The following is a 71863-nucleotide window of genomic DNA, read 5'->3' on the forward strand; positions in this document are numbered from 1 at the left end:
AACTAGGAAGTAGCTACGGCATCGTGCCTCTCGTAGGGACAAAGTACATATAGTCATATAGATCGATCGAGACACGTGCCTCAAAAATATCTGTACTGACCATGAATACAGGTTAATCGGCGTCCATTGACTCCATGCGCGCCATTCACTGGTACTAGAAAAAAACATTGACCCCAAGTCAAGATGACAGTGCAAGTCATTTAGGCGAGGACAAATAAAATTAAGGGTTCTTTGTCGCGTGCGTGCATGAAGTAAAACATTGTCCCGTCCCGAAAAATTATTGTACTGAGCTATCTATTCAACCACTAGACAGTCAAGACTCTGGATACAATATTTTTAAGCATTTTGTTATTCCCCTCGATCGAAGAAAGATAGTGTTTTGGATAATGTTTAGTCAAACTTTTAAAAATTTAACCATGAACATCTTCTAAAGTAGTTATTCCAAATATAAAAATGTTTTATGTAGGTTTTTCTAAAAATATATATATTGTCATAATCAGATAAACATATTAAATTTTATAAGCTTATTTGAAGAAAAAATAGAGATAAAAACTATGACTAGAAAGATAATTAAACTATGACAGTGAATTTTCTGGAGTGCATTGGGAGGTTTAATCGGGGGGCCCTAATGGGCGATCGATCGCCAGGCGATCGCCTAGGCGATCGGATCCGGCCCCCCTCCCCCTATACTCCTCCCTCCTCTCCCCTATTCCTCCCCCTTCTCCTCTTTCTACTACAGTAAACTACACAAATTTTTCTGAAAAATAAAAGTTAGCAAAAATTATGTATAGAAATACTGTATATAAAAAAATTGAATTTAAATTCAAATTTGAATCGGGTATGTAAACTTTTGACTTATAAACTTTGGGTCTATAAACTTTAGGTGTATAAACTTTAGATGTATAGAAATACTATATATAGAAAATATTTAAATTCAAATTCAAATTTGAATCAAATATAATTCAAATTCAAATTTGAATCGGGTATATAAACTTTAGGTCTATAAACTTTAGGTGTATAAACTTTAGATGTATAGAAATACTATATATGAAAAATATTTGAATTCAAATTTAAATTTGAATCGGATATTTGAATTCAAATTCAAATTTGAAACGTGTATATAAACTTTTGACTTATAAACTTTAGGTCTATAAACTTTAGGTGTATAAACTTTAGATGTATAAACTTTAGATGTATAGAAATACTATAAATATAAAAATATTTGAATTCAAATTCAAATTTGAATAAGATATATAAACTTTTGACTTATAAATTTTTGGTCTCTAAACTTTAGATGTGTAAACTTTAGAGGTATAAATTTACTAAAATAGGAAAGTAATGCGGTGCCAAAAAAGGAAACAAGGTGGAGAGGTGGAGAGAGGGAAGAGGGGGGGGCGTAAAACCGATCGCTTTGGGCGAGCGAGGGCGATCGCTCGCCCAGTAGCATTCCCGGGTTTAATCGGCATGTGGCACGTGCTGGAGCATCATCTATGTCCCCAAGTAAGTAATCTAATCTTACCTTAGTTCTATCTTTAAGCATTTTAAGAAATTGTAATTAAAATGTTAGTTCATATGGATTATCTCTTTGCTGTTGAAAACTATCCAGAATGGAAAAAATTTGCATTGGCTTTATATAGTGACTTGATTAAAATATGTACTTTTTTGTCTTATACTTCCTCCGTTTTACAATGTAAGTCATTCTAGCATTTCCCATATTCATAGTGATGTATGTCTAGATTCATTAACATCAATATGAATGTGGGAAATGGTAGAATGAATTACATCGTGAAACGGGGGGAGTAGAAAAGATATAAGTGGAGCAATATGAAGCAAGATGTACTTTTTTTGTCTTACAGATTACTTGTATCTGTAATTATGGAGCAATATGGAAGCTCAAAGTTACTTGTTTTCACCCTAATAAGTACATACCAAGTGTCTCTTCTTTCTGTTCAATCAATATTGATTTGTAGTGCTGCTGGTAATTTAATCAAATGGCACATTTGTTCCTAATTTGGCAGGTGCTTGGTGGTTCCAATTTGGAGAAGTTCCTACTTTACAAAAGTATGCACCGCGTATTGTTTCACAATGTGTGTCATCCAGTGGCTGTGGGAGAAACCGGAGCACTTTCGCATTGGTGCATACGAAGATTAGGAACCGTCTAGGCTATGACAAGCTACATAAGCTTGTATATGTTCATTATAGCTTGAAAGTACGCATCCAAGAGAATGAGAGTGGACAACTAAAGGAAGTTGATCCATGTGCTATGATGTTGGATGCTGCAGTATTTGATGAGGAAAATCCAATATGGGACTAGTTGGATAAGTCTATGGATGAAGTAGGTCCTTCTTTGAATGGAATATATCAAAGCTTAGAGAGGAATTTTTCTGCTGGTGGTAACAGGAAAGGAAAGAGGTCAAGAGTGGATAAGGAGGATGAGGAAATTGAGTTTGAGGAAAGTGAAGATGGAGAGGAAGAGGTTGAATTCGATGATGCCTCATCTGGTGCTGAAGATGATAATGGTCATGATGTTAGTATTGATGGACTAAATGCTAATAATGATGACAATGGTGACGAGCTTATGGGAACCTCAACCAGGGTTGAAGAAGACATAGAAGCTTCAGGTAGATCTGGTTGACTCAAGCGAAAGAAGAGAATGATCCAAAGCCTCTACCAACGAGAGTAGCACGTCACTTCTGTAAGGTACATGTTCTGTTCATCGTTTTTGCTAGTGCTGATCATAACAATTTCATGCTTAAGTACATTACTCTTCGAAATGATAATACATATCATCATGAGTTATTGTTCTTCTGCTTATGTAATTTTCTATGTGAATTGTTTGATCTGATTGAGTGAACTATGACATCCATTATATCTGCAGTATTTTTAACCTTTGAACACTAGGGGTTGTGGTAATTGTTGAAATTCGTCATCATTGGTGGCCTATAAAATTATTTTTCAATCTGATTGTGTTTGGTTTGACATCAGCCAAGCTGAGCATATTGTACTTATCATACCATTTACCAGTCGATTGATCTAGTTGATTTACTAATAAATGTTCTTTATGTTTTATGCAAGATGTTCAGGTACAGTCCAGCAAGTATGGAGTACTGTTTTGGAGGCATAGATGATGATTCGGTGTTTTGTTTGGCGGCATAGATGATGATTCGGCGTCATGGTTAGACACCATCAAAATGCATGATGCCACTGGCAATTGACATTTGATAGCTGACCTTTCTTTTGGTATATGGATGTAATTCTTTTGGGTGTACCTATGGCTGGACTGTAATTATTTTAGACTTTGGACTCTGATGGAGTGATGACTAGACTTGTCGACTATAGTTATGTGGTTATGACTATGAACTTACTATTAGGACTATGGATATGCAGTTGTCAATTGGTTGTTTGGACTGCATAATTGCATTTGTTGTTATGAGCTTGGATGTGCTAATATGGTTATTTTGCTTGTGAGGTGATGCTTGAATGATTCTCCCATGATTTTACCTAGTCTTCTGATGACTGTGTTAAAATTTACATTAATATTGTTATTCTACATGTGTGCTGAGGCTCGTAAAATCCTCTAACTATTTTTCTTAGTTTTCTGGTGGTTTGTTTCAAAAATTGCAATAATTTCAGTCAAAATTTGTCCGAATTTTCCAAAAATTCCGAATTTCGTCCATTTCGGTCATGCCCGAATTTTTTATGCAAATGAATCCCAGAACCCTGGATTTTCTCACACCATCCTAATCCTGGATTAAGGGGAGAGAATGGAAGGGAGAGAAACGAGCGAGCGCTTGTTCTAGCGCCGGGCGTTAGCAGCTCTTCCCATGCGCTACCGCTTACCTGTAGCCATTCTTGACGAAAGAAAACACGTTTTATGGGGCCCACGCTTTCCCAGCCGATCCCGTGAGTCCGTTTCTTGCACCGCACCGCTGCGGCGGCGTCCTGGCCGAACGAGTGAGTCAGTGCAGTGCACCAAAATGGCCATAGAGATGATGGTTTGTATTGATCCTACTAGTTGCTGTGATCATGCAAATATTAAATACTTCGATGATTTAATCAAGGATAGATTGTAGCTAACTTGTAGCCTTTCGTTGTATGAGTTAGCTCTAAGTGAACTCCTAATAACATGAAACTTTTTTGGAGCTAGTAGTTAGCTCTTTTATTGACCTTGCTCTAATACGGCAGCGTTGATGCTAACTCAAGAGGCAGCCTAGGATTTGGCTTCGGCTCCTGCATGTAAGTACAAAGCCAGGAGGGGTGGGGTCTGGGGACGCGGGGGGAGGCCGGGGGAAGGAGCTCCTCTGACTTAAAAGTAGAGGGACACTGTCACTGACATGTGGGCCCTGTAGGGACAGTGTCCTTCTAACTTTAAGTTAGAGGAGCCTCATCCGAGGCCGGGAGGGGGAGCCGATCTGGATCTGTGATTGAGAGAGAGGCAAGTGATCTGGATAGTTGGTTTTACATCAGATAATTTAGACCCATTAGATTTATCTAATAATGATGATGATAAGTAAAATGAGTTGGTGAATTATAGAGTAGAGATGATAGATACAATATTAATAGAGAGTAGTACAAGTAATTTAGAAATCAACACATGTTTAGCTCGGAAAAACCAGACAGCGGGTGCGTGCAAGTGCAACTCACACATGGTAATCGGCACTTGTTTATTAGGCACAAAAACCCAATTCAGATTCATTTCTGCAAACTGCCAGTGACGCACGCAAACTTCCAGACAAATACAAGAGTATGTAGTGTACTTAGCATTAGTGAATTGGCCTTGTTTACACCCAAATTTGGCACCTATATATGAACGAAATAGGTGAAAATTGCCAAAGTTTGGAAAGTGACGGGTTTCCTTACTCGGGAAGGCAGGTTTCGTGTTTCCTTTGGTTTCTACCCTGAGTTGGATGTGGAGAAGGGCCTGTAGAGGGCATGACCAACCCTTATTTAAGGGACAAGGCCGGTTCATTGTAAACCCCGAAATACAATCTACTTGAATCGTTCTTTTACTATGTTTTCTATTTTACCCTAGTTTTAGTCCATCTTTGTCGGTTTGCGCTATAAACCGTTCGCCGCCGCTGCGAGAGTGCGACACCTCTTTGTAGGTTTGTCCTGAAAACTTTCCGTTTTGCCCACGAGACGGGTAGTTATCCTCATATCGATCTAAATCGGCCTAGAGGCTGATTTTGATCTCTAAATCGGCTCCGCTAGCCGGTTTAGCTGTTTTTCTACAAAACCCATCTTGATTTGGCCCTTTGGCTAGATCGAGGTGGTTGGCGACTCCATATCACCGCAAGGCGTTTAGGTGTTGCGATCGTGCTTGTCGACTTGTCACAAAAAGTTGCCAACACGATTTTTAGCGACTCCGCTGGGGAACGATCTAATCAGCCATATCGGCCAAATTTCGTTTAATCTAGTAGCCACTGTTTGGTTGAATTAAGAGTTTCGGCTACTCCGGCCGAAATCAATCAATTGCAATCAATACGTCGTCATCGTGTTTTGATTTATCGCTGGATTAATCTATTCGGCGACCACTCATCTAGCAAATACTCATCTAGCAAATTAATCTAAGCAACCGGCCGTCATTATCATATTCAATCTGCTGATTGACATCATTGTTGCACACGTTTGTAGCTAGCCATCATCGATTTGGTTTTGTTGCCGAATTATTTTGATTCGGCGGTATTTGCCATCGACAGTAGCAACAATCGGATTGCTTCTGTGCAAACCGATCTGCTAGTACACAGTTACCAAACGAAAAAATAAATCAAAGCCGGTTAGATTTGCAATCGGTTGTTCTGTGAGTCATTAGGCTTTCCAACTTTTTGCTAGATCCACACGATTAGTTACTAAAAGGTCCAGACTACTGTACGCCAAAAACAAAATTCAAAGCCGATTCATTTGTATCGGTTGTTTTTACAAGGAAAAATCAAGACCGTATATTAATTTATTCCGTCAGCAATTTCGGCTATGAGCTATATGCCAGAAATTAATCAAGGAATTTCTTCATCAACCATGATGAGCGGGAACGACATCATGCCGGTCACATTGGATGATTTTGAAGGAGAAGACCGTAAGTCCATGGAGGAGTACATCAAGGAGATCACACAGGAGGTGTTGATGAGGGCGTGCACTAGGACTCGTCAAGGCGTGATCATCAAGCCCGGGCCACGTCCCAAGCTCGCTCCCGACGTGGTAAGTAATGACGAGGTATCACAATCTATCCAACAATAAATTGCATCTACAATAGATTCATCTATGGCTAATTTTAAAGATCGATTAGATGTAATGTTTAAGGATAAAGTCGATGGGTTTTCAAGGAGTAGGCTCGGTTCTCTTATGGATGATTACACATTAAAGGATAAAGCCTATACCACTGCTAATCAACCTCCTATAGATCAAACGGGTAGTAAAACCGACGGAACGGCTTTCACGGCCGGTCCGACCGGGCATGACGGCCGGTCCGACCGCGACACAGCCGTCGGTCCGACCGGCTAGACGGCCGGTCAGACCGGGTATTACCCCGGTGGTCAGACCGGCTCTCAGGCCGGTCCGACCGCACATCATGATGCCGGTCAGACCGGGCCCTGGGCCGGTCAGACCGGCGCAATTGTTCCGATACAGGGAATAGATCCAATGACTAATGCTGATTATTTGTATCATCTTAGAACATTCGATCCTCCTGTATCTATTGCTACAAATAGTCCCCAAGTTCCCCCACATGTTTCTAATGCTTATAATGACGTTGCTAGGGGGTATCCTCCCGATACTAGACAAGGCCAATATAACCATATTGCGCCGCAAACACAACCTATTAGGACACCAAATCCACCACCAAATCAACATAGGCCTGATAATATGGAGGAAAAAATTAGTGGGATTATTAGGATAAATTCGGTATTGAAACTAGAAATCGTGCTAAGGTTTACCAAAAGTCGTATCCTGACTATTATGATAATGTGTCGTTTCCTCGTAATTATAGAGTTTCCGAATTTACCAAATTTAGTGCTGAGGATAGTAGAACCACATGGGAGCATGTAGGTCAATTTTTAGCGCAATGTGGTGAGGCTAATAGTGATACTTTTAAATTGCGCTTGTTTTCTTTATCTTTGTCCGGTACTGCTTTTACATGGTTTACTTCTTTACCGGCAAATTCTATTTATACTTGGGCTCAATTAGAATTTCATGATCATTTTTGCACTGGTAAAACTGAGCTTAAGTTGTCTAATCTAACATCGGTTAGGCACAAATACAATGAGTCTGTTGCTGGTTATATTGAAAGGTTTAGAGATGTTAAAAACCTATGTTTCTATTTGAAAATAACTGACAAAGATTTGGCCGACATTGCATATGATGGATTGCTTGATTCTATTAAAGAGAAATTGAATGGCCAGATATTTTTTGATATTGATCATGTGTTGCATGAAGCTCTGGCTCAGGAAAGCCGAGTGGATGACAATAGCTTACAAGCTAGTTTAGATGAAAATGCAATATCATGTATAGCCGAACCAAAAGATGGTTCGGATTGTGTTAATAATTTGTGCAATGATGCCATAACAATTATAGCCGAACCAAATGTTGGTTCGGATTATCTTGCTAGCTTGGATAATGATGCAACAACCATTATGGCCGAACCAAGCGACGGTTCGGATTGTGTTATTAGTTTAGACAATGATGGAATAACCGAACCAAGTGACGGTTCGGATTGTGTTACTAGTTTAGATAATGATGGAATAGCCGAACCAAGTGGTGGTTCGGATTGTGTTGATAGCTTAGAGAATAGCATCATTGAAGATATAGCCGAACTAGATGATGGTTCGGATTGCATCACAAGTGAAAGTTAAATAGCATTATCAACTAAGACCGAATCACAAATCGGTCATGTGGATGTTAGAAAAGATAATGACAATGTCTTGCGGGATAGTGGTGAAATAGAATCCAAAGTAGCTATGCATACATATCAAAGGCCGTATCCTGAACATGTAGATTCGGTCCTATACCCGCAAGGATTTGAGGTGCCCAACTTCACGAAATTCACAGGTGAGAATGCTATAACTACAATGGAGCATATCGGCCGCTTTATTGATCAATGTGGTAAGGCCGGTAGCGATAATTTGCTTAAGTTGAAGTTGTTTCCCCTTTCTTTGTCAAACTTTGCATCTACATGGTATAGTTTGCTTGCTCCTAGTTCAATTTCTACATGGTCACAAATGGAGCATGAGTTTCATGATTATTTTAAAGATGCAAGATTGATGGAGAAAAGACCGGTTGATGATTCATCGGTCACTTGTGAGACAATTTCGGTTACATCTATGCCTAAGACCGGAACTGTTAGTGATCCTCTCCCTATAGTCCTATTGATGTAGACAAAAAGAAAGGGAAAAGTGTTATTATTGGGGATCTTCGGCCTAAGAATAGGATCAAAAATGCGAAGGCCGAAGATCATAAAGTTGCAAAGGATGGGTCATCTAATTCCCAAAAGACCAAAAAGCCGAAGCTCACTTTTGAGATGCTTATGGCTAAATACAAGAAAGGATTAGCCGGTCAATGATTTGATAACCAAACTAGTGATTTGAAAAGACCAAGATCATCTCGTAGGAAGAGATTTGGTCAAACATCAAAGCAATCAGAGCCATCAACCATACCAACTCCATATAAACCTCCGGTTGTGATACCATGGTATCCATATCCAATGTCACTATATGGTTATCCTTTTATGTATTATATGCCATGGATGCCTCAACCACCTATGTCGTGTCATCAAGAATGGAAGCAATCACCTAGGACAGTGCCAAATCATTCATCTAATTCAAGACAAGACCGTTTCCCACAGAAGAATCGGTCCGATGGATCAAAGGTGAAAAAGTTTAAGAAGGTGTGGGTGAGGAAAGAAGCCAAAGCTCCGGAGGTCGTTGCTGCCAAAGATGAGTCTCAAGATGTTCATATACCTACTGGAGATGCAGTGGAAACCACGCAGGCAAAGGAGATCGAAGCCGACGCCGTGACTGCCAACATTGGGGGTCTAGCCGAGACAGCTAGCCGGTCTAACCGCCAGTCTACGGCCGGTCTGACCGACCTTACTGGTCGGTCTGACCGACGGCTTGTGGCCGGTCTGACCGGGCTCAGAGGCCGGTCTGACCGGGGGGCATTGGAGAAGAGTGGGAAAATTGAGAGCAACATAGGAGCTTCCACTTCGACCAAAAATATGAAGAATCATTGTTTAGCTCCTGGAAAACAACCACAGCCGAAGTGGATACCTTCTGGCTTATCTCGCTCTCAAAAGAGGAGGCTACAGCGTCTTCGAGCCATAGGTCAAAAAGAAAAGGAGGCCGAAGATGTGGAGAACGAAACATGTAGTAATTTAGAGCCTCGAACGACACCTAGGCAAGTGTGGAGATCCAAAGAGGTAAAAGTTAAGAGACCGGTGATTTCCCATAGTAGAGATAAATCCAATTTGATGAGAGAAGAATCATCGGTCATTAGAGATAAATCTCCTTCACATGATGCTATGGGTGTTAGTGCGGTATCCGTCTTGCCTTCGAAATCGCGCAATCTAGAAAGCCGATTTTGCTTGGGGGGCAAGACATTAATATGCTCATGAGGGAACTAAAAGAAGATGAACAGCGATGGATACAACATCACATCTTTGAGCCGCCGTTTGTTGGATGCTAAGACAAGGTATGGGTTTATTGTGTTCATCATCATATTATATGCCTATGCCATGTTAGAACATTGCTTGCTATCTAGTACATGTATGTTTTTGCTTATCAAATTCATATTATACATACATGTTGCAAATGTCAGTTCTAGGTAGTAGAATTGGTAGGTTGGCATATAATTTATTTGAAGTATGATTTGGCTCATGGGTCTTTAATATTTGTTTAAAGCCAAATCGTATGTGTTTTTATGGATCACCATATAAGATATAGATTTCATATTTATTGCACCATGAAAGTTTTGCTTATTAGTAATTCAGCTAATATCAATGGTCAATGTGATGATTTGTTCTAGAGTTATTTTATTTAGGAACATTGGCATTGTTAATATTTTGCATACATGCTCAAGCCGATTACTTACATTTGTAGTTTATTGGAATCTATACATGTGACACATATGACTTTGGTGATTCATTATTGATTATGCTTCAATTGGCTAAGTGTTTTGATGTCATGATGATTATTGTTTCAAAAGCCAATTGAATTAGTATTCATCTAGATATATTAGTTGAATGTTATAATTTTTCATATGTCTAGAGAGAAGGAATTTTGGTCCAATAATTTGATGCACCAAGTATCTGGCTATTATGTGAAGAAAAATTATATACTAAAGGCCGATGCTTGATTTCAAAAGTTTGGACGAAATTGGCAAAGTCATAGACCAGGGGTGGTCTGACCGGCATTGCACGTCGGTCTGACCGGTGGTACCCGCGGTCTGACCGGCTCTGCATGGCCGGTCTGACCGGGCAGACAGGGTGGTCTGACCAGCATTGCGTGGCCGGTCTGACCGATCTCGGGCAGAGAGCTGGGGGGCACGTTACAATTGATTAAAAGGCCGAATTAATTGTGAATTCGGACATTTGTGCCCATGAATTAGAAATAGCTTGGATAATTCCTTTGATTAGATATTTGAAAGATCCTACACTTAAGATTGATCGGAAGATTCGGCGGCAAGCGCTCAAATATTATATCGCCGAAAAATAGATGGAGTGTTACTTAGATAATGATCAATCTAAAGTTGCTAAGAGAGTAGTACATGAAGGGATTCGTGGAATTCATCAATCGGCCCGTAAGATAAATTGGTTGCTTAGGAGAGTGGAGTTTCATTGGCCGAAAATAATTGATGATTGTTTCAAATGCAATAGAGGGAGTGAAGCTTGTTAGCGGATCGGCAATGTTCAAATTAGCGCCTATCGCTATATTGAATACTATCATCAAACCATGGCCGTTCCAAGATTGGGCTTTGGATTTCATTGGTCAAATTTATCCTTCGTCATCAAAAGGGCATTCGTTCGTGCTAGTTGCAATGGATTACTTCACTAAGTGAGCCGAAGCCGTGCCGCTCGAGAATATTACTTGTACGGAGGTTGTTGAGTTCTTCTCTTTACTACGCTCAGGCTAATGAATAAGCCGAGTCGAGTAATAAAACATTGTTGAAATTGCCGTTTTGCCAGTTGAGGTAAATCTTGGCTCTCTTCGGTATTTCAAGCAACGCGACTTGTCGGTTGAAGATTACAAGACCTTGATTTTTGAAGATGTCATCGACGAGCGTTTGAAGACTTTGAGGGAGATGAAGACACTTCAAGACGGTGTTTTTAGAGATCAATTAAAGGGAAATACTTGAAGAAATACTTCCCGAGCATTTGGCAAGATGCTTAGGAACTCCTATGGCCGGTAATTGGATTATCGCAATGAGATAACATGTTCTATGCTTTTAGGTTCACGTATGTTCACCAAAAAGGCATGGGGGCATGTGTTTACACCCAAATTTAGCACCTATGGACGAAAAAGGGGAAAATTGCCAAAGTTTGGAAAGTGACGGGTTTCCTTACTCGGGAAGGCAGGTTTCGTGTTTCCTTTGGTTTCTATCCTGAGTTGGATGTGGAGAAGGGCCTGTAGAGGGCAAGACCAACCCCTATTTAAGGGACAAGGTCGGTTCATTGTAAACCCCCAAATACAATCTACTTGAATCGTTATTTTACTATGTTTTCTATTTTACCCTAGTTTTAGTCCATCTTTGTCGGTTTGCGCCGTAAACCGTCCGCCGCCGCTGCGAGAGTGCGACACCTCTTTGTAGGTTTGTCCTGAAAACCTTCCGTTTTGCCCACGAGACGGGTAGTTATCCTCATATCGATCTAAATCGGCCTAGAGGCTGATTTTGATCTCTCAATCGGCTCCGCTAGACGGTTTAGCTGTTTTTCTACAAAACCCATCTTGATTTGGCCCTTTGGCAAGATCGAGGTGGTTGGCGACTCCATATTACCGCAAGGCATTTAGGTATTGCGATCATGCTTGTCGACTTGTCACAAAAAGTTGCCAACAGGCCTTGTAGTTGGTTTCTTCTTTTTAGATATTGTCAAAAAGATATGAGGCTGAAAGAAGTCTGCGCATTTCTTTAGCTTCCCTTTGGTTGACTGACTGGAATGACTTGAGAGATCTCTCCGATCAGTCCGTTCATAGTGCGTCCGTACTGGTAACTTTTCCGGTGAGTGCGATGTTTCGGTGCTCTCTGCTACCAATATTATTAGAGGTAAATTAATAATTTACTAATACGATGGTTAGGAGTTACTTTTGTCGGAGATATGCGCCCGGGGCTATGCAAAGTGAGGGGAAGTTACCTTCCCCTCCAGCCGTGTGGCTCTACAGCCTGGGCCTACTCCCGCACCTCAAGAGTCGCAGAAGCGGCCGGGGAACCTCGGGGTGCCACGTCGTGTCCCTCGGGCCCTCGCGCTGCCTCGTCCCGAGGCCCTCGCCCAACTGCCATGTGGAGGGTGGAGCGAGCGGGGAGGGGACCCAGGCTGAACAGCCATCAATGCGTGGCGCCCCAACTATCCCTCACCGCATTTAATGCGGTAAGGGCAGACGTGCCGTGCCGCCTGACTGACCTACGTCAATCGGACGTGATCAGTCTGTGACAGGCCTGTTGCTGGTCGCGTCCAATTGGACGGGCGGCCGTGCCACCACGTCGCCTCTGTATCCGGCGGAGTGGAGGTAGGTATGTCCCGTCCCGTCAGAGCGTCATTCGGAGTTCCCTCTATGAGAGGAGGACCACCACAAGTCTTCACCCATTTATGAGGGAATGACAGGGCTGTCCCCCGTGTCAGGTGGGGGGCGGCGCTGGGTCCCACTGAAGGGCGGACCGTGGCTTAGCTTCCGGGCGAAGGCACGGATCGCGGTCCGGTCAAGGCAGAGTGGGTCCCCTTGCGTAGAAGAGTAGGTAGAGGCGGTGCATTTGGTATCCCTTTGAACTATAAAAGGAGGACCTTGCCCACCGAGAAAAATGACGACACTTAGTAGGCCTGAACTCTAGGAGAAGAAGAGCGAGAGTGCTCTCCGGAGTTTAGGAACCCTTGTAACACTCAGCCATAATCCCACATACAGGAGTAGGGTATTACGCTTAATAGCGGCCCGAACCTGTATAATCTTGTCGCTCGCATGCGATTTAGTAGCATTCAGGGCGGATTCGCGATCTCCCCAAGCGAGCCTTTTCCCCCGGCAAAACTCACAAAAGGGGATCTCACGATCTCCCGCTAGAGAGGATCACTCCTCGACAACTTTAATATTTTATTTTTTTGGACTAAATCAATCTATGATCATTCATTACGCTAGCATCGCTTGTATTCTATTGGAAAACGAAAAAAATAGTTTAGTCACTCCTAATGTTTTATGTCCCTCCACATCTTTTTTTTCGACAATAATACATCTCTATATTTCTACTACCATTAACTAGGATGGTAGTATAAATAGATATGAACGCTTTGATCAAATAAGATCAATAAACCATAGTGGGGCTATTCCGGTGAAAGCTTTCACGTTCTTCTGTCCGATCTTATCGTGAATAGGAGGTTGAAACTTTTCTCTCCCTGAACAAGGTCCCCATCGGTTGGTCTAGTCTTATTATAAGCCATAACGGCTTATTAGCGAGATTATTAGCGATTAAAAAATATATGTGAGTAAAACTTTTTGTATATATGTTATTCGTGATTGAAAAGCTAAAGTTGAAAAAAAAATATGTTGAAAAAGAATCAAATTTAAATTCAAAATCAAGTTTTAAAATTCAAAATTTGGCTTTGGCTTATAAGCCATAGGGCAAACGATGAGGCCCCAAGTTATCAGGCAGGCATCTTTTCTTCATAGTACTAGATGAAGCCCTGCGCGTTGCTGTGGGAGTTTTTTATAATATTAGAAGAAATAATAGTTACACTCATATAATTTTCAACTCTAATCAACTATTGAAAAAAAGCTATAAATAATTAAGATGGTGAGGTTTATAACAATTTAAATCATATAGTATTGATGGTTGAAACAAATGTGGTTTAATATTGCTGCTGAAATACATGAGATACTTCAGTACGTAGCATTCTAAGATTAATCTTTGCATATAGATAACTGATGGAAGTGCCTAGTAAATTGAAATTGCATTTGGTCAAAATGAATCGGGTGGGTCTACTGTATATATATATATATATATATATATGCATTTAGATTGAACCAATATGTAACCAATTCATTTCCATATAAGACAGCTAGTGCTAAGCTAAAGTAGTGCAAATCAATGAATAAAGGGAATATATCCATACATACACAAAAAAGATTAAGTGCTGACCTTGTTGTGTTGCTTAACTAAACACAGTAAGTTTGAATCCTTAGAATCTTGCCTCCTTATTCGCTCAACCTACACAAAAGGGACCAACTGATTAGCTCACCAACGTACTGTCAGAAAAATGTTCAGGATAAGCAAGAACTTAACTGGGTTTGCAAGATAAACGCTGGTCATTGATTCATGGCGTCAGTCAAGAGGGAATTAACATATTTTTTATTTAGAACCCACAATGGATAAACTAATTAACTAATGAAATGGAAGAGAAAAATTAGGAACACACATAGCAGTAAAACAGATAAAAATAGGCTTACTGCTGCTCAGAACCGAAACATAGAAGGCATCACAGGCAATAGGCATTCTCGATATGCGACGGAGAGACGGAGAGTACTCATCCGCACATCAGAGCTGCAAAACAAATAAATCTCAGAACATATTATCACAACATATGCCACGATCGCTGTTGCCGGCTTGCCGCCCTCGTCTGCGTTCGCCGTGACCGACGCTGCTGCCTTCGTCTGTGTCCGCGTCCGCCGCCGTCGTCGTCGCCACCGCCCTCGTCCGCGTCCACCACGCCATCGACCACTGCCGCCGCCCTCAACAGCTGCCGTCCTCGTCCATGACCTCCGCCGCTGCCACCCTCGTCCGCGTTCGCCGTGACCGACGCAGCCGCCATCGTCCGGGTCCGCTGTCGTTGCCGCCGCCGCCCTCGTCCGCGACCGTCGCCGCCCTCGTCCGCGTCCACCACGCCTTGACCGCTGTCGCCTCCCTCGTCCGCGTCCGCTGCCGTCGTCGCCGCGCTCATCCGCGTCCGCCGAGCACGGCGGCTGGCGCGCGGGGATGGGGGAGGATAAGCGAGCGCTTGTGGTGGCGGCGGATGTTGTGATGCGGTGGAGGGTGAAGAAACCATGGAGAGAGAGGACATGGGCCGTGATGGGCTGGGCTTCACCCGGGGACCTTCTCATCCAACGGTTCATATGCGATCTCATCCACCGATCGAACGGCTGAGAATTAGTGATGACGTGAAACGCCGAGGTTTCAGCTTTGGGTCTTAACTTTGTAGAAAGAAGGGATTATCATTATTAATCTTTTCTTTTTTTCACCCTCATGAACCCTTATTCCTATTTTTATAGAAACTAAAACTCAATGTGGGGCTGTCGTTAATCATATCAACGATATTTTGGCTCTTCTCTTTCTCTATCTCATGTTAGCAGATATTCCTAATCAGTAAGACTAAGAACCTCTATTAGTGACCATTGTATATGCCCTAAAGGTTCTAGAGTCAGCTTTTCATACTTGATCTATTTTCATAGACATCACTTCTATGGTATTTATCATGCAAGAAGCAAGACAAAATTTTCTGCTAACATCATCTTCCCAAGCTTCACCACAATATCGTGAGTTATACTTGTGAAGTTGGATGACTTATCTCATTCCCAAGAGAGAGTGATATTTGGACATACCTACGAGGCTCGTATCAATATAAGTCAAAGAAAAGTCTACTCCTCGCTCTTGGCACGCCTGCTCTTATATACTCCCTCCGTTCCTCTTTAGATGACACCATTGACCACTTTTCTTTTCCCAAAATACTTGACACTGCATAGTTGATGACAAACATTTTTCCAATATTACCCCTATAGGCCCAGCCAACATAGGAAGAAACGAGAAATATCTGGACACTGGAGTGCAGATTTGGAGGCATCCAACTTGTCCACACTCCACAGTATCACCGGAATAAAGATACTTTAATCAAGGGCGCATTTTAGTACTAATTTAACTAGGGAACATTTTACAGCCTTGTTAAGTGTGCATGGCTAATGGGTGACATATATATATATATATAGAACGGAGGGAATATAATGATTTAGAAAAGCAAGAGTACAATAAAGATATAAGTTTTTCTTTGACTGCTATTGAGGACAGGTTGAATACCAGTGATATATTGCAGAGAGCCAGAGACGACATGTTATCACTGGTGGAGAAACCCTTTGTAGTCCCGGTTCGTAACCCCCCTTTAGTCCCGGTTTCCAAACCAGGAGTACCAATCCGGGACTAAAGATCGCTATCTTTAGTCCCGGGTGAAATAACCGGGAGTAAAGATCACCAACCGGGACTAAAGATCGAGCTGACCTTTTTTTTTTTGCATGGCCCTGTTGCTGCATGGTTTATATATATATATATATATATATATATATATATATATATATATATATATATATATATATATATATATATATATATATAAACCATGCATATATATGTTTCAATACATATATATGCATACATATATATATGTATATATATATATATTATATTATATTATATGTATATACATGCATAATATATATGTATTTATACATATATATGTTATGCAAATGCATATGTATATAGATATATATATGACCAAAATATATTTACATTATAGAAAATGTGTACACATGCATATAGAAACATATGTAGTCATGTATTAATTACAATCCATTATATGTCCTAGCTAGCTACGATTTCGACGTAGTAGTACTCGCTGCTAGCTCAGAAGCTAAGGACCGGTGAATTGTGTTTCCGTCGTAGTAGAATTCACCCTTGGGATCAAGGATTTCTTCGTTGATGAATCCCATGAGTTGTTCTTGAACCGCCGTGATAAATTCCTTGTGTGTGGTCAGGTTATCCCTCATGCGAATAAACTATATGAATGTATGAAATTGATTAGTAATTAAACAAGAAATCGCTACGTAATGAAATTTTGAATTTATTTGTACGTACATCGAGCTCTCTTGTGGTGATGATTTGGTTTGCAAGGCAGTGGCAATACTCGCACACGTAATAGCCGCACAAGTTAGTTCCCTACTTTTGCTTTGCGCACTACAAATAAATGACAAACAACGAGAGATCTAATTAATATACACTTGTATGTATTTGAATCGGAGAAATATAAATGTAGAGCATGTGTACTCACAGGAAATTTGAACTTCCGCCTAAGTCTTTCTCTCCATTTGCCGCGGACCAAATGACGGAACCGATACCAAGCCCTACATGGAGTTTAAAGCTATGATTCGTAGTAGTAATTAACATAACAAGATTTTCTTAATTAACAAAGGAACTTATGACGGTACCTGTCTATAAGTTCGAAAACCTTGTCAAACGTAGACTCTTTTTTATCCATTGAGTCATATACGTTGACGGTGCAGGCCTCCAGGTCGAAGAGTAAAAGCACCCAATGGAATCTGCAATGTGCGTGGGATGCATTACATATGAAACACTTAGCAAGTTCGTACGGGAATGAAATTTGGTATGTAGGAAGACAGTAAAATTAAACTAACTCTGTGTTGTATGGCAATAGTATGAACGTCTTGTAATGCTGCGCCTTCAGGAGATGGACGAGATTGTCCTCTGTTTCTTGTGGATATTGGTCGAGCATTGCGACGTTTACTTTCCGAGGGTCGATGAATCCAGTATCGAAAACCCTCCGCCGTCGGGCCCTTTGAATCTCCATTCTACAACGATAAAAGGGAGTATATTATTTTCTATAGTCTACTTATATACAAGGACCTAATTAATTAAAGGAGACGTATAGTAAGAAATCTAACTGAACGATATACTTACAAAATCCAGCAACTCATAATAGAGACGTCGAGGGCGTCCAGCTGGTATAGTTTGTAGATTCCCCTGAAATTGATCCAGAGAATGTCATCTCCTTGCAAGAAGTCTGTGTCCCTGATCCTCGCTCCGATCATCTCTCTACCGGTGGCGCTCATCTCCATGTACAGCTGATGGAACTTGTACATTTGTGTGGGTAGGGACTGCAGCAGCTCAGGCTTGACAAGCGGTTTACCGAGTTCGTACATGTATTTCACTTCCGCCTTTTCGATTGGTGCGACTCCTAGCAATTGATCCGTAGTTAGACCGGTGTCAGTAATAAATTGTTCTATCGTTATTTCTTTACCGGTCACCAACGGCTCGATCTCCTGGTTTGGTTGCTCTCCAAGCTGAGGGACTGGTTTGGACTTTCCAGAAGATGCTTTCTTCAGCGTTCGCTCATAGTCCGATAGCTTGATGGCCTCCTTGACAGATGCAGACATATCCCTGAAGAAGTTCCTGACACTGGGGTCTATAGGAATCTTCTTTTCTGGACTTCGAGGCTTGAATTGTCTCTTGACTTCTGATGCAACGTAAGCGTCAAGCTCCTCTTGCGTGCAATCGTACCCCGGGTCCTTGTTCTTGGCGGCGTCAACTTTCGCCTTCTTCGTTGCCCTTGTGTGGGCAGGCGGTGGAGCTGGGGGGCCCCTGACTTTGAAGGTGCCGGAAGAGGAGCTTGCGGGGGAGTAGGTGTAGGAGCACGAGGAGGAGTCGGTGCAGGATCCTGAGGAGGTGTCGATGCTGGAGCCTGAGGTGGAGACGGTGCTGGCGAAGCATGAGGAGGAGACGGTGCAGTATCCTGAGGAGGAGATGGCGGAGCCGGAGGAGATGGTGCACGAGACGCCGCTTGTCGCCCAGGGAGGATGATGTACCGCCTGCGCCATAGAATAATGACATGGCTTGTGTCTCGTAGATGCGTCTCACCGTCTCCTCCAGGGTAATCCAGCTCGAGGTCCTCGTACGCGCCTTCGACCAACTCAACTTCGACCTTCGAGTATCCTGCTGGAATCGGCCTGCAGTGGTAAGTACCTGAAGGGTCCGTTGGGATGGCCATGCCCGACGCCACCTTCATGTTGTGAGAGATTATTTATTAGTAATCAACATATATAAGCAGCAACTAGCGGAATGGCTAAATCTTACCTTTATTGATAAGTTCTTCAAAGGAATATGCAGCTCACATGGTGTCCGCTGAGTGATGTCATCAACGGGACAGGTCGATTCGTCCTGTGTTTGCATGGCGTCCATGCTCTGTGATCCTACCTGCCCCGTTGAGGCGCAGCTGCTACGGTTTCCTGACGGGCTCACCATTACAGGAGGAATGGTCGGTTGGGGATCATGGGACCGATGTGCGGCCATGCGTTCATCAACCTTCCTTGCCACCTCCTCTTGCATGTTGAGTTCGTAGCTCGATACCCGGAACTCTAGGTCTGCAATCTTCGCCTCGGTATCTCTCTTGCTCCTCATCCGACTCCTGTACGTGTGGATGTCCTCCTTGAAACCAATCTTCCAAGGAATCACCCCTTTCCCTCGTGTTCGTCCTGGATGCTCTGGAGTCTGCAGGGCGAGTGTCAGCTCGTCCCTATCTCTGTCTGGTCGGAACGTGCCCTGAGAGGAGGCTTCCACTGCATCTGTTAGTCGTCGCGCAGCCTCTCGTATCTGATCGCCGAAGACCAGTGAGCCATCAGCTGGGTTGAGCGTTCCACCGTGAGCATAGTACCAGAACTTCGATCGTTCCGGCCAATTGGCTGTTGCCGGTTCGATACCCCTCTCAATCAAGCTAGCCTCCATCTGCTCCCACTTCGGCATCGCGACGCTATAGCCTCCTGACCCCAAGTGGTGATGGTACTTCTTCTTGGCGGCATTTTCTTTGTTTCTTTCCATCATCGCCTGCCCTTGTTCACCTGTCTTATATGCAACGAACTCGTCCCAGTGATCCCTTAGCTTTGGGAATGTGTCGAAGTTCGGTGTCTACCCCTTCAGTATATACTTCTGGTACAGATCTCCCTTGAAGCTCTGAAACTGTTCTGCCATTTTCTTCAGAGTCCACCTTTTCACTTTGTCCTCTGTACCCGCAGGAAGGGTGAATGTCTCGAGCATTGTGGTCCACAGCATCTCTTTCTCCGAATCTGGGACAAAGCTCTCATGATCTCCGCGTGCCCTTGTTCTTCGCCAGTACACCGTACTGACAGGCACGTTATCCCGCACAACCCAACCGCTGTGACGTACATAGTTCTTGGCGGCTTCGGCCGGGGCACTAGGACGTCCATCTTCTTGCACTTCCGTTATGATGTGCCGACCCTCAAGCTTCTTCGCTGCACCTCGTTGCCCGCGTGCCCTCTTCTGTCCAACGGAGGGTTGACTACCACTAGCCTCCTCCTCCTGGTTCCCCTCCGCATCCCTCTCTATGTTTCCTTCCTCGTTCAAGTACTGGTTTGGATCCTCGTTCCCCTCTTCTTCATTCCAGTACTGGCTGCTTCCCTCCGCGATTGTATCGTACAATATCTGTTCCTCATCGCGGTCAGCCATCTGTTGATACAAGAAACATCTGCTAAGTCACGAGACATTTATGTTTTAACAATCTAAGTCATGTATGCTAAGTGTAAATGTCGTACATTAGAACCCTACACAACCTTACGTGCTAAGTCTAATTACAAATCGTGATATAAGCTAAGTCTAGGTGACGTATATTATACAACCCTAGCTAGTAAATAATTATATACTAAGTCTAATTACAAATAAAATAATCTTATATTAAAACTCAAATAATATTACATGCTAAGACTACAATAGTCATGTATATGCTAAGTGTTTCGTGCGTATATGCTAAGTCTAATTAAGATTACAATAGTCAATTGCTACTTGTCGCACCAATTCCGTAGTCAATAATTACATACTAAGTCTAATTACAAATAAAGTAATCTTATATTAAAACTCAAATAATATTACATGCTGAGACTAAAATAGTCATGTATATGCTAAGTGTTTCGTGCGTATATGCTAAGTCTAATTAAGACTACAATAGTCAATTGCTACTTGTCGCACCAATTCCGTAGTCAATAATTACATACTAAGTCTAATTACAAATAAAGTAATCTTATATTAAAACTCAAATAATATTACATGCTAAGACTAAAATAGTCATGTATATGCTAAGTGTTTCGTGCGTATATGCTAAGTCTAATTAAGACTACAATAGTCAATTGCTACTTGTCGCACCAATTCCGTAGTCAATAATTACATACTAAGTCTAATTACAAATAAAGTAATCTTATATTAAAACTCAAATAATATTACATGCTAAGACTAAAATAGTCATGTATATGCTAAGTGTTTCGTGCGTATATGCTAAGTCTAATTAAGACTACAATAGTCAATTGCTACTTGTCGCACCAATTCCGTAGTCAATAATTATACATACTAAGTCTAATTACAAATAAAGTAATCTTATATTAAAACTCAAATAATATTAGAACACTACACAATCTTATATGATAAGTCCAATTACAGGTCTAATAATCTTAATTAATTGCATTACAAATATAACAATCATTTATATTATTACGTCACTTGCCTGCTCCAATTCCTTCTAGGGCTAGCTCTTCCACTCAGGCTTGACGGACGACTCCGACAACACGTCTTTTCTGCAAGATACAAAAAGATGTATTAGGATAAATGCGAAGTAACATATATATATATATATATATATATATATATATATATATATATATATATATATATATATATATTGCATTTCACGTTAACGCTCGTTCACGTTCCCTAGCTAGTTCACGTTCGTTCGCTCGTTCTCATTCACGTTCGTTCGCTTGTTCTCATTCACGTTCGTTCCCTCGTTCTCGCTTGTCTTCGATCGATCGTTCTCGTTCTCGCTCTCGTTCGTTCGAGCGTTCTCGTTCTCGTTCACGTTCTCGCGGCAACGTACGTTGACGTGTTCGTTCTCGCTCTCGTTCGTTCGATCGTTCTCGTTCTCGTTCGTTAACGGCGGTGTGGCGGCATCGGGGCGGTGGTTGGCGCGGCAGCGTGGCGGCGGCGGCGGCGGCGTGGCGACGGCGGCGGCGGCGTGGCGTTGCGGGGCCGTGGCGGCGGCGGCGTGGCGTGGAGTGGCGGCGGCGGCGTGGCGTGGCGGCGGCGGCATTGCGCGCGCGGCGGCGAAGGCGGCGGCGGCGTGGCGACAGCGGCGGCGGCGTGGCGTTGGCATGCGGCGGCGGCGAAGGCGGCGGCGTGGCGCGTCGTCGTCGTGGCGCGTCGTCGTCGTGGCGCGGCGTCTCGTGGCGGGCGGCGCGACGGAGAGAGATCGATATCGGAGAGATCGAGATGCGCATGAAGGGAGATCTAGCGGCGGCGGCTCTCACCCCAGAGATGCGGCGGCAGCGGAGGAGGCGGAGGCGGCGGCGAGGACGACGAGCTCGAGATGACGGCGAGATACGGCGGCGTCGGCGCGGGGATTTGCCCTAGGCAGTGGCGGCGAAGGAGAGAGGCCGAGAGAGATCGATCGGCCGAAAACGTCTAAGTGTTGGTGAAGAAGACGAGGGCGCACCGGGAATATATATACCCCCGGATCTTTACTCCCGGTTGTTGAGAACAACCGGGACTAAAGATATCTTTAGTCCCGGTTGTTGAGAACAACCGGGAGTAAAGAAAAGATCTTTACTCCCGGTTGTTGAGAACAACCGGGACTAAAGTGATATTTAGTCCCGGTTGTTCTCAACAACCGGGAGTAAATATCTTTTCCCGCTATTTCGAAATTCTTTTTAAACCCGGTTAGGGTTAAGAACCGGGACTAAAGATTATAGCACTGCATATGATTTTCGCTTACATATGTGTTTATAAAATAGAAGTTAATGCATTAACATTATTTAAAGTACAAAGATTAATGACAATTACTTCGAAAAATTGTTTTTGTCTGTAATAAATTAAGTGGATAAATCGTAATAAGCAAATATATGACTTATAATTAATAAAAATTCCAATATATATATATACTTAGCATATATATGGATGATATTATTATATTGGTAAAAACTCTAATTAAGATATGTATGTACATACTGCATGATTTAAAATTAATAAAAATTGTAATCATCATATATACTTAGCGTAGGAATTATATTAAATTAAATGCTAAAAACTCTAATTAACATATGTAAATGCCACATGCATGATTTAAACCTTTTAAAAATTCGAATAGTCATATATAAGTAGCTTATGAAAGATAGTAAATTAAATTGTGAAAAACTCTAATATATGAATGATAGTTTTAAAAATATATTAAATTTAATACTTTTAAAAATTCTCCAGTCAATTATAATTTGCATATGAATGATAGTAAATTAAATGTTAAAAACTCTAATTAACATATGAAATTGCCACTTGCGTGATTTAAAACTTTTAAAAATCCTCTAGTCAATTATAATTAGCATATGAATGCTAGTAAATTAAATGTTAAAAACTCTAATTAACATACATATGAAATTGCCACCTGTGTGATTTAAAACTTTTAAAAATTGTAAGTATCACATATAAGTAGCATATACATGATTTAAACTTGTTGAAACCTCTAATAATCGTGCGTAATTAACATATGCCATACATCAATTGATTTATATGGATAATCAATACATCCAAAATAGTTTACATCGTGTACACAATAATTACGGCATTACATCGGCGGTGACGGTTGACCGCACGTACTTTCTCCTCACTATTGTTCCCTCCTTGTGATCGCTGCGTGAGTAAGGGGTGTCTTCATTTGATAGGAGGATGCTAGGGTCAATCGTCACCGTGAAAGGGGGTTGCCCATCTAACTGATCGTAATCCTCGTCAGTCTTGTCCTCAACTCCGACGATTTTTCTTTTGCCTGGGAGAACCACTTGACGCTTAGGCTCATCAGGCCCTCTGCCCTTCTTTCCTTTGCTAGACATGTCCTTCACGAAAAAGACTTGCGTTACATCGTTGGCAAGGACAAAAGGTTCGTCCGAGTATCCAACCTTGTTAAGGTCAACAGTTGTCATCCCACTGTCATCAATCATTACACCTCCACCAGTCAACCTAACCCATTGGCACCGGAACAGAGGAACCTTGAGAGGACCATAGTCAAGTTCCCATATGTCCTCGATGGCACTGTAATACGTGGCAGTTGTTCCATCGTGTCCCATGGCATCGACACGAACAGCGCTGTTTTGGTTCGTGCTCTTCATGTCTTGGGCTCTCGTGTAGAATGTGTACCCATTGATCTCATATCCCTGGAATGTCGTGATCGACCCAGACGGTCCCCTCGCCAGGAAGGCAAGTTGTTGGTTGATCGACTCGTTACCCATGAGATGTTGTCGTAGCCACGCGGGGAAAGTATCAATGTGATGCCGTGTAATCCATGCATCGGACTTACCGATGTTCCTGGCGCGAACTAGAGCCAAGTGCTCCTCGATGTAAGGAGCTACCAATGAAGAGTGTTGCAGAACAGTGAAATGGGCTTTACGGAATAAATTGTTGTCTACCGTCATTATTGCTTTCCTTCCGAGAGTTCCCTTTCCCCGTAGTCTCCCTTCATGGCGTGATTCAGGTACCCCGATTGGGCGAAGGTCTTCGATAAATTCTACGCAAAATTCGATGACCTCCTCTGTTCCATAACCCTTGGCGATGCTTGCCTCTGGACGAGCACGGTTACGAACATACTTCTTCAGAATGCCCATGTACCTCTCGAAAGGAAACATGTTGTGTAGGTACATAGGCCCGAGAATACGGATCTCTTTCACAAGGTGACAAAGCAGATGCGTCATTATATTGAAAAATGAAGGTGGAAATATCAACTCAAAACTGACGAGACATTGCACCACTTCATTCTGAAGGGCTTCTAATCTATCCGGATCGATGACCTTCTGCGAAATTGCGTTCATGAATGCACATAACTTTGTTATTGTTGCCCGGACATTGTCTGGAAGGATACCCCTTATTACAACTGGTAGCAGTTGTGTCATCAACACATGACAGTCATGAGACTTTAGGTTTGTGAACTTCTTCTGCTTCGTGCTTATTATTCGCTTGATATTCGTGGAGTATCCAGACGGTACCTTTATGCTCTCCAAGCATTCAAACATACTTTCCTTCTCTGCCTTGCTAAGAGTGTAGCTGGCTGGACTCAAGTAATGGCTTCCTTTCTCCTTTGGTTCCGGGTGAAGGTCGCCGCGTTGTTCCATATGCTTCAGATCATTACGTGCTTCCAGTGTATCTTTCGACTTTCCGTATACACCTAGGAAGCCAAGAAGGTTTACGCAAAGGTTCTTAGTGAGGTGCATCACGTCGATTGCGTGGCGTACGTCCAAGAATTCCCAATATGGTAACTCCCAAAATATAGAGTTCTTTTTCCACATCGCCGCGTGACCATCTTCGCTCTCTATATGCTGGCTTCCAGGCCCCTTTCCGAACACTACTTTAAGATCTTTAACCATAGCAAACACTGTTTTCCCGCTGCGATGTTTAGGCTTCGTACGGTGGTCGGCCTTATGTTCGAAGTGCTTGCCTTTCTTCCGTACCGAGTGGTTTGCTGCAAGGAATCAACGATGACCCATGTATACAACCTTCCTACAGTGCTTAAGATACGTACTTTCTGTTTCATCCATACAGTGAGTGCAAGCCTTGTACCCCTTGTTGGACTGTCCGGATAGGTTGCTAAGTGCAGGCCAATCGTTGATGGTTACGAACAGCAGCGCTCGTAGGTTAAACTCCTCCTGTTTGTCCTCGTCCCACACGGGGACACCTTCCTTCTTCCACAACTGTTTAAGATCTTCTACCAGTGGTCTTAGGTACACGTCGATGTCGTTACCAGGTTGCTTGGGGCCTTGAATAATAATCGGCATCATTATGTACTTCCTCTTCATGCATAGCCAGGGGGGGAGGTTGTAGATACACATCGTAACGGGCCAAGTGCTATGGCCGCTGCTCATCTCTCCAAAAGGATTCATGCCATCCGTACTCAAACCAAACCGTATGTTTCGTGCGTCCTTTCCAAATTCTTTAAATTTTCTGTCGATGTTTCGCCATTGCGAACCATCGGCGGGGTGTCTCAGCATCCCGTCCTGTTGACGCTCTTCAGCGTGCCATCGCAACATTCTAGCATTCCCCTTGTTCCTGAACAAACGCCTTAGCCGTGGTATTATAGGGAAATACCACATCACCTTAGCAGGAATTCTCTTCTTTGTTAGCTGCCCGTCAACTTCTCCTGGATCGTCCCGTCTAATCTTGTATCGTAGTGCTTTGCAAACAGGGCATGCTTCTAGGTTCTCATACTCCCCACCGCGATATAGGATACAATCGTTCGGACATGCGTGAATCTTATGAACTTCCAGTCCTAATGGGCAGACTATCTTCTTAGCCTCGTACGTTGTCTCGGGCAATTTGTTTCCCCCCGGAAGAATGTTCTTGACGAGTTTCAATAAATCGCCAAATGCCTTGTCACTAACCCCATTTTTTGCCTTCCATTGCAACAACTCCAGAGTGGTATCCAACTTTTTGTGCCCCTGCTCGCAACCTGGGTACAACGAAGTTCTGTGGTCCTCCAACATCTTGTCCAATTTATGGGCCTCCTTTTCACTTTCGCAGTCCTCCCTGGCATCCTGCAACATCTGACCAAGATCATCCGCAACGTCGTTACCATCAGCAGCTATTTCCTCCTCGCCCGTTTGATTTCCTTCAAATCCAACATACTGAGCAAAGTCTGGAATATTGTCGTCTTCCACTTCATCTTCTTCCATTTCAACACCTTGCTCTCCGTGGGATGTCCAACAATTATAGCTTGGCATGAACCCCGACTCAAACAAGTGGAAATGAATAGTCCTGGATGCAGAATACTCCTTCTGATTCTTACACTTATTGCATGGACAACAAATAAAACCCCTTTGCCTGTTAGCTTCGGCCACTCTCAAAAAATAGTGCACGCCGTCAATAAACTCTTTGGACCGCCGGTCAGCGTACATCCATTGCCGATCCATCTACATGAGTCAAAAAAAACCGTACACAAATAATTATTCTTACAATAATGACAGTCATACAATAATTATAAGATATCTTTATTCATACAAAAATCATAAAATATTACACCAAATAATTCTTAAAAACTATTTGTAAAGTTTTAAACTAATTTTAATGTGTTTTACTTCTTTTAATTTTCATTTTAGTTTGTTTTCTATTATTTAAGATTAACTTTCACTAGAGTTTTCCTTCTCAACTATTTTATAAAACCTTGTTTAGCAAATGAACTAAATTTCTATATATTCTTTCTTCCCCACACACATTTTCTCTCTCATCAACTTACAACTAAATTTTGGAGACAAAAAAAGTGTGCAAAACATAGGTGCAAATGTAGTATGACAAAAAAAACATTGGAGGATGAAGTTGCAAACCTTTTAGGCACCTCCGATTTGTATGTAATCACCAAAATAAATTCAATAGAAATTTTGGCATGACCTCCCCTCTTTTTTGAAGAAATTTTGAAGCTTGCTCGGGCAGCTGGAGGAGGAAGAAGACATATATATAGGGGTGGGACTTTAGTCCCGGTTGGTAGCACCAACCGGGGCTAAAGATCACCGGGATCTTTAGTCCCGGTTGGTACCGGGACTAAAGATCCCGGTGATCTTTAGTCCCGGTTGGTGCTACCAACCGGGACTAAAGATCCCGGAGGGGCCTGACAGGCCCTGACAGCATTCGAACCGGGACTAAAGATGATCTTTAGTCCCGGTTGGTAACACAAACCGGGACTAAAGATCAAATATGACCGTTACCCTTTTGAACCGGGACTAAAGATCATCTTTAGCCCCGGTTTTTATTGTATCCGGGACTATTGTGGAAATCGGCCGACCGACGAAAGATGGTTTCTCCACCAGTGTATACTGCAAGATAGATCAACTTGTGTGATGTGCAATAATGCAGTGCTAGAGGATATTAGTCATCTGTTCTTTTCCTGTCCCTTTGCAAGACAATGCTGGCAATATCTGCGATTACATTGGGATGCATATTTGGAATTCATAAATATGATACAATCAACAAGTTTATAATTTGTCCATCCATTCTTTGGTGATGAGGTAATTGGAAAAGCCTTCTACTCCCTCCGTTTTATAATGTAAGTCATTCTATCATTGCTCATATCTATCTTCTATTATATACTAAAAGTTCATGAAACTTTCTACAAACGCTCTCAAACCGCCGAGTGGCGCTCTAATAAATTAAAGAAATCTATCTTCTATTATATACTAAAAGTCCATTAAACTAAACTTCCTACAAACGCTCATAAGCTGCCACATGGCGCTCCTATAAACACTCCTAGACCGCCACATAGCATTGTTTAATCTCACCGTTGATTTTCACTTAAATTGGTGGACCCGATATTTTAGACCATTAGATTGGATGTATTATTTTTTAAAAAACTAATACTTTTCTCATGTTTACTGTGGGCCGGGAAAGCATGCAAACAAAAACTCCGTATATGTATCCCATGAAAAAATATTCCGTACGTACGTACGACTGGAAAAGAAGCTGCGTAGTAAAAAAAAAAGTAATCATACGTACGTAGTGCATTGAAAAAAATAGATGGCACATAAAATAGGATTTTCTATAAGTTAAAAATAAAATATATTACTCTATAAATTTACGTAAATTAATATAAAAATAAAGTATCCAATCAATGCTTTTTAAACGTTCTATCTTTAAACACTCTTAGACCGCCACGTGGTACAGTCTATTCTCACCGTCGATTTTCATTTAAATTGGTGGACCCGTTATTTTATACCGTTAGATTAGATCTATACTTGTCATCGATTGTCACTTAAATTGGTGGACCCATTATTTTATACGTTAAATCATTAGAGGCTAGGCGCCATTTTTAAATTAGTAGAAAATCTTAAATAAACGCTTATGATTTAGGGATTATAAATTAGATCTATATACATGTATGACAACTACTTAAAAAAAATTTTCAAAAAATATCTATCAAAAACTACCGATTAAGCATGTGCATAGTGCGGCCAGAAAAGGAAAAACAAACGTATGTACGTACTTATGTAGTCCCGGTTGTATATCTTTTTTTTTTCTTTCTTATTTAGATTAGATGAAAAGCAGACTAATCCCTCCGAGCACCCCGTGCACGCACATGGACACGTACACTTCCTCCATCGTCCAATAATCCTCTCTCTCACCTTCCTATACTCTAGCTAATATTTTAAATTGTTTAAAAAATATTATAAAGAAAACAATTACCCATTAATTTCCATTAAACATTTAACCGGTGAAACCATTAAATCCACATATAAGAAAACACTGTTCTAACTTTAAACATATATGTACCACTGTCTCTTGCCATTTGCGTGACAACCAAATAACAACGAAACAATAAAAATATACTAAAACCATAATGAATAATAATACACATATAAGTTGGGTATTATGCTTTAAGGCGTAAACATGTACTACATTCATTCCAAAATATAGTAACTTTTAACTATGATTCTGAACAAGCATGCATCAGTCCCGATTCATACCTAAAATTTATTATATTTTGGGAGAGGGAATATGTTATTTCGAGTTGTATTCTAATTAGACACATGTCATCGAAAAATCCATGAAAAACATAAATGAACTGAAAAATGTAGATTATTTAATAGTTAAATTAGACTTATATTTTCGAAAATAAAAATAACTCCAACAATAAAAAGTATACATACATCAAAATGACACTTCTAAATTTATCATAAATGTACTTTTATTGTATTTTGTGTTTTCTCTATTCATGTATTATTGGAAAATTAAAGAACAAATATATTCTTTTGACACCATATTGATGTTCTTTATCTCCTACTTAGCCTTCGTTCCATCTAGCTCATTGGTTGAGCATGTCCATGGGACACGAATCGACGTAGGTCATTAGCGCAATATTAATTAAGTATTATATATTATAAACTCAAAAGTGAATTTATTTGATTTTAAAAAAAATTGTATAGAAAATATTTTGCAAATACACACCATTTAGCAATTCGGTAAACGTAGTCACGATAACTAAGTGAGTAGCCAATCATATAAGCATTTTAGAACTTAACCATAAATATATTACGTATGTACTAAAACTAATATGTAGTATACAATATATAATTATTCAATAATGTTCCCACTAATTTATCCCTATGTATATATGTTTTATATACAAACCACTATCCACCAATGCCAAGTTATATTGCTTACATGGTATCCATATGCAGTGCGTCTAATAATTAGCTCACATCCAATGAACATGTTTGTCATGAAACACGGAGGATAAATGACGATACTAAGGCTGCTTTTCATTCGTTAGAGTTGGGAACGTTTCCTGCTGGCACGGAAAACGGAGTTGTTCATTAGCGTGTGATTAATTAAGTATTACCCTAAAAAACTTAAAAAATGGATCAATATGATTTTTTTTAAAGCAACTTTCCTATAGAAAATTTTTGCAAACAACACACCGTTTAGCCGTTTGAGAAACGTGTGTGCGGAAAATGAGTGAGGAGAGTTGGGAACTCTCACTGCCAAACTCAGCCTAAGGGCATGTTTGAACAAATAATGATAGGTAAATAGAGAGTGCCACCAAGCCACATCAAATAATAATTGACTACAAATAGATTGTGAGTATGACTAATAGCATTCCTACACTCCTACAAACACTCCTAAGATGCTATTTGACGCTAAATATAAGAAAAAGGCAAAACATCTGGTCATCAATTTACACTTAAACCGATCAATCCATTTTCAACCATTAGATTAGATCTATTCTAATCCCTTGCTTCCAAAAATCAGCTAATCTATCCCTATGTACATATGTACACAAGAGATATCAAAAAGAAGAAAAAAAGAAGAGCACGTACATCTTAGTAGTTTTATGTTTCTCTCTTTATAGCCCTAAGGTTTTCTTCAAATTGTGCATGTATGTAACAACCACTCCTGGCAATGTTGTCGGAGAAGCAACGCCGCTATGGCGCCACTTCACGCTATCCCACTAATTTTCTTGAAAGTATTTTTTAAAAAATAGTGTAAAGGCAATCATAGGCGCTGATATAAACGTGTGCATACCCACTCCATGAATACATATATGCATACCCTACCCCATATGAGAGAAAAATATTTGTTCAAAAATGGGAAAAAGTAAGTGCGAACGAGAGATTACTATTGACTAGAAAAATATATATACATACGTACAATCGGAAATGTCATATGGAACCATATAATATCCTTTTTAATTATGTCATTCTCATTTAAATAGCATTAACAATTAGCACAAATAATTTCAACAATATAAATTATTCCTTAGTATATTACCCATAAACATGCATAGGTGAATTAGATGTATAATAAAAGAAAAAAAAATTGAAGCCCATATTATGTTTGCGGAGGATGGTGATACGCGAGTTTACATAAAATTGAGACAAAGTGATTTTTGTTTAAATATGATAGTCATTTTTATTTAGCATATAAATTCTATGGTCTATTTAACAGTATAAATATTTTTTTCTTTTAGATTATATGTTAATCTAGGGTTCTTATAATGGATATAATGAGCCATGACTTCTTTTAGTATTCTTTTTATAACCAATAAATAAACTGCCCGCGCATATGCGCGGGCTTCCTTTCTAGTTATTATTATTATTATTATTATTATTATTTTATATACTAAAAGTCCATGAAACTTCCTACAAACGCTCTCAAACCGCCAAGTGGCGTTCTAATAAATTAAAGAAATTCCTAGAAATTCTAATAAAAAAGCAAAACATCTAGCCTTTGGTTTTCACTTGAACCGGTGGACCCATTATTTTACACCGTTGGATTAATTTATGGAAAAAAGAACAGTAATCCCTCCATGATCTACTATTCCTGCTAATCGCTTAGATTTATATATAGAAAAAAAAAAGGACGTGCTATATGAGTCTTTGTGTGCGACGGGCCGGGATGGGGGTTAATTATGATCTACCGCACTTCTCCAGGCAGCAACATTCTGCACACGCGACAAAACAACGACTACATATACATCGACCTCTTTCGCTGGTGATCGGCCTGCACCAGACGATCTGCGCCACAAGAGCAGCCTTGAGTGCCATGAGTCCATCGATGTAGATCCATCCAATCTCTTGCATCCCCAAACATCTACTGCTCCGGGTACAATTTTATCAATTAAGATTTGATTCAAACTCTGAACTGCTAACTACTGTTGCTGTTTTTTTTTTTAAGAAAAATCCCGTTCAAACTTCCAAGTTGTTTCGTTTTCTGATATGAAACGACATCAACTAATTAAGGGCTCTGCTAAGACACCGGATGACCCAGTTCACTTGCATCCAGGTAGATCCAAATAACTTTTTGTTCACAATGCAAGCAACCAACATGATTTAGCATGGCACTCTATAAACATTCATGAGTCGAGGAATCCTATAGTATCAATATTATAGCCCGTGCAATGCAAATTTAAGGAATCGTGTGGCCTAAAAATAAATCGATTATATACTAAAAGTCCATTAAATATCCTATAAACGTTTCTAAGTCGTCACATGGCACTCCATAAACACTTATAAGTCGTCATGTGGTGCTCTAATAAATTATAGAAAATCATAGAAATTCTGAGGAAAAAAACATATATCCCTTAATTTTTATTTAAATTGGTGAGACCAATATTATAAACGCTTGGATTAGATTAATTTCAAATCAAACCGGATACTAACGGTCCCACCTCTCCCCTATATGTACGTACTGCATACGTCACCCCCCCCCCCCCCACCCCGTGCTACTCCTCACGACCGCTTCCTTTACATACATACGTTATAAAATATAACTCTTTCTAAATATTCATAACTCAATTACCTGTGTTGTTTTAAAAAAGTTTAAACACTATTATTTTTTACTCACAAAATTAAAAATTTAATATATAGAATAGAGTAATTTCTGCTTAAGACGACGATGAATTTAAGAATATAGTTATATTATATTTTTTTATCCATTAAATTAACACTTTACGATTTATATGGACCCATTATTTAGACTTTTTTCTAACAAAAATATCTATAGCCATTAATTTCTACTTAAATTGGTGTGGTGGACCTAATATTAAGACCATCAAAATTATCGCTTTATAAATTAAGCCTCTGAAGACCTCTCGCTCATTCCATTCGCACATCATTGATTTTAGTACAAACAATGAAGCACCGCATCTGAACGGCTAAGTTGATTTATCAACGTGATCACGAGTATCTCAACAATATTTATTTACACTATACGCATCAATCATATTTATGTAATAACTATACTCTTATAGTTCAAACATTTTTTTTGAAGAAAACAAAAGAGCATGCGAAAAAGAAGAAATTAACTTCAAATAGTTGTTGATATTTTACACTGCCAATAAAATGGGTAGTGTTAATATAATATTGTGGTTGAAAATATGAAACCGTTAAACTTCTATAGAGGAAAAATACACACCAACCTTTAATCTACCATTAAAATGTTTGTCACTATGTCGTGTGCCGGCACTGTTTGTGTAAAGATGGTATGCATGGTAAGCTAGCTTATTACTCGATGCATGCGTTCGTAAGACTTTAATCCATCTTCTATTAATTAAAAAATTAATAAAATGACTTTTGAGATTTGTTAAAAAAGATCAAAACCCCTGAATCATTTTAAAAGAATATTGTCTGACCTTAATTTAGTTTGCCCCTTAATCTATGAGACATAATTTCCGAACAAACTATCATCTTACGTTCCAAAAATACAAAAGCCCGTGCATGCGCACAGGCCACCTTCCTAGTCTATCTATCTATCTTCTATCTATCTATCTATCTATCTTCTATCTATCTATCTATTATATACTAAAAGTCCATTAATCTTCCTATAAACGCTCCTAAACCGCCATGTGGCGTTCCTACAAACGCTCCTAAATCGTCACATGGCATTTTATAATCTCACCGTTGATTTTCATTTAAATTGGTGGACCCATAATTTTAGACCGTTAGATCAGATCTATTTCCTTCCTATTAGTATCACGTGCGTATGAGTAAAAACTAGCGTACGTACTTATGATGAAAAAAAGATAAGGTACTGTTCACTTAAAAAACAAACAAACGTACATAAGTACGAGAAGAAAAACTATAAAAAAAACCTTTAGATACTGTTTACTAAAAAACAATAAAAACATACATACGTATGCACGAGTAAAAAAACTATAACACCCTTAAAATATGTATGCACATCAGTAGAAAAAATTAGACCGTCGTTTTAAAATAAGATTTTCTATACTATAAAAACACGCAATATGTTACACCATTATATTAGCCCGCTTTCTCTTAATAAATATTACAAAATTTGGTAACCCGGATTATATTATTGAATTATAGGATCAAGGACCATAATTTAATAATTTAATAATATTAGATAATTTAATAATTTTGTTTTATATTAATGGTTGAATACTACAAGTCCATTAAACTTCCTTAAAAAGCTCTCACGCTGCCACATGCCAATCTTTAAAACGCCCTCAAGCTACCATGTAGCGCTAATAAAATCCATCCCTAAATTTTTACATAAATCAGTGGATCCAATATTTATAGCCGCCCGACTTAATTGAGATTAAAATAACCTAGCGCCGCGGTATATAATCCGCACAATGAAAGCAAGTAGTTGGTTCAAAATTTATATTTGCTATTACAACATTTAAACTTTAGGACTTATGTTGAATACGTATTTAAATAAATACTATAGATCACACATATCATAAGGAAACAAGATATTTAGATCGCTCCTCTTTATTCAAATATATATGTAAGTATATAACAAATTGCGTGAGCATGTATGAACCAATTAGAAGGAGGGGTAACTTGATGGCACAAATAAAACAAATTTATTAGTAATAATAACTTTCTAGGAGTTGTTTAAAAATAGAGCACCTTATTTTTAATATACACTTAATTTGTTCGACATTTGTTTTAAACTAATTAAGTCAATCTCCTTTCAAGATAATGAAAAAGATTATAATTGATTTCTTACCGGTATAAATTAAATATTGTATAGTTTAAAGCTAACAGATAGGTTGAAACAATTATCCAAGCAACACCGTTGAAGAAAATTTATAGAGAAATAGTACTTTTAAAGTGTGATAGGTGTCATTCAGTTGATATACATTCTGTCACTATAAGTTTTTTAAAAAATACGAATCCACGTAAATACCCGTGCGATACATGCCTGCGCGAATGCGCGGGCTACCTTCCTAGTTATTATTATATACTAAAAGTCCATTAAACTTTCTACAAACGCTCCCAAGCCGCCACGTGGCGCTCCTACAAACGTTCCTAGGCTGCCACTTGGCAGAGTCTAATCTTACCGTCGATTTTCATTTAAATTGGTGGGCCTGTTATTTTGTACCGTTAGATTAGATCTATACCTGCCATCAGCGGTGGAGCCAACCAAAAAAAAGGACGTGGGGTCATCACTGTGAACCAATATTACCGATAAATAAAACCATGAAAACTGCTTGGTTTTCGTACGTCAAACCAGTAGTTTGAGAACCTTTTTTTTATTACAGAGTTGTGACAAAAAAAACATCGATAGTTTTTTTTTTCTTTTACACTGTTGCTAGAAAATCATCCAATGAGCTTGTAAACCAGCCGGCTAATCAAAAAGATTTTAATTAGTAGCTGTGCTCATACAAGATGACCAGGTGGACTGGGGTTAAATCAATAATTTTACTGGGAGCACATTCAACTACACCATAGGTAACAAGAAACCCTTTTACATGCCGTTTTCTCTAAACGACACCCAGATAATGGCACGTATGACTTCAGTCATCGGTGTTGATTGTAAAATCGGCACCTATAATGTGTGTAGGTGCCGGTTTTGTACCAAAAATCGGCACCTATACCGACTTATAGGTGCCGAATATGGACCATCATGCCACGTGGCTGGCCTTATATGTGTCGATTATTTACAACAACCGGGACTTAATAAATCAGATAAATCGAAGAAATTATAAGAAAAAAAGAAATACATCTAGCCATCGATTTTCAGTTAATACGGTGGACCCAATATTTTACATCGTCGGATCTATCTTTAAAAAAAATCCCAAAACCCATAAAAATCATCTCCACTGCCCTTTCCTCCTGGACCTCCTCCCCTCACGGTGACTAAGTACATACATCCCTCCCACTTTCCTTCCTTCTTTCTCTAATTTAACTATTCAACTTTAATTGATGAATCCATATACATGTAAATAGCTCAGACTTCTAATATAAATGTTTTAAGAGCAAATTTTTAAGCACCATATTACACAAATATTAAATTTAGATTCTATAAACGCTCCTAAGTCACCACGTGGCAATTCGACAAACGCTCCTAAACCACCATATGGTACTCTAATAAATTATGAAAAAAACACAGAAATTAAAAAAAAAGAAAAACATCTAACCATTGATTTTTTTTCTTTAAATTGGTAGGGCCAATATTTTCAATCACTAGATCTAATCTTAATCTTAACCTATTTAAAAAATTGAAGATGACGCCATGCTCTGTCGCTTGATGATGCTATCCATGAGTCAACCACACATACTCCGCGCGTATGTTCCGTTAACGAGAGAGAGAGAGAGAGATCATTCATATGATAAAATCTTCCAGCCTAATCGTAATGCAGTGTTGCAGTCCATCGAAATCAATTTTTGTATATATTCACTGCATATAAATTAAGATATGAAACATCAATGAATAAGCACAAACAAAGTTTGACGTGACCTAAATGAACAGAACAAGGAAATTTGATCGTATCATGCATGGAGGAAGTATGGCTTAATATAGCATGAGATGATAATCAAGAAAATAAGTCACAACTAACCTAATTAGATAAAACCATGTATAAGGAAACGTTACCGCAGAAATGATGTATGATAATGACAGAAACATAGTACAAAATAAATTTATTTCGTAGCTAAACAACGTAATCTTATACTCCCTCCGTTTTTTAATAGATGACACCGTTGACTTTTTCTCACATGTTTGACCATTCGTTTTATTCAAAAATTTTATACAAATGTATAAGATATAAATCACACTTAAAGTACTATGAGTGATAAAACAACTCATAATAAAATAAATTATAATTACATAAATTTTTTGAATAAGACGAATGGTCAAACATGTGAGAAAAAGTCAACGGCGTTATCAAATAAAAAACGGAGGTAGTATGTTACTTTGTACAGTTTGCATCTTTAGTGAGGGTTAAGTGTATAATTATATATATGATTGTAGCAGACATAATAAATTGGCACAAACATAAAAAATGCCTAACTATGTAACAAAAATTTAGAAGTGGAAAGATGATAGGCACTAATTTATGCCCACTACAAGCTAGCTAAAATTATTAAAAAAAAGGTCAGTTTGGAGCAAATAAATTATAACTCTAATATAATTTTATAGAAAAATATTCAATCTATGACATCAACAAAAATTTACATTTTAAAAGCAATAACACGTGAGCAGTTATGTTTAGACATCAAATAATATTTCCATCGAACTACGTGGAGCCTCGCACAATCTTTATGAAATGGCATATGGGTTGTATTCCACATCGCACAATTAAATTGGACCTCACGAAACTTTTTATTTTAGCAATGGAAAAAATGCAATACTTTGAGAAAAGAAATAGAAAGTTAGCAGCATCAGAGCAGGACACAATGAATGAGTTATAATATCTAGCATGCATTGCTAATGTTATTTCACATACGGACTATCACATATTAGCACAAATAATTTTAAGTCTCTTATCCAACTTTTTTAATCGTTTGAACAATTATATTCATCGTAATGCTTTTACTCATACAATTATATAGATCACTTACACCGAGCTTGAATCAGTGTACTCCCTTAACTATACAAAATATCTCATTTTATGTCCCAACAATATTTTTTTATTTACTTTTTTATATATGTTTTAAACGAGTCATATTTACCTTCACATATATAAAGAGACAAAAGCCAATGATAATTATGTGATATCCTAAATTCCAATGTGTCATGGGTTTTTACTCTGGCGTGTATATAAGCCACTAATAGCATTGCATAATTGATGGCCCTTCATATTTAAAAGTTATATTTTTCATATTAAATTTACATTTTATTACTCCTGTTGACTAGGTATTTTTAGAAAAATATCATAAGGGTGCCACATATCATAGATAGATTGATGTTGTGCAAGAATTAATATACTTACATGCATATGAACTAGAGGTAAGAATAGCTTGATACACATAAAATATATTCATTAATTAATAAATTCTTAATATTTCATAAGAAAAGAGTGAGACAGTGAACATTCAATTAAAAAGAATGGAAAAAACATATCAATTTAACTTATCAAGCATGTTTTTAACGAACTAATACACATGCCCGCGCATCGCGCGGGCTACATTCCTAGTTATATATCATTATCATATAACTTCGATGCTATATATATAGCATTTCAAAAATTTTCACTCCTCTTATTAACCGTCACATTTTTTTTCAATTAATTTCATCTATTTTTCTAATACATGTATCCAACTCTAAAATGTTTATATTCTTATTTTGGTACAGCGAGTACTCTTTTTGGCTGCTCAAACGGTTGCAGCCAAAATTTGAATTTTCAATCTCAAATTTGAAGCTAATTTTGAGGGTTTTTTTGTCGAAGTTTATTTTTCTATATTTACTTTTAGATCGCTAAAAATACGTACATAAAAGTTTTATTCACAAATTACTTTTCGTTTGGCTCTGAAAAATAGCTCAATTGCAAATCGATACAGAAATTCTGCGGTTTTTCCGACCACGTTCCAACCAAACAGAGGTGATGGTAATTTAAGTTTCAATTGTGGACGGCTTCTATTGGTCGGTGATTGTACATAATTTAATTGACGTGTTGAAACCTTCTAGAGGTCCTGTACTTCCAGCAAAATTCCTACAGATTTCTCTTTCCACACATGCTCAGAAAACACTGTAAACGAGCCAGCAGGTACCTACCTACTGACAGAACTTAACACTAATTCTATACACCAGAAGGATATATTATGGCGAGTTTAATTTCAGAGTAAATTTTATAAAACTATAGATATTTTGATAAAATTATTATCGATGTATCACAAAATTTAGCATTAAGTTTTTCATGGAATTGTAGATTGAACATGGAGTTTCACATGACTTAGATTGAATAGCAAATTTATCACAACACTACAGATTTACTATCAATTTAATCACAAAACCATGTTTATAGCTGCAACATATAGTAGTAGCGCAAGGGATTTAATATATAAGATATGTAGTTTCATGATAACTTTAATACTAAATCTCTAGTTTACTATTAATTTAGTCTAATCCTTCTTCATGGGAAACTGCGCGAGAGGAATTCAATTGATTGACCAACAATTTTTCACACATAGATTCAATGACATGCCATCCAAACATTCATTTTATTTGAGACCCTGCATACAATATGTATATTGACCGAACAATTAATGAATGAACATAATATGAACAAATCGAACACACATCGACGCATAAAAAATGTACATATATACTAATGAACCGCCTGAAGACTCATGAACACTGACATTTTTTCATGCTTACTATCCTATTTGAATAAAGTATGAATTTTCATATTTTTTTTCTTCAACAAGCATTGCCAAATTAATCAATTCGATCAGTTCAATTCAGCCGTTGAGTGACGGGAACTTCTTCATCCTAATGCTCTTGCCTAAGAAGAAAAAAACACATATTATGACAAGCCGAGACAGGGGATTAGCCAAACTAATTAATAACGATTTCACATGAATCTATAAGTCTAAATTAGGTGCTGTTCTGTGCTCCACCACCTCCCTGTTGGCCGTGGTTGCTGCCCATGCTGTTAATGTAGTACTGATGATCTGAGTTTTGCTGCTCCGGCATCCTGCCAGTCGAAGTACCCTTGGATGAAACTTTTGATGAAACTTTTTGATGAAACTTTTGCTCCTGTTGCTAGAATTGAGGCAATTAGACTTTTGTTGGCTTTTGCTGCTTCAAAAGGTTTTAAATTGTATCAAATGGATGTGAAAAGTGATTTTCTAAATGGTTTTATACAGGAGGAAGTTTATGTCAAACAACCACCAGGTTTTGAAAATCCTGATTTTTCCAACCATGTTTTTAAATTGTCTAAAGCTTTGTATGGTTTGAAACAAGCTCCTGGGCATGGTATGATAGGCTTAAAAACTTTTTGCTTGCGAAAGGTTTTACAATGGGAAAGGTTGACAAAACGCTTTTTGTTCTTAAGCATGGTGATAATCAACTTTTCGTTCAGATTTATGTGGATGATATCATCTTTGGTTGTTCGACTCACGCTGTGGTTGTAGATTTTGCTGAGACTATGCGCAGGGAATTTGAGATGAGCATGATGGGTGAGTTATCGTACTTTTTGGGATTGCAAATTAAGCAAACACCTCAAGGTACTTTTGTGCATCAAACGAAGTATACGAAGGATCTTTTGAGACGGTTCAAGATGGAGAATTGCAAGCCAATTTCAACACCAATTGGTTCTACAGCTGTGTTGGATCCTGATGAAGATGATGAAGCTGTTGATCAAAAGGAGTATAGAAGTATGATTGAATCTTTATTGTATCTAACTGCTTCTAGGCCAGACATACAGTTTGCTGTGTGTTTGTGTGCACGCTTTCAAGCTTCTCCTCGTGCTTCACATCGTCAAGCGGTCAAGCGGATAATGAGGTATTTCAATCATACAGTTGAGTTTGGAATCTGGTATTCTACTTCATCTTCTATATGCCTAAGTGGATATTCAGATGCTGATTTTGGAGGTTGTAGAATTGATAGGAAAAGTACTAGTGGAACATGTCATTTTCTTGGTACATCATTGATTGCATGGTCTTCTAGGAAACAATCTAGTGTTACTCAATCAACTGCTGAATCTGAGTATGTTGCTGCTGCTAGTTGTTGTTCACAGATTCTTTGGCTTTTATCTACTTTGAAAGATTATGGTCTTACTTTTGAGAAAGTACCTCTCTTTTGTGATAATACTAGTGCTATTAATATTGCTAAGAATCCTGTTCAACACTCACGCACAAAGCACATTGATATTCGTTTTCACTTTTTGAGGGATCATGTTGAGAAAGGAGATGTTGAGTTGCAGTTTTTGGACACAAAGTTGCAAATTGCTGATATTTTCACTAAACCTTTGGATTCTAATCGCTTTGCTTTTCTCCGTGGTGAATTGGGTGTAATTCATCCTTTTGGCATGGTTTGAGGGGGAGTTTGTACCTCATGGTTTTATCAAGCAATAATATGACAATGAAAAAATTGAGAAAAGAGCGCTTTGTTTATGCATATGGTATTTTCTTGTGCATGCTAGCAATACTTTGAAGGTTTATTTGTCTCTAGCATAGCTTGTATGTATTCTAGTCTTTTCATGAGATTTAGATTTTGCTTTTAAGGAAGATGATGCATGACACTTAAATTCTATACTTGAATTAAGAAAATATGCAATGTTGATGCTAGCATATGGTTTGATCTATAAATGCTCTATATATATGCTTTATTGACTTGTTATTCCTCAAATGGCTTTAATTGCTCATTGTGAAAAAGAGAATAAAAAATATGAAAAAAATGAATACCGAATCCTTGTAAACAGTCTTGACGACAAGGACGTATTCGATGTGAGCAAAATAATGGGTGCCGAATCCCTGGAAACAGTCTTGACGACAAGGACGTACCCGGAATAAAAGAGAAAAATATGAGCAAAAAGGCTCAAGAAAAGAAAAAGTTAAAAAAATTCTCTTGGTTATTTTGTGCTAAAGGTTATTTGAGAAAGAGTAATAAATGCAATAGGTATATGTGTTTAGTGTTTATTCTTCAACCTATGTGCTTGTTAAGATGTTGCATTATAAATCGTATGAAATCATGAATTTTGATTGTTGATTCAAGCTTAAATGTAAAATCTTTGGTTCATGGTTATACTTTAATGCATGCTTGTTATGTTTTAGATGGGTTCATCTTCTTTTTATTGCAATACATGACATGATATGCTATATGTATGCTAAGCTCTTGAACATTAATGAACATAATTCCTATGCTTGATGAAATCATTGTCAAAAGGGGGAGAAATAATGTGAAAATTTTTTATTTTTGGAGAAGCAAAGTGAATTTTTGGAGAGATGCTGAGAAGAGCATGTTTTTGGTTCAAATGGGAATTTCATTCTTTTAAAAAGGGGGAGAAGTTTTCTTTTGGATTTTTGAGCACGATGTGTACATTTGTACGAAGTGTGCTTTTTACCACCAAATACCAAAATATTTTTTGTGAGTTTGCCAATGTGTTCCTCAAGGGGGAGATTGTAAAATCAAAGGTGTTTTTTATTATTATTCTGTGATGAACAATTGGGCATTAGAGATTATTGGTTTTGTTATTTGGAATTTATTTACGAAGTGGTTTTGGAGATGATTGGATTTACAAATGAATCTGCAGGATTTATCATTTTATGTGGACCGGTCAGACCGGGCTCTGGTAGCCGGTCAGACCGGCGTGTAATGCGCGGTCATACCAGCGCAGCCCGCGGTCTGACCGGCCGACACCGTGTCGGTTTCGGTTTCGGGTTGTTTATTTGGATATCCGAGTTTATTCCATGATTATGACTTATAGATGGATACTATACGTATGTAATAATATTGTTTGCTGCTAATGAGTCAAGTTGGAGATAGCTTGGTCTCGGAATATGGTTTCTTTGTTTGTTCCATGTGTAGGTGACTCGATGTCTCGGGAGAGTATTTGCGGTGATGGACCGGGAGTCGGCTTGGGGATAAGACGACGTCCGTGGTGGTCAGAGATCATGCGGGATACTAAGACTAGAGTTGATGCACGTGGTTGATGGAGTTTCCATATGGCATACGATGGAGTTATTGTGTGCGTATGGGATGCGGAGTCGAATTTGGAAGGAGTCCAAATTTGGTACGTTTGGTGATGAAAAGTTTCTTTCTTGTACTAGTGGGTTTCCTAAGGTGTTTAGGATTCCTAGTATGAGTTTGGTTCGTGGCTTTAGGCTGCCTACCTCATGTATAAATAGAGGGGGAGCGTGAGGCTTCCCGGTATCGCTTTAGAGAGCAATTGAGTTGAGTTTTGAGTTAGGGTTTCGAGTTTAGTCGAAATTTTTGTAAGGAGTGCTGTTGGTGCACTTTGTAAACACAGAGAGAAGTAATAAAGTCGTCATCCACTTTAAGAGTTCTTCGATTTGTGTTTCACCGGGTTTCGGCGGTCTAACCGGCGGCGCACCGGCGGTCAGACCGGCGGCATCGCGACGGTCCAACCGGCGGGCACACGGCGGTCAGACCGGTGGCGACAGGAGTCGACGACAGGCGTTCTCGACGGTTCGACCGATCGATCTACTTCGGTCAGACCGACGTTCATCAGCGGTCAGACCGGCGCAACTACTTCGGTCAGACCGCGATCCATCGATTTTGAGGGTAACTTTTATTTCCGCTAAAAGTTTTCGGTTTTTGGGTATACTAACCATTCACCCCCCTCTGGTTGGCTTAGTTCTTGTGATTTGATTCTACAGGATGATCCTGCACAAAATTAACAGCGCGTAAAAAACCATATGATATGTAGAATTACAGGGTGTAATAATATAATGTACTGCTTTTATCAGCAAACTAACTACCATTGTAATACGATGAAGCCGTTGATTGGCCGTTGTTTTCTTTGTAGGAGTTGCCGTGGTTTGTTGTTCCATGTTGTTTCGGCTTGGAGTTCGAATGCCCTGCATGAGTGGATTCATTCAGTTAGAGAGCTAGTTTATTCATGACAATAGCTATATATAATAAATAAAGTACAATATTGTTAATTTGATCAAGATTTTGAGTAACTAGTCACCTTTTGAGTAGTAGTACGTCCATTTTGATCTTCTCAGGTGTTGTGCAACCGTTTCCTTCTGATCGAGATGCTTGAAAATGCTTGATCGAAGGGGGTTATTGTTGAGAGCACGTACATTTGTTGAGTTTATATAGGATCGATCTCATGCCTAAGACAATCAAAATCCTGGGAACATTCACTGACAATGCACCTTATTTACAGTCGTTTTGGCCTCCTACTTCTATAGTTATTGACAATATTGCTGATCTCATGAAGCAACCTCCTGTTTCCATGAATATGCATGCGCCATATGGCCGAGAGTACTACGTTCTCAGAAATTTTCAAGTTTGCCGGGGAACGTTTACATTGGTCACATGGGTACTCCTACTCTTTTGACATGTTTTAATTTTTTTCAATACCATGCTCTTTAGACGGTTTCAGCCAGCAAAAGAAAATTTCAACGCAAATCGCGATACAACGCTGCTCGAGCTAATTCTACAGTTTTTCCCGCCATGTTCCAGCCGAACATGCGATGCTAAGTTAAGTTTAAATCATGCATGCATGGACGGTTAGTTTCCGTGTTGATCGGTGGTTTCGATATAATTTATTTATAACTAGGAAGGTAGCTCGCGCATTCGCGTGGGCATGTATGGATTCGTATTTTTTAAAAAACTTACAGTGACAGAATGTATATCAACTGGATGACACCTATCACACTTTAAAAGTACTATTTCTCTATAAATTTTCTTCAACGGTGTTGCTTGGATAATTGTTTCAACCTATCTGTTAGCTTTAAACTATACAATATTTAATTTATACCGGTAAGAAATCAATTATAATCTTTTTCATTATCTTGAAAGGAGATTGACTTAATTAGTTTAAAACAAATGTCGAACAAATTAAGTGTATATTAAAAATAAGGTGCTCTATTTTTAAACAACTCCTAGAAAATTATTATTACTAATAAATTTGTTTTATTTGTGCCATCAAGTTACCCCTCCTTCTAATTGGTTCATACATGCTCACACAATTTGTTATATACTTACATATATATTTGAATAAAGAGGAGTGATCTAAATATCTTGTTTCCTTATGATATATGTGATCTATAGTATTTATTTAAATACGTATTCAACATAAGTCCTAAAGTTTAAATGTTGTAATAGCAAATATAAATTTTGAACCAACTACTTGCTTTCATTGTGCGGATTATATACCGCGGCGCTAGGTTATTTTAATCTCAATTAAGTTGGGTGGCTATAAATATTGGACCCACTGATTTAAGTAAAAATTGAGGGATGGATTTTATTAGCGTCACATGGTAGCATGAGGGCGTTCGAAGGATTGGCATGTGGCAGCGTGAGAGCGTTTTAAGAAAGTTTAATGGACTTGTAGTATTCAACCATTAATATAAAACAAAATTATTAAATTATCTAATATTATTAAATTATTAAATTATGGTCCTTCATCCAATAATTCAATAATATAATCCGGGTTACCAAATTTTGTAATATTTATTAAGAGAAAGCGGGCTAATCTAATGGTGTAACATATTGCGTGTTTTTATAGTATAGAAAATCTTATTTTAAAATGACGGTCTAATTTTTCTACTGATGTGCATACATATTTTAAGGGTGTTATAGTTTTTTTACTCGTGCATACGTACGTATGTTTTTATTGTTTTTTAGTAAACAGTATCTAAAGGTTTTTTTTATAGTTTTTCTTCTCGTACTTACATACGTGTGTTTGGTTTTTAAGTGAACAGTACGTTATCTTTTTTTCATCATAAGTACTTACGCTAGTTTTTACTCATATGCACGTGATACTAAGAGGAAGGAAATAGATCTAATCTAACTGTCTAAAATTATGGGTCCACCAATTTAAATGAAAATCAACGGTGAGATTATAAAATGCCATGTGGCGACTTAAGAGCGTTTCTAGGAACGCCACATGGCGGTTTAGGAGCGTTTATAGGAAGATTAATGGACTTTTAGTATATAATAGATAGAAGATAGATGTTCAAACCTTACTGAATACTCATGGACATTTCCCGTGGAAGTCATCAGAATACTTCGTAAATCTACCACATACTCCCTCCGTACTTGTAAAGAAAGTCGTTTAGGACACCGACACGGTCTCCAAAACACAACTTGGACTTCTTATTTCTATAAAAATATTTATTAAAAAGTGGTATATGTATACTTTTATGAAAGTATTTTTTCAAAAAAAATCTATTAATATAATTTTTATATTATTAAACTCAACAACTAGAGAGTTATTCATGATTTATATTTTCAAGGTTTGACTTAAACATTGTCCTAGACGACTTCGTACGGAGGGAGTATATAGTAACCGAATTGGAAGCAAATTTAAGTAATCAATGAAGGGATACGAACTTGCATGTATTTTTTCCCTGCAGTTTCTACTGCCATTAGACCAGATAGTGTCGGCAAGAAAAAAAAAACAGAGAGGTTAGCCTAAAACGTAGGTAATTCTGCACGGTGACCAACTCTTTCTGTTTCATATCTGCGATTTAATTTGACACAATTTCCTGGACATTAATTTCTCGTGGAATTTAGATGTCAAGATACTTTGAATAAACACCCCCCGCAAAAAAAAAAAAAAAAAAACTTTGAGTAAACACAACTACTAGCCCCATTCCAAACTCCACGTTAACTAAGCATATTAGCGGCAGACAATAAGCGTACTAATGATAAAAAAAATGATATTTTATAGTTGTATTTTAGAACTCAACCTCAAATAAATGAACAGCTACATTATTATTACACGTAAATTTCCATCGGGTTTCCGTTGTGAAATCGCTTCGTAGTAATAATATTAACTTCCACGTCTAGACCGAGATTAATTAACTCCCTGGCACATGTGTTGCAACAGCGCATCTAACGATGGAATACTCCATGGTCAGATAATATTCTACTAAAAGAAAAACTAATACTCTCTCCTTTTTTCTATCTTTGACACCGTTCATCTTTTTAACCTCTGTTTTTAACATTCATCCTATTAAAAAAAATTTCTGTGGTGTAATTTGTATCGCTACAAATAATTTAAGAATGGCATATTTTATATATTTATATAAATATTTTAATAAGACAAACGGTCCAAATGTATTTTTAAAATCAATGGCATAAGAAATGGAGGGATGAAATCGGTTGTGGTTGGGAACAAATTCCTCCATTACCACGTGCTTTTTTAAGTATTACCTATTTTTTTAAAAAAATATGGATCGATATGATTTTTTAAGTCAACTTTCATATTTTTTTTAAAAAACACACTATTTAATAATTTAAAAAGTATACGCGTGTAAAACGAGAGAGGTGAGTCGGGAAAGTCAAAGTGTACGTCGAACACATGTACGTCTACCGGAGATGGATAGTGTCAGTCTTTTTTCCTTAGTTTCGGAAACATGAAAAAATTTAGTTTTTTTTTCTCCGGAGACATAAACAAGTCTCCAACTTTACGCTCACGTCTCACTACTAGGCATTTTTCCCGATGTGGGGGTCTTTTTTTCGCAGGCGGACATGACCCTTAGAGCCAAATGACCGCTGGGTGAAGTTCGCTGTCCGTTCGCAGGCGGACCACTTAAACGGCGCTTGCGAAAATCTATTTTCACACGCGAACCTTATGTGGTCCGCTTGCAAAAATCCTACATAACGAAGTAAAATCTAGTCATCCTTATCCTCTCCTCCACCACTCATTCCGTCCTCTCTGTCTCTCTCTTCCCTTCCATCCCCTTCCTTCCTCCCTCCCTTCCTTCCTTCTCTGCTCCCTCCCCTCCCCTCCCCTCCCCTTCCTTCCTTCCTACAATGGAGGGAGGCGGCGGGGGTGGAGGGGGCCGGCGGAGGCATGGACGAAGGGGTTCGACGGCGGCGCGGGTGGAGGGGGCCGTTGGCGGCGCGGGGCGGAGGGCGTCGGTGATGGCGCCTACGAGCGACAACGACGACTACCGCGCCACGACGACGACTACCGCCGGCCACGTCGCTTCCCCTCTCCGCGACCCCTCCTCTCCCAGATCCGGCGGCGCCTCAGCGGGGAGGGCCGGTGGCGGCAGCGGTTCGGCGGGGAGGTCCGGTGGCAGCTCGGCGAGGCTCGGCGACGAGGGTCAGCGCTGAAGAGGAGGTCAGACGGAGGCGGCTCAGCGAGGTAAGGAGGGCCGGAGGTGGCTGCTTGGCGATGAGGGACGACGCCGACGATGAGGGCCAGCTAAAAACGACACCTATAGTGCTTTTCCCACTTCAAAAGATGGAAAAAAAGGGACCTTTAATATACTATTGATGTCGGTTCTATAGAAAAACCGACAGCTATACTATAGGTGCCAGTTTTTTTCTAAAAAATAGCACCTTTAATGTACTATAGGTTTCGGTTAGTTAAAAACCGACATCTGCAGTATATTAAAGGTGCCGCTTTTTTTATAGAAAAACGACACCCTACCAAACAAGCCGAGCCGAGCTGAGAGACAGCCGCTTTTTTTTATTTTATCGGCCTTATCCACTCGCTGAGTGGGAGTTGAGGGGGCAACCTTATCCACTCGGCCCGCCCCCTCTCCTCCTCTCACCCGTGAGTTGTCTCTCAGCAGCGGGCGATGGCGGGCGGAGCCCTCCCCTCTGCCAAATCTGGCCTGGAAGGGAGCCCGACGACTGCAGGAGGGGCTGCGACGGCCCGGTAGCGGTCTCCCCACCCAGCGGCGGTGGTGCCTTGACAGCGGAGGCGGTGGCGGCGCCTCCCATCCACTAGATCTGGCTAGGAGGGGACTTGGCGATGGCCCGGCGACGGCGACCCGCCAGCGGAAGCGGTGCCGGTGCCGGGATGTTCATGTTTGTTTATGTGTTCATCTTGTATTAATGTATGTCTTGATGTTCATGTGTGTTCTTATATGTTCATGTTGTACTCTTGTGTACTTGATGTTCATGTGTGTTCTTATATGTTCATCTTTGTGTTCTTGTGTTCGGGTTGAAGGGGGTTGAACAGGAGGGGGAAATTGCTTGAGCCGATGCATCGAGCCGACTTTCTTTTTTTGCTTTCCAGAGATTACAAAGATGCCAGTTCTAGAATCCGGCACCGATGACAGAAGTGGTGCCGATTGGGAAAACCGGTACCTAAGGGGGTTTCCCGACCGGCACCAATTGCAGTTTCTGTAGTAGGGAGTCACTATAGGGTGTATGTTCGTAGAACATGACAAAGTTAATGGCAAATTGTAAACCTGTGACAAACTCAGTGATATATAATCGATTATCTCTATATTTAATACCAAACCATATAGTGTACTTGGTACTATTATTGATATTTAAAATTGAATAATATATTAAAATGATTGTTTTTAATGTAAATAGCTTATTCCTTAATTAAAAAAGAAGTGTTGTCATCAATTATATTTTTTAATTACTAATTTTTTAATTAAATAAGTAATGTCTTTGATGTTTTTGCAAGCACATTCTAATGGGTTTGTTTGATGTTCCAATAAATATTTGTGACTATATTTATTTCGGTTCGTATTTGCTCCGTATCTTTATTGATGATATTCGATTTCCTTTTGGTATCCCTAGTTTCTGTTTCTAGTTCCAATTCCGAAAAAAACTGAAAATATTTTCGAGCCGTTTCTTTGATCCCTAGTCTCGGGGTATACACTTGAACAAACAAATTTTATTGAACAAACAAATTTACATTCCTATACGTGTATATACATCGATCCACCTAATTTTGCTGACTTCCTGGAAATCTTGTTACGACGCGTAGCTCCTAGAAATTACACCATTATTTATTCACACGAGCTTATCAGACACGAACAAATTTACATTCGTATATATACACGAGTTTTTTACAGTAGGGTTGAGTATGTGCAGCCTCTGGCATCGTTCATGGATAGCAACAAATTGTCAGTACTCCTTGGTGGTTTGCTGGCTACTCGCGCTCTCCTGCGAAAATGTAAAGTTAGTTCTGGATTGAAAAGCTCAACAAGGTCACGGATAACTAATATAAAAGGATAGATATATATGATTTCTTGTATATATATTAGGTTAATTACCTTTCACTTTTCCCTTGTCTGCCTGACCAATTGACGTTGTGTAAATGTAATGAGACATGCTCTGTGCTAGCCCTCCTGTGAAGCTCGCTGCTGGGACTGGGTGAGAAGTGCCTGTAGCTACAACACCACGAAATTAAACGCAGCATCAGTCACCTACCTAGCTCATCTCTTTGCTACTAGCTACCTAATTCATTAATTATTTTTTTCAATACTAACATTTTGGATATATATTTAATTACATATAGTTTTCAAGTACATATGCATACGTTTGATGAGCTATGTTTACATTTTAAGATAGAAATAAAAATAAATCAAGCAGCAATTGAATTAATTTACACGGTATACTTATAGAAGAGGCAAATAATTAAAATCAACTGTTTGATCAACCAATCCAATGATAAGCTAGCGCTAACCTATAGGGTCGTCCCCTCCCTGATTAGTGCCCGTGGACGCTCCAGAGGAGCTACCTCCACCCTGGGTAGGCACAGGCTTTCTAGTTCCTGCAAGAATAATTAATGCCATGAATAGTTTAATTAGCTACTAATATATAGCAGCTTTTATATATGAATTTAGACACACATGCAGTTATCTAGATTGAAAGCTAGAAATTCTTATATTTTGGAATGAAGGGGAGTACGAAAGTAATACTACCCGTCTTAATATAGTGTTTTTTACCATATTTTAAGACGGAGAAAGTATCTCAACTGCACATGTCTCAGAACACAAGTTTCAAAGATCATACCCGTAGAGCTGGCCATTGCTCCTACTTTTGCAAGGATCTTATTCCTAGGAAAAACATCGAAATTAAATTGTTGAGTGTTTGTGATAGATTATTTTGGCTTGTGTATGTGCTGCTTATATAGATTATCAGTAGCCTTAGGACTACTGTAATTACGATCATTGTGATGGGAAAGTGCAATGGAGTAGTCATGGAAGCTGCAAATTACTTTGACATTGAGGGCCACTTTGATTCGGAGGAAAAACATAGGAATTTTAGAGAATTTTAATCCTATAGGAAAATTTCTTATGAAGCCCTTTGAAACAAAGGATTGGATCCTATCCTATGAAATTCCTATAGAATGTACAATCCTATAGAGATTTTGGAGAAAATTTAGCAAGAGTTTCAACCTTTTGGTAACTTTCCTTTGAGTCTCACTCTCATCCAATTCATGCGTTTTCCTGCGGTTCAACATTCCTGTGTTTTTCCCGTGTTTTGCAATCCTCTGTTTTACACTTACATTCCTATTAAAATTCTACGTTTTTCCTATTCCTACGTTTTCAATCATGCGATTCAAAAAGACCCTAAATTTTTGTTTCAGAAAAACAGACCTGAACGTAAGTTATCCAATTTTACCGTTAGTTTTAAGGCAGGACACATAATTGTGTCTTAATATCCCTAGAGCCAAGAAGGAAATTCCTAGGCACGACGGGAGATATATTTCTCCCAGTCAATGTAGAATTGCCGAGTGTTGGATACTGCACACGCAAATTAACTGATCAAGGTTCGTTTTACTGTACAATCTATATAGTCCTAAAATATAACAAATATTCCTACCATTCAAAATTTATCATAATAAGTAATTTCTCAACCTATATTATCTTCTTAACTAGTCACACAACATTTTCCATTTAAGTTCTATACATACTTACTCTTTTTAACCAATTATAACGTTCCCTCGTTTAACGACACACCAGCTGATTCTTTAATCTTCATGCATGTCCACCTCAAAAGTTTTTATATTTTGGATGTGACATGGTAGTAATTAATGCAAGCCAGTAGTACTACTATCTCTGTCATAGAATAATTATATTTCTTTCAATCAAATTTATTAAAAAACATTATATTTGTAAAACTCAGCTAATTCTAGCTTACCATAAAGTTGATGCCCACTAAATACTAAGGCTTAACATGCAGGTGTGCCACATCATCACCACTAGTAATTATTATTTCGAGTACTTTAAATATTATTATGTAAATATAACATATCATTTACAATTTTGTTGTATTTTTAGAACTCAATATGCAAGCTAGTAATGTTAAATCGTTATCTCCACATCATTTTCACATTATTTAAACATATACATCTATCATTTCTATAAGTATAACTTGCATTTATCCGTACATCCCGCAGCAAATCTTGGGATATAAACTAGTTAATTAGATAGAGATATCCTACCTTATACCCTCCCATCTTTCTATCCCCATCTACCTAAAGCTGTCTTTATTCTATACATGTATGGTTATTTTGGTCGTTTACATGTACTGGGAATATATCTGTTGTTTTAGAAATACAATTATTTTAGGATGTAATATAAAATAGTACTATCCCTCCCTCCCAAAAATACGTTTTACTCTGGGATTTAAAATTTGCTAAATAATTATCCCACACTACCCACCACAACTGAACCACCTAAGAAAGTGAGCAAGCGTACTAAGGTGCCAAAACTCGACGGCACAATAAAGATCGTTCCACTGACTAGCAGTAACCCCGACAGGACCATCAAGATCGGGGCGATGCTGCGCTGTAAATAGGAACTTGAGCTCATCACCTTCCTCCGCGACAATGCAAACGTGTTCGCTTGACAGCCGTCAGACATGCCAGGAGTCCCCTAGGAGGTGATCGAGCACAAACTTATGGTGCGACCCGATGCCAAGCCAGTTAAACAAAAACTGTGGAGATTTGCACCTGATTGAAAACAAGCCATACGAGAAGAGCTTGACAAGCTCCTCAAAGCCGGCTTCATCAGAGAGGTTCTTCATCCAGAATGACTGGCCAACCCAGTCATGCATGGTTTGCAAGGCCAATCGGAAGTAGAATGTGCGTAGATTTCACCGACCTCAACCAGGCGTGCCCCAAGGATCACTTCCCTCTTCCTCGAATAGACCAATTGGTGGATTCAATGGCCGGTTGCGAGTTGTTGAGTTTTTTCAACGCTTATTCCGGCTACCATCAAATCAGCATGGCCAAAGAGGATGAGGAGAAGACAACATTCATCACGCACTTTGGTGTTTTCTGCTACACCAAGATGCCCTTAGGGTTGATTAGCACAGGCAACACGTATCAGTGCGAGATCCAAGGAGCTCTCGGTGATCAAATCGGATGGAATGTCGCGGCATACGTCGACGACGCTGCCGTCAAGACAAAAACAGGCGACACATTGATTGATGACCTCAGGGAAACATTCAACAACCTCCGACGACATCGGCTCAAGCTGAATTCAGAGAAGTGCATATTTGGAATACCGTCGGGGAAGCTACTCGGTTTTCTCGTCTCCGGACGAGGCATCGAAACAAACCCCGAGAAGATTAAGGCCATCGAGAATATGAAGTCACCCACAAGACTCAAGGAAGTCCAGAAACTGACCGGATGCAAGGCAGCACTAAGCTGCTTCGTAGCTAGGATGGGAGAACGAGGACAGGCCTTCTTCGCCTTGCTCAAAAAGCAAGACAAATTCAAGTAGACTCAGTAGGCCGAGAACGCGTTCATCGCGGTCAAACACTACCTGTCAAATCCCCCTATACTCGTTGCCCCACAACCTAATGAAGACATTTTCCTATATATTACTGCCACTCCTTACTCTGTAAGCACGGTTATCGTCGTTGAGAGGGAAAAAGTACAACACCCGGTGTACTATGTCAGTGAGGCCCTCCACGATGCCAAGGCCAGATACCCATAGATCCAGAAATTTCTCTACATTGTGATCATGACATCGAGAAAGCTACGCCACTACTTCCAAGCCCACAAAGTCGCAATCGTCTCTTCTTTTCCCTTGGGAGAAGTCGTCAGGAACAAGGACGTTGTTGGTCACATTGCTAAATGGGTAGTCAAGCTCAGCTAATTCGATGTTCACTTTGTACCGAGAACAACCATCAAATCACAAGTTCTCATTGGCTTCGTAGCTGACTAGACTATTCCCGAGAATAGCACAGTCAGCTAGACGAATAACGAGACATGGACCATGGCGTTCAATGTTGCACTCAAGAGCCATAGAGTAGGAGCATGATTCATTTTGACATTTCCCACAAGAGACCAGTTCAAACATGCAATCCACCTAAATTTCTGGGCAACAAATAACATTTCCCACAAGAGACCAGTTCAAACATGCAATCCACCTAAATTTCTGGGCAACAAATAACACAACCGGGTACGAAGGACTCCTCGCAGGTATTCGAGCAGCTGCGACACTGAGGATCAAGCGATTAATGCGAAAGGGGACTCAGAGTTAGTCACAAACCAAGTGCACAAGGATTACAAGTGCTCCAATTTCGAGTTGGCCAAATACCTTGCTGAAGTCAGGAAGAAGGAGCGAAAGTTCGACGGCATCGAAGTTTGACATGTTTATCGCAAGGATAACATCGAGCCTAATGACCTGGCACGACGCGTGTCTAGAAGAGAACCTCTTAAACCAGGAACTTTTCTAGATATCCTGACAAAACCGTCCGTAAAGGAGTCGCACGACGAAGGTACCATAGCCAACACCAACATCAGCTCGGGGGCTTAAGAGGACGAGAACATCGTTGCCGATATAGAGATAACAGAAGACTGGCGGACTCCGCTCATCGATTTCTTGGTTGTCGACAAGTAGCCAGAGGACGACGCGGAGGCAGAAAAGCTATTCCGTCATGCCAGAATTTATTGTTTGATCGACAACGATCTATACAAAAATGCCCCGAACTGTGTCCTCCCTAGATGCGTCTCGACCTATGATGGCAAAGCTCTACTTCCCAACATCCATGAAGGCATCTGCGGATCATAAGCCGGCAGGCGTACTCTGGTAAGAAAAGACTTTCGACAAGGATTCTTCTGGCCAACCGCCCTCAAAGACGCTTGCGGCATGGTACAACGCTGTGAAGCTTGTCAATTCTACAGCAAACACACCAAGATGCCAATGCAAGTGCTTCAGACTATCCCTTTAACTTGGTCGTTCTCATGCTGGGGTTTCGACACACTCGGACCATTCCCACAAGGACGAGGCGGTTACAAATTCTTGTTTGTGGCAATTGATAAATTCACAAAGTGGATTGAAGCGGAGCCCACACGAGAAATTAAATCCTACAACGCAATTAAGTTCATCAAAGGGATTTTCTGCAGATATGGATTGCCTAACCGCATCCTGACAAACAACAGCTCCTAGTTCACAAGCGGCGATTTCTAAGATTACTGCATTGAGTTGGGAGTCAAGATTTGCTTCGCTTCAGTTTCCCATCCCTAGAGTAATGGACAAGTCGAACGGGCTAATGGTATTGTGCTCCAAGGGATCAAAACTCGTGTGTACGACAGGCTTATGGCCTACGATACACGCTGGGTTGAAGAACTCCCATTCTTCTTATGGGCCGTACGCACTACACCGACTTTTTCCAATAAAGAGACACCGTTCTTTCTCATATACGGATCTGAGGCTATGCTTCCTTCGGAGCTATGGCATCAGAGTAAGTGAGTTCAAAAATACTCTAACGCGGAACATGAGGGAAGGCGGAGCGATGATGTAAATCTACTCGAGGACCATCGTGAACGAGTTGCCGTTCGAGCAGTCGCATATCAGCAGACCCTACGCCGATATCATGAGAAGAATGGGAGGGAACGTACGTCCTCGAGCAGTCGCATATTTGCCGTTCGAGCCCGCACGCTTGCCATCGGCGATTACGTCCTCTGACAAGTTTAAAATCAAGCAGGGCAAAACAAGCTCTCGCCAAAGTAGGAGGGAACGTACACGGTGGTTCAAGTCCTGCGGCCAGACACATTCAAGATTGCAGATGGCGAGGGCCATGAGTTATCAAATTCCCGGAACATTGACCAGCTACATAAATTCTATGTATAGCATCAATGTATACAAGTCTGTGAGTTCTCTTACAGTTCTATAGGCAAGTGCGACCCCCAATCTCGTGGATAAGTCTCGATTTCTCCCTCACCCTATTCCTCTCCTAGACTCATCCGTCTCCCTATCCCACCTCACCGTCGTGCCATCATGGGGCCACTGGCGGTGTCACTCTGACCTCCTTCCTCCGCACCAGGAGGATGCCAGGCATCGCTCCGATGACATCATGGTGGGAGCTTGTCCAACAGCAGGGGCTGTAGTGGCTGCCAATGGGGGTGCGAATCCGGTGCAGGTGGAGCATTGAGCTGCAGACCTGGTTGCGACAGCTTCATCTCAGCGGTGGCTTCCTCTCAGTGGGTAATCCAACGGCCCTGGGTCCCTGGGGTGTGAATTGAACTCTCGAGCTGATGCACCCAGATTTTTGGTGTTCTTTTTTTGCTGCTATGGATTTGTGATTGTGACCAGTGATTTAATTCGATCGACGTTCTTGTTGATTTTGAGAATTTTGCAAATGGCATTTTTAGTATTTCAATTTTTCTCATAAATCCTCATCTCTGGGTGTCCAGCTTTAATATCGCCGCATGCATATGAAATCTATTTTCACCAACCCTTGTAAGCCTGGAAGAATGGATCTCAGAGGTGGCCGGTGTTCCGTCAATGAAAAGCCTCTATTTTTACTGGCTGTGGCAGGTTAGTCGCATGCGGTCGGCAACGAAAACCTTTTTGCCCGTCAGTGACTGGCGTTTTGTATTAGTGAACTATAATTAGCTCTTATGCATGATGCCAATTTCTCTTCCCTTCTCCATCCAAGAACTATGAAAGCACTTGTTAATTACAGTACTAAACTACAAGGTGTTGTTATGGTCTGGAACCCTGAATGGCTCAGTTAAATTCTGCTGCATTGATTAGTAATGATGCGTGGGCTCAAAATACAACAGATATATTACAGTGATTGTAATTTCTATTAAGCGGTCCGGAATGTGCAGTTAGTCAGAGAAGAGCCGGATCAGATTGTTTGGAAATTCACAGGCAATGGCCATTATACAGCCTCTTCGGCCTATCATGCACAGTGCTTGGGGGCGCCAAGTACAAACCTCAACTCTTTGATTTGGAAAGCATGGGCCCCGGGGAAATGCAAATTCCATGCCTGGCTCATCATCCAGAATAGAGTCTGGACGTCCGACCGACTTGCAATAAGAGGTTTGCAGAACAACGGCCATTGCCCTCTCTGTCGTTGCGAAGCTGAGACGGGATTGCATCTTGTCGCCACATGCAGATACACAAAGAGAATCTGGCACCACGTTGCCGGATGGGTGGGATATCATCAATTGGAGCCGTCCCAGTGGGAGGAAGCCCGGTCAGTCCGCCAATGGTGGGAAAGCCTAGCAAATACTCCCAACATCCCAAAAAAGGGCCTTCGGTCCCTCATCCTACTAGTAGTCTGGGAAATCTAGAAGGAGAGAAATCGGCGGATTTTCGATCACAAAGAGATGGCGGTAGGCCTTCTCCTAGCAAAAATAAAAGAGGAGGCTAGCCTGTGGGCCTTAGCAGGGGCAAAAAGATTGCGCGAATTCGTCCCACGCATTGTATAGTTTATAGTTTAAAGTCTTTTTTGCTTTACCCTTAGGAGTTGTATTTTCTCCTTCTATATTCAATGAAAGGCGCACTCTTGTGCCGTTTTCCGTTCAAAAAAAAATTTCTATTGATCCTGCTAGATGGGACAGCCCGAGTCCCAACCCATAGTGTCCATAAGCAGTGTCTATGGTGCCATGTCAATAAGACATCAGAATAGAAACTACACTCTACAACCCATGGTTTCTTAAAGTGGGCCATTAATAAATACATCATCACTCTTCTCTACCAATCATATTTATTCTTCATCTATTATGAAGACACTATTCTCTCCCATTGCAAAACTTGATAGTGTCTAGTGCATATGTTCTCGTGTTGAAGCTGTGTCTTGCATGAGACCCAGTTTCTTCCTCGCTTCACTCTCTTTCTTAATCAATATAGTGCCACATAAGCTAAAAATCCTACATGGCAATGTAGTTAATGCCATAGACACCATCCTAGGTGGAGGGTTGGGACTGCCCTAAGCTATTCTCAACCCAAAACACTAGACATAGTTTCCATAAACTCCACATCATCAAGAAACTAGTAGACACTACTCTTCCAATGCAAACACCACTATCCATACTTAAATTTAATACTACTTATCTCATATGATGTCTTGGATGTTGTGTAGAAACTACGTCTCATGCAAGACATGGTTTCCTTCTCTTTCCTCATTTATTCACTTGCCACATCATTTTCCATTCTAGATGACAGTCTATTTAATGTTATGGACACCATCCTAGTCATTGTGTTGGGAATGACCTAATAATCATTTATCATACGGATAGATACAACACGGCAACTATTTGACACCCTTTATACACTGATCGAATAATTAATGAATGAACATATACATGAACAGATCGAGCACGGAGCTAGCGACATACATAAATTTACACACTGATGAACCCAAAACAAGGTTAATTGTTTTGATACCCCCAGTATACAACTGACTGTCCGATCAGTAATTAATGAACCAACGAAAAAATTGAATACATAGTATGCAAAACGCTAATGAACCACATGAAGAAATTATTTGTACACACGCGGTGCTTGTATGAGTACATATATGAATCCGTTGGTTTTTCTTCATCATCAGGAGCACTGTCTAATCAGTTAAGATCAACCATTGAGTGGCGGATACCTCTTAATCGAGCCCTTGCCTAAGAAGAAGAAACATATATGATTAAACTGGAGAAGTCAAAACAATAACGATGTCACATAAAACTATCTAACTTTATGTAGCTAGGAGAGGGTAAATTAGATGGGTAATTTTAGCATCTTTGAAATAGTATCAAGATGTATCATATTTTTAGTGTAAAATTTTTTATACCTTCAGCTACTATATATCTTGAGGTATTAAAATTTTGGTACTTGCATATACTTCCTAATTACCGTAAAATTTCTTAGATAGATTTTTGCTCACTTGATTTTGCTCCAGCACCTCCCAGCTGCTGGCTTTTGCTACTGCTTATGCTGTTATAGTAGTACTGATCTGCAGTATTCGACTTGTAATCTGAAGATTGCTGCGCAGGCACCCTTCCTGTCGTGCTTTTCGATGGTCCTGCAGGCGCACAAAATTAGTGGTGTGCAAAAAGAGAGCTTAAAAACACCTGGAAAGTTTTCTAATTACCAGCATACTATTAATTATGTACTTTTTATATATAATGATGTAAATATATAGATAGTGCCCGAAAAAAAGTTAATATATATACTGTTCTTTAAATCGGTATCGTTTCATGCATAAAGAAAAAAATATTTTGTTTGCCGGAATGGCTTAAGAGGGGCCATCCAATGCATGGTATTAATATTGAGAGGGAGAGAGGTTAAAATGAAACTTTTGAACAATAGATCAGGTTGTCAGGTTGACCATACTGTGAGCACACGTACACTCAAAAACCACGCGCCAACCATATAAACACAAGCCCCTGAAAGAAAAAAGCCTAGCTAGTTCCAAATCTATTGCCGCTGCACCAACAAAGAAAAATAAGCTTTTATGCAGCTTTTATTTGCTAATTAATTACCACTGTAGTACGATGAAGTCGTTGATTGCGAGTTGGTAGCTCCATAGGAAGTCCCATACAATGTTGTTCCCTGCTGGACAGGCACCGAGTTCCGAAATCCTGCGTGGATTCATCAATTGGATGAATCAATTAGGTTTCATGCAGATTCGTATAAAAATATGAAATGCTAGCTAGTTAGTATTCCCTCCACTCCTCAAAATATAAGGTATTTAGAATTTTCATCCACTACTATAGATCCGGGCTTCATGGCAGGTCATCTGTGACGGGCCAACGCAACTCGTCAAAGATGAGTCATCTCTGATGGGCCGAAAAAATATCCTCTTCAATATATGGCTACCAGGGAGGACCCGTCATAGATGTGAGGTCATCTGTGACGGCTTGCACTTGTAAGCCGTCACAGATCACAACCATGGCTCGTCACAGACGACATGTTATCTGTGACGGGTGTAATATTATGAACCATCATAAAAGAGACCACTCATCTCTGACGGGTCTTTAACTAACACACGTTACAGATAACATTATCTCTGACGGGTTGTAGTTATGACCCGTCAGTGATGAGTGAAAATTCAAAATTTTAAATTTTGCAAAAAACCTCGGATTGAGACATGTCCTATATAAAAGATGTAGCTCTCGATGATATCCACACCTTTATAACTAACAACATTTCTATTAGAGATCGTTTACATCCCTGAACATGCATTACAAGTGATCAGATCTAATTTTAAAAACAAAATTTTGAGTTATTTTCAAATGGACATGGATGGATACATGCCCCGTATCGAAGACATAGAACTCAACCAGATTTATAACATTGTAGTTGAAAATATTTTCATTTCACAAAGTTTACATGTTCAAAATACATGTTATAAAGTGAGATATATTTTGAAAAATGAAATTTTGAATTCTTCAAACACATCGGATGAAGATATTTTCTATGTAAAAGTTATAAAACACGATGAGATCTATAACTATTTAGTTGATAATATTTTCATTTGAAGTTATTTAGGGTGTTAAATATATGTTAAATGATTTAGACAAGCATAGACAAAAATAATAACATTGGGTGAGTAATCAATATGTGCTGAGTAGGTGAGTTGGTAAGGGAGCTCTATATGGAGGTTGAGGTCTTGAGTTCAAATCTCACATGTAGCATGCAAGCTATATTGCGTGAAAAATTGTGAATTTGTAGGTAGTGATGTGTAACGATGTTATAGAATGGCTAGTAAAATTTAAAATATTTTTTTGAGGTTTTTTTGTTGCGTTTAAAATTCAAAAATTGTATTTCTTGCTTTGTCATCAGTGACGGGTCGTAAGTTACAACCCGTCATAGATAAGTCATCAGTGACGGCCAGGTAGTTACGACACGTCACTAATAACTCATCTATGACGGGTGACAAGTTTTAACCCGTCAGAGATGACTTATATACCGATTAGAGATGGGTTATCTGGTGATTTTGTCATCAGTGACCACTAATCACTGACCAAAACCAAACCCGCCAAAGGTGAGGGTTTGGGCCCGTCAGAGATGACCTGGTCCGGCGTACTGATCGGATACTAGAATGTGTTACGTACATCATCAAAATACGTTGTATTTTGGAACGGAAGAAGCACCATGAGTTGGAGTAATGGTACTCAGCTGACCCGTACGACGACATCTTGATCTTGTCAGGCCTGTGAAATCTCTTGCTTCTGATCGATGCTCGGAGGAATACGTTATCGACGTACCGGTTGTGGAGAACTAACACATTCCATCCGTTTATATAGAGCTCTCTTTCTCAATGACGTTCAATATTCTGAGAAAATTCATTGACAATGCACACAATTTGCAGGAGTTTTAGCTTGTCTCCTCTTATTCATTATCGCAGCCCGTTAACTTAATTAAGGATTGCTCAAGGAGCAACCTCTCCTATTTCCGTGAAAAATGCATGCCATTAGCCGAGTAAAACTCTCAACTGACAACTTCTCGAAATTTTGAGTTGCTACGTAACGTGAACATGTGGCCACATGGGCACGCCTCGTGTTGACGCGTGCCTGAAATTTTCTATACCGCGTTGCGTTGACAGAATATCCATTGCGGATTCATCATGTACTAATGCTAGTTCTCGAGCTTTTGCTGATGTTTTCCCGCCATTTTCCAACCGAACAGACGATGGTAAGTTAAGTTTGAATCGTGGACAGCTTCCACATGTACGTGTTATTTGACATAATTTTTTTTGTAATAAGCAAATATCCTGGAGATTTCTCATTTCTCATGGCACCTAGAACTAAATTAGCTCATGTAATCAATGAAGAAAGGACTACGAACTTGCATGTATATTTCGCATCAGTTTCTACTGAAATTAGATCGAGCTCAAATCTCATCTAGGGGGAAACAGAAAAAGGAACCCGGACACAACTCCAGCTGTTTAGTGCGGATGGTTTTGACAAAATTTCATTCAAATTAATTAATGGTCAAAACTTGTCGCGGTTATGTTCAAGCAAACATCCTGGACATTTCGCCTTCCATCCACAGAATACTCTGAACAAACAAAATAACTAAATCTGAATTCTAAATTATTAATGCAGTGTTAGGTTATTGCAGCTAATTTTCTCTCCCGTTTCTGTTGTAGTTAGATCAAACTCAAATCTTGGAAATTTTGCATGCTAACAAACACCAGCTGTTTCCATGTTGTCGTGTTCTTGCTGCGTCTGAATAATCTGAAATGTCAATATATTCAGCTCGCAAATAATTAATCCAGTGTCGCCTGATGTTTTCCTTCCCTTTTCCATGAATAAACGATACAAAGATTTGTTCAACTTCAAGGTGCTGTTATAGTCTGAAACTCTGAACGAGAATTGGATTGGGCTGCATGGATTATTGGTATTGATGGGTCGTTGACAGAGCAATTGGGCTTTTTTGTTGTCACCGAAGAGCCCCTAGGCCCAGTACCTTTCCATTCCTTTTTTTTTTTTTTGCGGGGACCTTTCCATTCTTCTTTATTTTATTTCTTTTTGGCAGATCAGTCTGACACGGTCTAGAATTTTTTTTTGTTGGTCCATCAATTTTTTGTGTGTTTTTACACCCTTTTCCTGTCGATAATTCAATAACAGGAACAGCGATCGCAATTGTTTTAGTTTATGTTTTCTCTATGTTTTTAAAAATAGAAATACTACAGAACATTCTCCCTTTTGAACTGGATGACTAAATAACCATCCCGTTGAACATCTTATCCATACCAGTACACTACATATGTTGGTCTTATGGTATCCCTGTGATTCTCCTTTCCCTCCCCTCTCTCTCTATCTCCCTCCCTTCTACCCTCATCTCTCTCGCCCCTCTCTCACCCTCATGGCTCACCAGCGGTGAGCACCATACAGCCATCCGTCTGTGTAGTCAACGATGATCAGTTATGTGTTGTCGTGGAAGACCGACTCCACTCGAGGTGGAGGCATTGCGGGGGCGATTCTTGAGGTTTCTTTGAGGTGGTGGCGAATCGGATTGACATGTTTTTTGTTGGTTTTTTTGTGTGGTTTTTAAGCATTTTAAGAGGTGATTTCTCAAGTTAGTTTTTCTCATTATTTTTTGAGTTAGCTAGCCATATTGAAGAAATTTGTGTGCCTCCCCTGGGGCGTTGCCGCTGCCGCTGCCACCCCTCCCGCCGGAATTGGTGGAGGGAAGTGTGCCGCCCACCGCTGCCGTCTCTCCTCCCACCGCCGCCGCCCATTGCCGTCGACATCTCCCGCCACCTCCCTCCCGCTGCCACCTCCCGCTGCCTCCCTCCCGCCACCACCTCGAGAGAGATGGTGCGGTGGAGGAGAGAGAGAGAGGAGAGGCACTTGTGTGGTGGAGGGGGAGCAGCAGCAGCCGCCGCCATGTCTAGGCGAGAGGGGAGATGGAGAAAAGTAGGCGAAGAGACGGGACGTGAGAGAGAGAGAGATGGGTGGGCAGGGGGCCAGGATGGATAAGAACGTGCGGCTCGGGTCGGTTTTACAGGGTGTCGGTTTTTAGAAAACCGGCACCTATAAGATATTATAGGTATTGGTTTTTTTAAATACCGTCACCTATTCCTGTTACTAAAAAAATACTAGTTCCTGGGTGGGCCCTGCGCCAACTAAAAAGTATCGGATTTTCAATGAAAACTACCATCTTTCTCTGACACCAGTAATAGGTGCATGTTCTTTTTAAAAACCAACACCTTTTTGATGATAAAGGTGCCGGTTCTTTGGATTTTGGCGGGCAGATGGGCTCGTGGGTGGGGAAAGGCGCTATAGGTACCGATTTTACCTACTCTGGCACCTATAGTGCTGATAGCCAATTGATGTTTTGCAGTAGTGAGATGTTGTGTGTATATGGGAGGTAGGATCAGGTATTATTGGTGTATTATATATTTATAGATAACTATTACTCCCTCCGTTACAGAATATATAGAGTTTTAGAGTTGGAAACGGATATTAAGAAAGTATGTAGAATTAAATAGGAAGGGGTTGTGATTGGTTGAGAAGTATAGATAGGTAGGAAAAGTGAATAGTGGAGGGTTGTGATTGATTGTAAAGGGAATGTTGGTGGAGAAGCTGTTATATTTTGGAACAAATCCTAAGTGGTAAAAGTTATTATATTTTAGGATGGAGGGAGTATATGAATTGGCTATAATATTGGTTATAAATGATTTTGAGCTAGTAATTGACTATACATAATTAAACTTGATCTGATAAACCCAAAATAAGGTTCATTGTTTTGATATTCCAAATATACAACTGATCACTGACCGATCAGTAATAAACCAATGAACAAATCGAATACATCTTATTTAATGGCTAATGAACCACATGAAGAAATTAAACAACCCTACATATCTAGGTTCGTTGCTGCTCCCAAACATGTATTTACAGAAAGATACACGACAACACACAGACTTCCTTTCTCAATATGATTATTTGTGTATATACGGTGCTTGTATGAGTATATGCAATCTGTTGGTTGTTCTTCATCGATCATCAAGCACTGCCAAATCAGTTAAGATCAGCCCTTGAGTGACGGATACCTCTTATTCGTGCCCTTGCCTGAGAAGAAGAAACATATATTAACAACAAATTAATTACTGGAGAAGTCAAACCAATATCGATTTCACATGCATCTATCTACATATATATAGCTAGCTAGGAGAGGGTAAATTAATTAATTAGATGGATAGTTTTTGCTCACTTGGCTGCTTGTCGTAGTAGCCAGCACCTCCCAGCTGCTGGCCTTGGCTGCTGCTTATGCTGTTATAGTAGTAGGAGTACTGGTCTGCAGTCTTCGACTTGTAATCTGAATATTGCTGCGCAGGCACTCTTCCTGTGGTGCTTTTCGATGATCCTGCAGACGCATATGCATGCATGACCGCACAAAATTAGTGGTGTGCAAATTAAAGGAGAGCTTAAAAACACATGAAAAGTTTTTCTATTACCAATAATGTTTAAATGTCTACAGTACTCTTTAATTTTAGTATTGTTTCATAAGGGAAAATATCTTTTTGTGGAGTCTGTATTTGCTATAATTAATTACCATTGTACGCTAAAAAAATTAATTACCATTGTGGTACGATGAAGCCGTTGATTGCGAGTTATTTCCTCCATAGGAAGATCCATAGAATGTTGTTCCCTGCTGGGGAGGCACTGAGTTATGAAACCCTGCGAGAATTCATCAGTGGGTTACAAATTGGATTTCACAGACAAAAGCTATAGTTAGGTTTGATGCAGATCCATAGAAATGAGAACAGTACAATATTATTTGGACCATGAGTTGGAGTAATAGTACTCACCTGATCCGTACGACGACATCTTGATCTTGTCAGGCCTGTGAAATCCCTTGCTTCTGATCGATGCTTAGAGGATGTTATTGTTGGAGAAGAATTAACGTATTGGATCAGTTTATATAGTGCTCTCCATTTCAAAGACAATCAAAATTCTGAGAAGATTCATCGACAATGCACACAAATTTGTAGGCATTTCAGCCTCTCTTCTTCTATTCGCCGTTAAATTAATTGAGGATTGCTCAAGAAGCAACCTCCTATATATTTCCGTGAAATATGCATGCCATTAGCCGAGTAAAATTAATCCCAACTGAAAACTTCTCGAAATTTTCAGTTGCTATGGTACGTAACGTGTACCTGGCCACGTGGGTACGCGTATTGTTTGACAGGTGTCTGAAATTTTGTACGTAACGTGTTGCGTTGACAGAATGGCTGTGTTCAGACAGTTTCACACTACTTCAATTGCAAACATGCTGCTCGATGAGGTTTTCCCGCCATTTTCCAACCAAACAGACTGGGTAAGTTATGTTTGAATCGTCGACAGCTTCCACATATACGTGTTATTTGACATAATTTTTATTTATGTTGTTAAGCAAATATCCTGGACATTTCTCATGGCTCCCAGAACTAAATTAATTCAAGTAATCGAAAGGACTACGAACTTGCATGGATTTATCGTACCAGTTTCTACTGAAATGAGATCAGGCTCAAATCTTATCTAGGAGGGGGGAGAAAAAGGGGCACAAATACTCCAGCTGGTTGGTACGTGTCGGTGATTTTGACAAAAATACATTCAAATGGTCAAACCTTGTCGCGGTTCCGTTCAAGCAAACATCCTGGACATTTTGCATTCCACCCAGTATAATCCTAACAAACAAAACAACTAAACCTGAGTTTGTAAATTATTAAAGCAGGGTTTGCTGCTAATTTTCTCTCCCGTTTATCTTGCAGTTAGATCCAACCCAAATCTGAGAAATTTTGCATTCTGACAAAACATTAGCTCCTTAGTAAATTTAATTTCGATGTCGACGCTAAAACTAACTTCCAGTTCCATGGCGTCGTGTGCCTGCTGTGTGTCTGAAATTAATCTGAACCTTCAAGCTCGGAAATAATTAATCCGATGTCACCTGCTGTTGTTTTTCGTTCCCTTTTCCATGAAAAAACGATACAGAGATTTATTCAAATTCAAGGTGCTGTGTTATGGTCTGAAACTCTCAGTACAGCTGAATTGGGCTGAATGGTTTATTAGTGTACGTTGATGGGCCGCTGACAGAGCAAAATTGGCAATCTTTGTTGTCACGGAAGAGCCCCTAGGCCCAGGGATCAGCGTAAGATCAGTCTTCTTTTCTTTCCATTCTTTCTTTTTATTTAATTTATTTTGTAAGATCTGTCTAACGTGGTCTAATTTTTTTTTTGTGATGGTGAATTTTTTTTTGCTGTCGATCTGTAATTCTATACTGGAACAGTGGTCGCAATTGTTTCATGTTCGCTCATTTTTAAATAAAACATGATGCCAAGTAATTGCAGTCAACACAATCTATCTATCTATCTATTTTATATACTAAAAGTCCATTAATCTTCCTATAAACGCTCCTAAACCGCCATGTGGTGTTCCTACAAACGCTCCTAAGTCGCCACATGGCATTTTATAATCTCAACGTTGATTTTCATTTAAATTGGTGGACCCATAATTTTAGACCGTTCGATTAGATCTATTTCCTTTCTCTTAGTATCACGTGCATATGAGTAAAAACTAGCGTAAGTACTTATGATGAAAAAAAGATAAGGTACTGTTCACTTAAAAAACAAACAAACGTACGTAAGTACGAGAAGAAAAACTATAAAAAAAAAACTTTAGATACTGTTTACTAAAAAACAATAAAAACATACGTACGTATGCACGAGTAAAAAAACTATAACACCCTTAAAATATGTATGCATATCAGTAGAAAAAATTAGACCGTCGTTTTAAAATAAGATTTTCTATACTATAAAAACACGTAATATGTTACACCATTAGATTAGCCCGCTTTCTCTTAAAAAATATTACAAAATTTGGTAACCCGGATTATATAATTGAATTATTGGATCAAGGACCATAATTTAATAATTTAATAATATTAGATAATTTCATAATTTTGTTTTATATTAATGGTTGAATACTACAAGTCCATTAAACTTTCTTAAAACGCTCTCACGCTGCCACATGCCAATCCTTAAAACGCCCTCAAGCTACCATGTGACGCTAATAAAATCTATCCCTCAATTTTTACTTAAATCAGTGGGTCCAATATTTATAGCCGCCCAACTTAATTGAGATTAAAATAACCTAGCGCCGCGGTATATAATCCGCACTATGAAAGAAAGCAAGTAGTTGGTTCAAAATTTATATTTGCTATTACAACATTTAAACTTTAGGACTTATGTTGAATACGTATTTAAATAAATACTATAGATCACACATATCATAAGGAAACAAGATATTTAGATCGCTCCTCTTTATTCAAATATATATATGTAAGTATATAACAAATTGTGTGAGCATGTATGAACCAATTAAAAGGAGGGTTAACTTGATGGCACAAATAAAATAAATTTATTAGTAATAATAACTTTCTAGGAGTTGTTTAAAAATAGAGCACCTTATTTTTAATATACACTTAATTTGTTCGACATTTGTTTTAAACTAATTAAGTCAATCTTCTTTCAAGATAATGAAAAAGATTATAATTGATTTCTTACCGGTATAAATTAAATATTGTATAGTTTAAAGCTAACAGATAGGTTGAAACAATTATCCAAGCAACACCGTTGAAGAAAATTTATAGAGAAATAGTACTTTTAAAGTGTGATAGGTGTCATTCAGTTGATATACATTCTGTCACTATAAGTTTTTTAAAAAATACGAATCCACGTAAATACCCGTGCGATACATGCCCGTGCGAATGCGCGGGCTACCTTCCTAGTTATAATGACAAAGATAAACATATACTCCACATTTTGAAATCCCAATGCTAAAATGTTCCACATTGTTTTCTCACCACAGGCTTATATACATTGTGGAAAATGGTAAGAACTGCTACCACCTGATCAATGGGCCTACACTTTTACAAACGTTGTGAGATAAACATTGTGAATGTCCTTAGCCTCTGCTCCCACATCAAGCGAACAATCGTAATGTACATCGTCCTATTTAAGTTCTCACTATACGTATACGTAGAATAGTTAACCTGAAATTTGTATTGCTGAAACGCATATACTCTCTCTATTTTATATTATAAGTCACTTTGATTTTTTATTCAACGTATTTAATTTGATCAAACTTATAGAAAAAATATCACATTTACAACACCAAATTAGTTTTCTTAAATCTAACATTAAATATATTTTTATAGTGTATTTATTTTGTCTTAAAAATACTACAAAGCTATGTTTTCATGTAAACTTAATCAAGCATAAAAAGATTTGACTGGAAAAGAAAACAAAGCAACTTACGATACGAGACAGAGGAAGTATTTTATAAGCTTAGCCTAATTCTATCTAAACTCGTCAGGCAAGAGTGTCATTATTTTGTTTAGAGAATCCATTATATGCCACTTAGTTTGTCACACACTACGATTTGCCACTGATTTTGTCATGTTTTATAATATGCCATCGATTTTTGCATAACTTCTACTATTTACCATCATCGTCCGTTAGCCTCCGTCAGTACGGTACAATTTTGTCCAAATAACCAAAATACCCTAGGACAAAAACTTCTAAAATTTGGACAAAAATTCTGAAGTATCATCAGAATGTTTATCCAAAATTTGGAAGTTTTATCCAAGGGGTATTTTGGTCATTTTGATAAAATTGTACAGTACTGACTAACCAAACAATGATGGTAAATCGTAGAAGTTAAGCAAAAGTCGATGGTATATTGTAGAATATGATAAAATCAGTGACAAATCATAGACCTGTGACTAACTCAATGGCATACAAGGGATTCTCGCGTTTGGGTACTTCATTGTTATCGTGAGCATATTTCCCGAACTATTAATCCATTTTGAAATTTATAATAGTACTCCCTCCATCCCAAATTATAAGACCTATATTTTTTACATGGTTTCAAATGACATACTTTAACCCTTAATTTATTCTAGGTTATATTTCTAAATATGAAATTATTATCACATTAAAGTTACACAAAAAGTTACTATTATAAATTTGATTATTAATCAAAAGTTATCGAGTTTGTTTCTCCTTAAAATAAGGATGCACTATAATTTGAGACCGAGGGAGTAATATTTAACTAAGTATACGCTAATCACTCGCTTTGGTTTGCGTTCCATTGACTAGCTGGGCCAAACTAGAGTTTCGAATACAGCCTTCGTTGGTATATTTGGAAACATAAAATGATTCACTTTGAGTTATTCAACATTATTGTGCTGTACATTATTGTCAAAGCTGGTATCAATATATACAGCTTCACATCTTATATATACAAACAAATTTGAACAAATTAAATAAACAAATTACATGTACTTCTACAATTGTTTCCTTCCCATGCATGCGTTGACCTTGACAGCTAATATTTACATTATTCTTTACTATATGTACTACTTATGTACATATGTACATGATATTGTAGCAACACACAGGCTTGAACGATGAACCATTGTTGACACTCACTGCATCTTCTTCTGTCATATACCTTAACTATATGGCCAATCCGGTCAAGTCATTACCTGGTGTGGGAAAAGAATTCGACTTGTCAATGTGTTTTACCATGCATGCACCATATATTTAACATGAACATACAAAAAAAAAAAAGAATTCCCCGTAAGTCCTTACCTGGAATAGGAAGTCCATTTGACTGGCTTTGGGCGCTAGTGTTTTGATTTGGTATGCGAGGCTGTGAGCACCCTGACCATTGTTCCGAGGAGGAGGTGTACTAAAACCTTCAAGTCCTGCATATGTGCACAAGTTGGTTGCTTAAAGATTACCTTTCACAAATTTCTGTAGAATTTCTGCATTTGTGCTATAGGATTAGAATGTCTGTAGAATACAGCTAGGGAAGGTAATGGGTCAGAGCCCATGGGCTCTTTCACAACCCACCTCAGCCTTTAAATATTTTTAACACAAAAGTCTATTAAATCTTAGCCTAACCCTTTTCAGGCTCAGTCCTCATATTTTGTAGACTAAAATATTAGGTACATTATCACCCCCCCTAAATACAGCTCCTATCACCATTGTATACATATATGCCAATAAATATGTAGTTAGCGTTTTTTTTTCTACAACTCATTAAACTTTTTGAATACTCTACTTAGAAAAAATGTGTTTCTTGAACTATATAGCAATCTTTTTGTTGGTACACGAAATGAGTTTGTTTTTAGTACGTACTCCTGTATCCCACAATATAGCTACTATACCTTTCTCGTTTAAATATGGCCATGTCAAAATATAAAGTGCTACCTTCCAAATCAAATTTAAACTAGAAAGGTAGCTATATTTTGTGCCGGAGAGTACCATTCAACCAGTATGGAGGAATAAAAAAGAAGCAAATAAGGAACAAAGCCGAACGGTGAAAATTAGTTCAATCGGCAAAACAACAAAGCAACAAAAAAAATAAAATGATTAACATTCAAAGTTAGAATTGAAAAATAAAGCAACAATTACCTAGAAGGTTTAACCCTTCTTGATTAATGTCCGCCTGCCTTTTGGATTTTGCAGAGGATCCACCCTGGGGTGGCACAGAACTACTAGTTCCTGCATGTATAATGCGTCTATGAATTGCTAGAACAAAAGTAAACTACTAGAGAATACCTCAACTGCATATAATTTCGGAATATTATACCCTTAGCAGTGGCCATCTCTTGTTTTTGCAAGGATATGATCTTGTTGAGAAATGCTTCAATCAAATTGTTGCTGTATATTGCCTACTGATTCTGAGGAATTATTTTGGCCTAAGCATGTTTCTTATATAGCTAAGTAACCTTAGCCCAAAGGTTATTAATTAATTACGATCAATATGATGGGAAATTACAACGGAGTAGCTTGTCATTGAAGCTGTAAATTCTTTTTGTATCTATTAATTCTGTGTTAATTAGCTAGAGGCCATTTGTTATTAGTTCTCCCAATATAAGTTTAAGCGGAGATGGGCATGCACACAACACAAGTACTGCTATTGTTTAGCACATATACAAGTATTAACTAATTGTGCAATGTAGGACACAGGTATTTAATTATTTTTCTCCGATGTTACGGCAATTAGATTATAACCGATCAAAAGTCCTCGATCTGAAAAAATGACAGGAACAAAGCTAGGAAATTTTGCACGGTGACCAGCTGGAGTGGTTCCACTTCCGTGTCGGTGATTTTGGCATAACTTATTTTCTCTCTTCAAACTTACTGAGGTCTTGCGAATTAACATGCTGGAAATTTCACATCCATGAAAGAATATATGACGTACGTTTTACAATTAGTGTAGTAAATATATGTTAACGTTAATTATAATTATAGAATCTGAGCATATGAAAAATATGTAGCCAAGTTTGTGTATATACAGCAAGTGGTCAGATACTACTATACCTATGTAAATTTTTTTATTTATGTAAAGAATTATATGGTGAAAATTATCTGCTCCATCATTTGCTTTTTATTTTCTCAGCCGAGGCCAAAATTTGAATTTCAAAATTTTTATTTTAGAGTTGATTTTTACACGTTGCATCGTAATCTTCTAGTATAGATGCTTTTA

At 39.2% G+C, this 71863-nt stretch overlaps 1 protein-coding gene, 3 long non-coding RNA genes and 1 other non-coding gene across 5 annotated transcripts; 1 reads left to right on the forward strand and 4 right to left on the reverse strand.

Annotated features, from left to right (window-relative positions):
- Positions 1 to 14170: 14170 nt before the first annotated feature.
- Positions 14171 to 15208, reverse strand: LOC107278074 (uncharacterized). Its single transcript, XR_001548022.3, has 2 exons — positions 14631 to 15208; positions 14171 to 14391 (listed from the first exon to the last, which is right to left on the reverse strand). It is a non-coding gene; the product is annotated as an uncharacterized lncRNA (long non-coding RNA).
- Positions 15209 to 43200: 27992 nt separating this feature from the next.
- On the reverse strand, positions 43201 to 43975 carry LOC4345352 (uncharacterized). The gene is made up of 3 exons (XR_001548195.2): positions 43877 to 43975; positions 43665 to 43763; positions 43201 to 43569 (listed from the first exon to the last, which is right to left on the reverse strand). It is a non-coding gene; the product is annotated as an uncharacterized lncRNA (long non-coding RNA).
- A 3685-nt stretch (positions 43976 to 47660) lies between these two features.
- Positions 47661 to 48799, forward strand: LOC112936205 (uncharacterized). Its single transcript, XR_010734354.1, has 2 exons — positions 47661 to 48016; positions 48447 to 48799. It is a non-coding gene; the product is annotated as an uncharacterized protein (transcript).
- Positions 48800 to 64044: 15245 nt separating this feature from the next.
- On the reverse strand, positions 64045 to 65231 carry LOC4345353 (uncharacterized). The gene is made up of 4 exons (XM_015794059.3): positions 65134 to 65231; positions 64904 to 65002; positions 64536 to 64688; positions 64045 to 64393 (listed from the first exon to the last, which is right to left on the reverse strand). Exons 1-4 carry the CDS (start codon positions 65150 to 65152, stop codon positions 64353 to 64355), a joined length of 312 nt encoding a protein of 103 aa, XP_015649545.1. The 5' UTR covers positions 65153 to 65231; the 3' UTR covers positions 64045 to 64352.
- Positions 65232 to 69502: 4271 nt separating this feature from the next.
- On the reverse strand, positions 69503 to 71064 carry LOC107282032 (uncharacterized). Its single transcript, XR_001548182.3, has 4 exons — positions 70964 to 71064; positions 70786 to 70875; positions 69958 to 70073; positions 69503 to 69851 (listed from the first exon to the last, which is right to left on the reverse strand). It is a non-coding gene; the product is annotated as an uncharacterized lncRNA (long non-coding RNA).
- Positions 71065 to 71863: the final 799 nt, after the last annotated feature.

The sequence above is a fragment of the Oryza sativa genome, chromosome 8 (assembly GCF_034140825.1).
Source record: "Oryza sativa Japonica Group chromosome 8, ASM3414082v1".
In the NCBI taxonomy this organism is placed as follows: Eukaryota; Viridiplantae; Streptophyta; class Magnoliopsida; order Poales; family Poaceae; genus Oryza; species Oryza sativa.

Coding starts and splice junctions, on each gene's coding strand:
- LOC4345353 (XM_015794059.3), bottom strand. Junction 64,689..64,903: donor GGCTTCATCGTACCACAATG/GTAATTAATTTT, acceptor ATGCGTCTGCAG/GATCATCGAAAAGCACCACA. Junction 64,394..64,535: donor CTACTACGACAAGCAGCCAA/GTGAGCAAAAAC, acceptor TCTTCTTCTCAG/GCAAGGGCACGAATAAGAGG.